General features: G+C 28.1%; 1 protein-coding gene and 1 long non-coding RNA gene across 2 annotated transcripts in view; one reads left to right on the top strand and one right to left on the bottom strand.

Annotated features, from left to right (window-relative positions):
* Positions 1–19,159: 19,159 nt before the first annotated feature.
* On the bottom strand, positions 19,160–53,758 carry LOC101236615 (protein DBF4 homolog A). Its single transcript, XM_065809190.1, has 14 exons — positions 53,621–53,758; positions 52,102–52,232; positions 51,825–51,949; positions 51,512–51,577; positions 50,917–50,947; positions 50,570–50,617; positions 50,264–50,336; positions 41,381–41,445; positions 40,199–40,241; positions 39,862–39,907; positions 24,966–25,118; positions 23,635–23,758; positions 22,162–22,286; positions 19,160–20,487 (listed from the first exon to the last, which is right to left on the bottom strand). The coding sequence occupies exons 1-14, from the start codon at positions 53,721–53,723 to the stop codon at positions 19,473–19,475; spliced, it is 2,148 nt and encodes a 715-aa protein (XP_065665262.1). The 5' UTR covers positions 53,724–53,758; the 3' UTR covers positions 19,160–19,472.
* Positions 53,759–57,374: 3,616 nt separating this feature from the next.
* Positions 57,375–72,089, top strand: part of LOC136086754 (uncharacterized) — a 31,437-nt gene continuing 16,722 nt past the window's right edge. The window contains exon 1 of the long non-coding RNA XR_010641554.1: positions 57,375–57,512. This is a non-coding gene — a long non-coding RNA (uncharacterized LOC136086754). The remainder of the gene's footprint in view (positions 57,513–72,089) is intronic.

Genomic DNA, 72,089 nt, shown 5'->3' with positions numbered 1-72,089 from the left:
ATTTGCGATATTTTATTATTTTATAAGTCGGAACTGTTACTAGCTCTATTTCAGATTCGGACTGAATGTTGGTTCTACCATTGTGCAGATACTGAAGGATCCCACTTGCATCGGTACGCCGTTGTTGCATTCGAAGAACGAGAGATGAATGCAACTTTTGACTTATAACGTTGTTAGCATCTTTAAGTTTTTTTAACATAAAATTTATGGCAACATCGGCTGTAAACAAATTAGCATCCCGACGGCATAGGGCCTCAACTGTTGCTTTTACTGGAAGTAGCGCATTAATGATAGCAGATACAGTTTTAAGCTCAATATTAGATAAAGCCAAAGATTCACCTTTCGGTAGACTTATGTCTATTAATGCCTTTTGAATACAATTTTTTAATAAATAGACGCGTTGAAGCATTGACAAAAGACTATTCCATCTTGTCTTGTAGTCTTTAATTAGAGCTATTTGTTTCCCAAATTCAGCCGCAACATACTTCTGCAAGATATCGTTTTTTTTTGGTGATCGTCTGAACATTACTAATATTTTCCGTACCTTTTTGATCACTGGACCACAATTTACCTCAGTAACATCAAATTCGTTTCCTCGATGCCAATTATGACTAGCATCAAGATCAACCAGTTTATCGTTGTCAGAAAAATCATCATCCTCGCAAGAGTTACTCTCTGAAAAATCGTCTTCTATATCTGATTGTTCGTTTTCGTCGAATTGCTGATCTATTTCTCTTTCTATATCCTGCTTTTGATATAGTACTTCAATAACGGCCAGTTGCACATCATGGGCAAAACATAACTGTTGATTTACAGGTAATATTCTCCCAACTTTTTTCATCACACTTGCTCCGTCAGTCATAATACCAACAATATCTTTTCTCAAATCAAGTCCATGTTGTGCAAGCTTTTGTTTTAATAGCTCAATACACTTATCTGCAGACATTGATCCCGTTATACGAATTAAGCCTAAGCTCCAGAACTGACAATTTCGTGCATGTAAATTAATATTCATGTAGCAACGGTTACGCAATGATGTCCATTCATCAAAAGATAAAGAAAATCTTTCTCCTACACTGAATTCAGCTTTTTTTTTGCTAGCTATTTCAGTAATAAAAAAACTCCTTTTTTTTTTGCTGTAATCTACAACCATTTTACGCACAGTGTTGACTGTTGTGGGTAAACTTTTGAATCCTGTAGCTATAAGACCTGCACGTATATCACTAGAACGGCATATCACGTTAAACGAAATCCCATCAATGGCTGTTAATCGTGCAAGTGTAGCAGGAAGTGATTTTTCTTCTCGCTCCAATATCGGAAAATAATTGGTTAACCTTTTGTTTTTTTTTATTGGTGGTTCATCTCGTGTGTTTACTGAAATAGTAGTTGGTGTGAGGTTAATTTTATGGACGGAAAGTAATTGCGTATGGAGACATTTCGTTGAACCACCTCCAATTTTTAAAATTTTTTTGCAGTCAGTAGACTTACACATTGTTGTTTGCCCTTTTTCTTCTCTTAAAAAATGTTTCCAAACAGCAGAATTACTTTTTTTGTCATATTCCATGTACAAAGCCATTATAATTTTAGAAAATTTACTGTTCAAAAAACCAGCAATTTTATTTTTTATTAAAACTTGTACTTTAAAATAGTCACAAACAGATAACGTCAATTCGAGATAAAAATTGTCAGAAACTTGAATAAATGCGACTAAGCACAAAAAAATTTTAAGAATGTAATTGCAATCCAATTTCAATTGTTATAACAACTTTAATCCAATTATTCAAAAACATAACTGCAAGAATTTCGAAATTGTTAAGTTCGAATTTTAATGCAATCGAACGAAAAAAATAATTTAATTTAAAAATTTTCAACTGAAAACGATTTCAAAAAAATCTCGGGATTAAATGTTTAATCCCGGGATTTCGGGATTGTTAAAAACCGGGGAATCCCGGGATTTCGGGATCCCAGGATCCCGGTGTTCCCAACCCTAAGTATGACTAACTGTTTGTTTAATAAATGCCCGAGCAGGAGCGTCACAAAGAAATGCTTTAACTTCTATACCGTAATGTTAATACCATTTACTAAAAGATCTTTAATTTCACATATAAAATCATCTAAAAACTCATGTACACAATCAGGCTTTTTATTGCCACAGTAAATACCTACTATAAATATATATGAATTGTATACTAAAAAACCTATATACATTATATAAAACCAAAAATATACTATAGCCAATATATATTATCATGAGTTTTTATTTATTTTCACAGTATTTATTTAAAAATAATAAGTAAAACTAACACTTGATTCAATATCAATGAAAAAAGATCACTTTGACTGTCATTTAATCCTCCATTATAAGTTAAGGGATTTTAGTCTTAAAAAAAGGAGTATAAACAACATTAAAAAAAAACCAATACACTTTTATTATTATTATTATTACTATTATATATATATATATATATATATATATATATATATATATATATATATATATATATATATATATATATATATATATATGTATATATATATATGCTTATATCTGCAAAGATAGCTAACTCATTTGCTACCCATAAATCGGTAGCTAAATGTTTAACCTGTAGGTTCTAAATGATGAAACTGAAGAGGAAGACGAATAAATTAGATTGCCCGAACTTAACTTTCACTCAATGTACGTGCTACTCTCTGCATGTTCTCCCAAACAGTCAGTCAATGTATGTACAGAGGTATCCATGATCCCCTCAAAAACGTGTGACGTCATATTGCCAACCTAACTACGCTCAGGTATTTATATATATATATATATATAAATATATATATATATATATATATATATATATATATATATATATATATATATATATATATATATATATATATATATATATATATATATATATTCATATTCGAAGCATTAATTAAAAGAATGAGATGGAAAGCTTTCTTCTTTCTTAATAAAGATCAAAAAAGTAAGCTACTTAATAGTGGTTATAACCCTCTCTCCACTCTATAACTCCAAAACATGAACATTTGCATATATGCAGATGTGTACGGTAACAATATTTGCAGATATAAACATATATATATATATATATATATATATATATATATATATATATATATATATATATATATATATATATATATATATATATATATATATATATATGTATATATATATATGTATATATATATATATTTATATATATATATATATATATATATATATATATATATATATATATATATATATATATATATATATATATATGTATATATATATATTAATACCAGAGCGTAGTTAGGTCAGCACTATTAAGTCACGCGTTTTTGAGGGGATCATGGATACCTCTGTACATACATGTACAGATGTTGGGCAAGCAGTCTAATTTGTTCGTCTTCCTCTTCGGTTTCATCATTTAGAACATTACCGGTTAAATATTTAGCTACCCATTTACGGGTAGCAAATGGGTAGCTATCTATGCAGATATAAGTATATATTTATATATATATATATATATATATATATATATATATATATATATTTATATATACACACATATAAATATATACATACATTTACATATGTATGTATATATATTCTGTTATCAATGCCCTGGGCATTACATTAAACTGTTATTGGTGTTACATGTATATATATATGTGTATATGTATATCAGGCCTTGTTAAGAAGCGCTACGCAGCTCGCATTTTGCTTGCGAAAAGGCGATTTGCCTACGCGTTCAGCAGTTTTGCGCTACGCAAAAACTTATATCTTTTAGAATATTTAAATTATCTTTTGATTGCCGTTAACGTGACGTTTATTCAGTTTGTTAAATAATTTTTTTGTTGTTGTTAAAAATTAGTTAAAAAAATTAGGTGTTTTAAGTTTTATCTTAAGGAATTAAATATAAAAATTTCTTTTAAATATAAAATTTATTTTTAGTCATAATAGTTTAAAAAATGCACATTTATTTTGATGTAAATATTTTATTAATAAGATATTTTGTTTATTGTTAATTCAATAACGTAAAGTTTTAATGACGTTCGTTTAATTTATAAAAATAAATTATGATCACGAATATGTTATCGGTAACTGATAAAAAAAAAAAACAACTCTTTCTTGTTTAAAAACATTAAAATGAGTTCATATATTAAATAAGAAAAAATTTATTAACAGTTAATAAAATAACCAAAAACCAAAATCATAAGAAAATAAACATAAAAATCATAAGAAAATAAACAAACATTATTTTACGTTTCATGAAAAAAATATTTTTTTCAAAGTAAAATTTAGTTCATATTTGAAAAAAATAATTTTTTATATAAGAACTTAGATTTTATTTGTAATTTTTGTTATAGTGAGAAAAAAAAACAAACTGTTTGTATGATTTTTAACGCATTAATAAAATAACTTTAATTACAATGCGTACTTGAAAAGACGCGAGTGACGCGTCTTTTCAAGTATATAACTTCTAACGATGCAAAATATATTTGATGAGTAACTTAGAAATGCGTTACGCGTTTTCGCTACGCAGCGAAATCTCCTAACAAGGCCTGTAATATAGAAAATGCTACAGCATTCCTGTTATGTTGACCAGGAATAAATTTAAACAAACTATTCTTGTCTCCAATTCTCATTCATTTCCTGTCTTGAATCACATTCCAAAATCAAAAGGAATATGTAAAAAAACATGTGAAAAAAAGTGCATGAAAATAAAGAATAAAAAGAAAAATCTACCTTCTGATTGCGATACAAAATCCATATCTTGTTCTGCTATATCAATAACTCTTTGGTTTAAAAACCTCCGTCTTTTTAAATAAGCATTAGCCATCTATTACAAAATATATAAATTATATTAGTGTATCCTACAAAAAGTGTGTTCAATGTTCTAAAGAACAGAGTAGTAATAAATTAGTAAAAAACATATATATGTAAACATATATACACTAATACACACACACAAATATATATATATATATATATATATATATATATATATATATATATATATATATATATATATATATAACTTATATTATTTATATAACGGTATAAATACAACTATACAAAAAGTATTATTATACATTATATTAATAATATGGTTTTATAATATCATTACTTATATAATGGTATAAAAATAACTATATAAAAATACACACAAACATATAAACATATATAAAACACACACACACACAAATATATATATATATATATATATATATATATATATATATATATATATATATATATATATATAACTTATATTATTTATATAACAGTATAAGTACAACTATATAAAAAGTATTATTATACATTATATTAATAATAGATGATTTTATAATATCATTATTTATATAATGGTATAAATATAACAATATAAAAAATATACAGAAACTATATAATGTAATAACTATAAATGGTACAACCTGGCATTAAATGTATAAAATATATTTTGCATAGAATTATGCAATATATGTTGCATAATTCATATGTTAGAGAATTTCATACTAATCTTTTAACCTTTTTGTTAAATCAACTATTTATAAATTTGCTGATTTTTCTTTTATGTCCACGATATTCACAAGTATTTGATAATTAAAAATAATAAGTACATTTTAATTGTATTATTTTAAGTTTTAAAGAATTAAAAAACCATATGAATAATATTACTTCCTTGCGGTATTTATTTTGAGCTTCATATGCAGTAAAAATAAATATATATTTTTAACTACATATAATTATTACATATGTATACATATGTATACTATAGTACTACATATATAATTTTTACTACATATATATGTAAAAAAAAAATAACGAAATAGTTAACACTAAATATTTGAAATTAACAAAAAAATATAATAATAATTGTCCTGAAATTTTGAAAACATTTTAAACAATTTCATATATTAACAATATCTAATAAGTTGTACTACAGTACTAGAAATTTTGTTTGGATTTAGGCAGTAGTTATAACAACTGCCTAAATCCAAACAAAATTTCTTGACTTTATAAAGTCACGATTTAATAATATGATAATGGAGCCGAAATAAATTGTTTTTGAAAACGAATAAAGCTAGCAATTATACTTAAATAAAAAGCTTCCCTATTGAAATTTATTTTAGTCAGGGTCTAAACGGGAGAATAAACAAACTCAGTACGTTCAAAAGACGTCTTTATAGGACGTTTTAAAAACGACTTTTTTTGTGTCCTGTTAGTACAAATTTATATCAAAATAAATTGGTTCAAACAGGACGCAAAAAACACGTCTTTTGAACGTTTTCTCGGGACGAAAACTTATATTTTACCTAGGGCTATAAATCCGGGCTCGTGTTCGTGAACGGCTCGGTGATTGGCTCGACAAGAGCTCGTTCATGTTCGGCTCGAATGGTAAACGAGCCGGTGTTACGTTAAATAAGTAGCCCGTTAAAAAAGTAGACAAAATGAGCAATGAAGACAATATTTTTAACTCCAAACGTAATTCTAAATTTTAAGTTAAGTTAATATTTAAATTAAAGTTTTATAAAATCCTTATTAAAAAGTATGACTTTAAAAATAATCTTATAAGAACTTAATATTTGCAAACATATTTAACGTAACAATACGATTAGGAGCGCCGCACTGCTCTTGATTAGCGATCTTATTTTGTATTAAGTCTTATGTTTATAGATAGTGATATAAATGTTATATGTTTAAATTTTGGTATCTGGCGCCCACCCCACACGGTGCCTCCTGGATAAGTAATATTATCTCTTAATGTATTTCTAAAATGTAAAATATTTCTAAAAGTATGTATAGTATTTCTAAAGGATTTTAATTTAAAGTTTTTTTAAAAAAGAAGCCTTATCTATAAATTTTCAGCTGATGAAAATTTTCATTTAAGTGTAAAAAGTGTAAAATCTATTACACTTAATAAACATAGGAATCCATTTCTGATCTGGAAAACGAGTTAATGGTTTGAAATTTAACAAGTTCCAGGTTTTAATCTAAATATGATCTTAAACCTTCCATAACGTTACAATTATGAACCTGCAGTATCCAAACTAAACCGTCCAAACACGCTTACGTGGGATAATGTGTAAGCGATTAAAACATGTAAATTACAATTACTTGGAAACAAAATGAGAAATGTAAAAAAAAAACGCATAACATATTAAATTGTTAAAAATTTATTTTCCAAAATAAATTTACATTTAACTTTGTATTGTTATTAAGCTTGTGTCCATTTAAATATACCTCTCCTAGATAGTCGGTTGTTTGCCTCCTCAAATAAAACACCTGGGATCGAGGTTTACCTATCAAATATACTTTTAACATAAGTGATGGAATCTTTTTCTTTAATTACTCCTTGCCATAAGAGCTTAAGTTGTCGTACCTAAAACTCAAGAAAAATAAGAAAAAGAAGAAAGTTGTAATTCTTATTATAAATAGAATTATTTACGAGATAATTATAATAAATTGACTGATGAAACAAACAAAAAAGACAAAAATGTTTGAATTTAAAAAAGTACTTGAAAACTGAAATGTAATCAGGCAATCTAAAGTGAAATATAAGAAAAATAATATTAGAAAATTATTTTTAACTTTTTTATATTTATAATTTATATTTATTAATTATAACTTTTACTTAAGAGTGATGATACAACTAGAATTTAAACTAAAGTAACAATTAGAAAAAAAAAATTATCATAACAAATCTAATGTAAAAAACTCTAGATTAAACTCTCATATAAAACTGAGTAAACTCTAGTCTAGTTCCATCTTTACTACTTGTAACTCTAGTTCTAACTCTAACTTATAACTACTACTTGTAACTCTACTTGTTGTATCTCCACTACTTATAACTCTAATCTAAAACTGAATCAATTAAAGATAATGTTGAATAAAAATTATTATCTACAGAAATTGCGGGACAAACTAATTTTTTGGATTTTGATATACTTGTGTCAGTTAGAGAAGTTGGATGCTTTCTCTTGCTAGATTTTTTTTAAATTATTTTTAAATCATCTTTTTCAATTAATTGTTTAGTCATTTTAAGACAATAATCACGCTCTTTTAAAATCAATTGGGTGGACAATGCTTGTTTTTCTGATAAATAAGGCTTGATGTTGGTTAAAGCAACAGATTTTTTCTAAACTTTACCATTAACAGTTAAAATAGCACCAGTTTGTTTTATTTCTGAAATGATTCCAGGTCCCAGCCAATCATGCTCCATTCGACTTCCTTTGCGACCTATTTTTCTGTAATTTCTTACTAAAACTTGGTCCCCTATTTTAAATGAAAATGATTTGCATCCTTTCAATTGTTTTGAAGCATAATATTTTTTCATTTTAGTCTGGGTCTGCATAATATTGTTATTTACTTCTGTAACAACTTTATTATAAGAATCCATTTTTTCTTGAACTTGCTCATTGGATGCCTTATATTCAAAATTTTTATTTTCATTAGTATCTAAATCAGTATTATTTAGAGACAAAGTTGAAAATAAGTTTGCTTCTCTGCCAAACATTAAAAAAAAGGGTGTGAATTTTGTTGAATTTTGGTGAATTTTGCACACATGTACCTAGACCAAATAAAAGTACACAAAAGACGTCTTTTGAACGTGTTACGTCGGACAATGCTGGGAACACTTCTATTTTATTCTTGTCAACTTACGCAACTTATAAAAATGAAGCTTCGCAGAGTAGAAAAAATAAAAAATCTCCTATTCTATGAAGAAAAAAGTTTTGTCATAAAAGACTAATAGCTGAGTTTTATTGCACTGAGAGACCATCAATAAACGCCTATGTTATGGGCAGAGCTGACGTTAGAGTGTTTATCACCCAAGACGAAATTGTAGCCCTACGTCTCCTTAACCAAACAACAAGTTAAAAGTTTACAACTAATTATTAAGAAATAAAGTGGAAAAATAAATAAGAGAATGCTTTCTTGTTAAATGCTCTTTCGCGTTACTCTGTGATGAAACCGTAAGGATTTCTGGGAGCACTAAAATAACTGCAAAAACAAAACAAAAAAAAACAAAAAAATTATTTTCATTGTTGGTCTTAAAGTTATCAAAAAAGACGCTAGGTCTGAAGATAAAGTGTTTTTTATTTGTACTTTTTTGGAAGCTATAGATCATCGACCATACTACCTTGTTTTTAAAATAAAGTGGTAAGGTGTGGTGATTGATACTGCCCTTGAGTAAACCGTAAACTAAACCCAGAAGCTATCTTGAGTAATCTTCAATTAAAAACCATCAAATAAAAATTTTAGCAATAACTTTTAGTTTTTTATGAGGCTGAATAAAATATAAAATTAATGTAAAAGCGAACGCTTTTACAATTGTGTTATCAGTATTTTTCCTAAAGCACATGCGCGCTTATTAGATGCTTTTCCGCGTAATTTTTTATGTACCCGTTTTATAAGATTTTAGAGGTCAAAATGTGTCGTTTTTTTAATAAGATTTCTTCCAGTTTTTTTGAAGTAATTTTATAGCTTGAATTGAAATAAATTAGTTTTTTTTTATTTTGTCGTAATCATAAAATGTAAAATATAAAACTACGTTTACAAAAACTAAATCAAACTTTTTTTTACGGTTGGTTAAGGTTTAAAGAACCTTTAAACAAACGTTAAACTGAATCTATTGATGTTTTTTCAAACTCTGAAACCTGACAAGGCTCTTGCAATATCCTGGTTTCTGTCCGTGATGTGTTACCAGATACTTTTGCTAAACTCGCGTTGCATGCAATCTCTGCCAGAGCACTGTAGATTTAGAAGTATTTTAAAGGTAACGTTTTCCAAAGTAAAAAATTCTGGTGTCTTTATTTTTTCTGTTCATTCCATAAAAGCTTTTGCTATGACTTTTACATCAAGTTACGCGGTGTTCAATATATTAAATTAGAAAAGTATAAAATGATTCAATCGCTTTGAGTCGAGATCAAGCGATAATATGTCTTCGTCATTCTTAGATTGGAGAAATATTGCTTAGCTGTCCAAGTTTTTATCATGTCATTTTGACTATAACTGTTATATCATTAAGAAGTTTTTTTTTTAAATTAGATTTAATTTTTAGTTTTGATATTTCAGAAAACATTATAGAGACTTCTTTAGTGTCGTTCAACTTATCATAGTTGTAATTGATGTTTTTAAATGTTTTTACATGTAATAAGTTTCTCTAATGGAATTAAACAGAAAGAGTTTTTCTAATGGAATTAAACAGAAAGAGTTTCTCTAATGGAATTAAACAGAAAGAGTTTCTCTAATGGAATTAAACAGATAGAGTTTCTCAATGGAATTAAACAGAAAGAGTTTCTCTAATGGAATTAAACAGAAAGAGTTTTTAATTTATCTTAAACTATATCAACCTTTTTCAAAAAACTTTTATGTCCGTATCAATATTTAATTTATGATTATTTAATGATTCCATTAAATTTTCCGTTGGCTTGAATGACTTTCTATAACGTCAAGTACCTCATAACACTGACTCGGTAATATTCTATTGTACCACACCAGTCTCTTTCAAGCTAAATAGATAAATTTGGGCAATTCGACGAAAAAAGTAAAGTAATTAAACTTTATTTCATAAATAAGTTTGTCCTCTTTTCACCAGACTAAAAAATTTTTTAGCTTAATTGTTCTTCAGACTAAATATTCAAAACACTAATTTAATAACTTCGTTTCTAATTTTAATAATTTAAAGTTTTAAGTCAGGCAAAAAGAGGGCAATCTTACTACTGAAATAAAATTCAACTTATTCTACGTTTTTTGCGGATTTGTTAATTTATACCATTGCTGGCACAACCCCTGTCCCTCGTTCATACATTTAATTTGTTTTGTTATATCCTTGGGTGATAAATTATTGTTAATCCCCTAACTTAAAATCATCACTTATAATCCTCGTTCATACATTTACATCTTAAAAAACAAGATTGAGTTTATGTGTGTAAAAATGTATACAAATCGCTTCATCGACATTTTTTTTAACAGTTTGGCAACACAGTGTCTTTGCAACACAATGCCCGGACTTTAAATCGACATCATTTTAACTTTTGTTTTTTTTGTGCCCGCTAACTGTTATCTTGTTTAGCCCACATCTTATTGAAACATCACATTTCGTAATAAAGCAACTTACTGTCGGTGATATCAATTGCATATAAACCAAGAAAATTTTGTGCATTGTAAACTTTTCAGAAATAAATCAAATCCAAACAAGCATTTGGTCAATACCGGAAACGTCTCGGGTTTCATTATATTTTATAGCAAAAACATTTCTTGATTTAATTTTACTAAGTACATTTCTTAGTACTAAATTGCCATTAGTTCTATTATCTCGTTAACAATATTATGAGGCATGTACATACAGTTTGACAGCCAGATCTATAAAGGTGGATAATCTTCGCTTCTGATTAAAAGTAAATGGTTAAGATTGTCTTCAACTTCATCGTTTCGCCAAATAGCTAAGCCTTGTCAAGTAACACATTTTAATGTAGAGATTACATTAATTAATGTAGAGATTAATCATCGTGTAGAGATTACACGAATTAGGCACTCATAATGCTCAACATATTGCTTATCATGCATTTAACTTATCATTTGATGTGTGGTTTTTTAACCTGATAAACGTAGTTTCATTAATTTTTCATATACCTTCTTATGAATGATGATCATGTTTTCGCCATCTTTCTACAGCTTTTTTCCAGCTGTCTTAACCGATTATCAAAAAGCTTTTTTCACCAGATTTTGAAAGGGATACCAGTTTTATCTGCAACCATATACTTTTTTGGTTGATTATTATTATCGGCAGGATTTATTTCCTTTTGTACTGTAATTCACTCACAGCAGGAAAAAGCAGAAAAAGATTTTTTAATATTTCTTTTTTGATTAATTTTTTCCATTGATACAGTTGTATTTGAAGAAAGCTTGCCATGTTTTTTGCAGTTGTAGGGAAATACTAGTCGTAAGGTTAGGAATTGTAAATTATGTGAAAATGCATATACACAAATATAAATATGTGTTTTAAAATTTTTTGATAATTAAATCAATTTTTTTTTTCAAATATTTGAATATTTCAGAAAAAAAGGAAAAAAGCGATAGTTTAAAAAAGAGCTGTAACCCTGATCGATTACAACCCAAGAAAACCTATCTAGTTCTTTAAAGTTCCACAAAGTTCTATACATAGCAGGCAATTACCAATTAACGGTAAAAGATTCATGCTAATCAAGAATAATTTTTCTTGTACATAATTTCCAGCTTGAAGAAATTTGAAATAGCCACCTTGTAGAAAAATGAAGTGCTGAGGGAATGATGAACCTCGCAATACTGTGAGAGAGGAACATTGTTTGCTCCGGAGTATTGTAAATATTTGGGCTTCTTGGCGATTTCAAAATGTTGTTTCTGAAGTAAGTATACTAAACAAATTCCTGGAAATATTCAAGCAACATAATATTTGTAATGAGAAAACATTTAACACATCTCAAAACCAACAGAAAACCTCCTGGCTCCTGGTTATAATTTAGTCTTTAGCAATGAACCAACTTAGGCTGATAAACCTAAATCAAGTTTTATTATTTTAGTTTTTAGAATATGATTATGCACCTGTTTTAGATTTTTGGTTGATGAAAATTTTAAATTGGTGTTTTAAATGTTTATTGTTGTTTGGTGAAATTTTTAAATTGGTGTTTAAAATATTTATTTTAGATTGCTGGTTGATGAAATTTTTAATTAATTGTTTTACATATGACTGTTTTAAAACTTTTATTGAGTGTTTTAAAACGAGGTGGAGTAAATATTTTGTGTTAATGACTTATTTTGAATTCTTTAAGGTAAAGCACCATGGAAACTTAACTTTTTGAAAATTTTACGCGATAACACTTTTTAGGTGGTCTACCTGGACATTAAGTAAATCTTGGACCAAACATTGTTCATTTGTAATATCGTTTAGTTGTTATTTGACATAAATATGTTTTAAGTCAAATAAAGTTGTATATTATAAAATACTTTCATTTTGACTATAATTGTTATATCGTTCAGGAGTTTTTTTTTTTTAAATTAGATTTAATTTTTAAATTTTTTTAAATACTACACATTTAAATAAAAATTAAGTTTTTACTTTATTTTAGTTTCAATTATCTTTTTAATTAAAATTGATAAAAACATCGAAAAATTTTGATTTTAACAAAAGTCTGTTGTGAGCAAAAGATTTTGTTAAAATTAAAATCTTTCAATGTTTTTATCAATTTTAATTAGCTACAGAATCTAAAACTACAGAATCAAAGCTTTGGCAAAATTGAGATTACTTTAAAAAACTAGTGAGATGCTTTGGAGGTCGAAATGTTACCAAAAAATCTCAATGTTGCTACGTAAGCTATGCTGATTTGCAAAGAGCATGATATTATGATTTTATTTTTTAAAAATTTGTTGGCAACAGCGATTAGTAATATAGTAAATAGTTTTTAGGTAATTTTCTCCTTTTTTTATCAACCGAACTAATATTTTCTAATTTCTAGAGAGTGGGTACTATTTCAGGATACACTAGTTGAGCTAGTGTTAAACCAGTCTTTTTTTTTTAGTATATATCCGTTATATTTTTTATATTTTTACATTAACTAATTATTGGATAAATAATTTAATATGGTTTTAAAATAAAAATTTATAAAAACATTCTAAACATTTTGTTAATCATGGCAAAAAAAACAACCATAATTCATTAAAATAAGGTAACCTCTCTACAACAGCAATTGGTTTCGTATAATGAAACTTGACAAAATTCTCAGAGGGGTACTTTTTAATTTTCAGGTTTGATAAATTTTTTATAATTTTTTAAATAATAATTGCTATTCTTTTTTTTTTGTTTGTATTAAATAACAATTATTAAAATTATTTTAAATAATTAAAAGAACATTAATCTCATCATTAAAAGTTATTTTTTTACTATAGGTTTACAAAAATGTATAAATTATTAGTAAAATAGTTCACAACTGTTTTTAGCGCCAGTGTTGTGTCATTCACTTAGCAGTATGAGTTTTATGCATTTATTTCATTTGTTGCTAACCTACAATACTGCTAAAAATTTATCACACATTAGATTTAAGTTTCATTTTTCTTCTTTTAATTTAATTTTTTTTTTTTTTAAATATCTTCGCTTTCAACAAGGCTGCAAGCAGACACTAATTAAAGTTGGAAGTTACTGAAAGAGAAAAGATGAAGATTGTAGAGCAAGAAAACGATTGACGGACGATTTAAAAGATTGCAAATTATATGAATCAGGAAAGCAAGATGAAGGAAGCGAATTCCAAAGAGCTGATGTTCTTCGAAAAGGCTGGACTAATAAGAGTTTTTGAAGCACTTAGGAATAGTCAAAGAATAAGGATGACACTTAATTGAATGACGAGTAACTCGAGAATGAATTTTAGTAGATGGCACAAGAGACGCTAGCTCTTTAGAGCAGTGCCCATTATAGTATTTGTAGAAAAGAGTAAGAGAAGCAACATTACGACGATGTGATAATGGTTGAAGGTTGGCTGCAAGAGCAGGTCCAACTATGTTTACAATGCGTTTTTGCACCTTGTCTAAAAGAGAAAGGGCATCATTAGAAGATCCGCCCCAGATATGGCAACAGTATTCCATACAAGGCCGGATTTGAGATTTATAGAGATAGAGAATAGAATCCGAAGTAAGAAAGTGACGAGCTCGATAAAGAGATGCAACCTTAGCAGATGCTAATTTTGCAACTGATTTGATATATGGTTTCCAAGAAAGATTGGAAGTAAGAGTTAATCCTAGAAGATGAAGAGTAGGTGACACATCGAGTACATCGCCGTTCATAAATATAGGAAGATCTAAATTACTGCAATAACGATTGACTGAAAAAAATTGAGTTTTATCTGAATTAAAGTTCACCAGCCACTGTGAGCCCCATGCTGTAGCAGAAGTGAGATCCTTTTCAAGCTTAAATGCCCCCTCCAAACAATCAGAGGGTGTTGGTTTCTTATCACGACAAGAATAAATGGTAGTATCATCAGCAAGCAATGCCACCTTAGATGTGAGAATATCTGGAAGATCGTTAATGTAAATTAAAAAGAGTATAGGGCCAAGGATAGAACCTTGAGGAACCCCTGAAGTTACAGAATAAGAAGAAGAGTGCTGTCTATCGAGGACATCTTTTATACTACGATTGGAAAGGAAGGGTTCAATAATCTTAAAGATGTTGCCAGATATAAGATAAGAAGAAAGCTTATGAAGAAGACCAGCATGCCAAACTTTATCAAAAGCTTTGAAATGTCAAGAGCGATGGCCTTAACCTCTCTACCTTCATCTAATGCACGATAAAACTTGTCAGTTATTACTGTTAGCAAATCAGCTGTAGAATGAGGAGATCGAAATCCATATTGATGGTCAGAAAGTAAGTTATTAGATTCAAGATGAGAAATTAAGTGTTTGTTAATTAAAGATTCAAAAACCTTGCTTAAGATAGGAAGAAGACTTATGGGACGGTAGTTAGACGAATCAGATCGCTCTCCAGAATTTTTGAAGATAGGGATAACAGATGCCGCTTTCCAGCAGGCTGGAAAACAAGACTCTGATAAGCACTTGTTGAATAGTTTTGAGAGTGTAGACGACAGCTCCGGAGAACACTTCTGCAAGACAATAACAGGTATGTTGTCCAGGCCACAAGCTGTAGAAGAGTCTAGGCAGGAAATCACTTTAGATACAGATGCTGGAGTGATATGAATGTCAAGCAATGGATCAACCTGTTTGTTGGCAATATCAGGTAGAACGCAACTAGTGGAATCAAGAGATGATATTAATGAAAAGTTTTTAGCAAACAATTCAGCTTTGTCTTTAGGTGAGGTGACAAAGTCTGAACCATACAAGAGAGGTGGAATTATAGATTTGCCATTATTATTGATATTATTAAAGATTCTCCAGAAGTCACGAGAGCCTAATTTTTGAGAGGAGATACGAGATTTCATGACCTGAGAATAGCGGGTTTCGGCGTTAGACAAAACCTTTTTACAATTGTTTCTAGCAGTAATAAACAGACGTCTGTTTTCTGGAGAATTGTTTTGCTGATAAATATGGAAGTAACGGTTTCGATTGGCAATCGCAGCAGCACAGTGTGAGGAAAACCATGGAGGAGAGTGAGGCTTGACCTGGAATCGTCGAGAGGGAATAAAAGATTCTATTACAGCCTGAATCCACGAAGTTATGTAAGAAGCACATTTGTCGACAGAAAGAAAAAAAATTTCTACCCAAGAGCTATCACGAAGAAAGTCACGGAAAGAATCCCAGTCAGCTTTACTGTAGTTGTAAGAGGTTCGATAATAGAGGGATTCAGGTGATGAAGAAGAATGAGATATTAGTTTTAGAGAGATCAAACTATGATCAGAAGAACCTAAGGGTGAATGTGGAGCACTGACTAGGATCAGAAACAAGACATAAGTCGAGTAGAGAAGGTAAATGATTAGGGTTGTCAGGAAAGCGAGTTGGAAAGTTGACTACTTGAGTTAGGGATTGAGAAAGGCAAAAGTTGTGGGCTTTAATGCCTGCAGAGTCACTGACACTAGAGCCAAGCCATTCAGAGTGGTGAGCATTAAAGTCACAGACAACAACTATATTAGCTGATGGATAAAGAGAGAGGGCTTGGTAAATATGATCAGAAATAACATCAAAAAGAGTGCAGTCTTGAGATGAAGGAGAGCGATATAGAACAAAGAGAAAGGCAGTAGAGTGAAGTAGTGCTAAACAAAAGCACATGAAAGAATAGCCTGTGGATTCAAACCTAGTTTCACGACAAACAGGTGAATTCTTACTAATGTAAATGCCCAGGCCAAGCATGTGACTATCGGAGTCTTTACGAATCAGAGGAAGATAACCATCAACACTAAGATCACAAGATGAGACAGCCAAACTCAAATTAGTCTCACAAAGAGAATAAACTTCTTTTGAAGGCAATAAACTTCGTATGTCTTTTCTATTTGAATTTGAAGGCAATAAACTTCGTATGCCTTTTCTATTTTTTTATATACTAATAATAAAAACAAACCTTATAAAAAAAAAAAAAATAGAAAAAAAAGTTACGTTATTTTAACCATCTATTTTTAACTTAAACTGAGACCGCTAATTAAAGCGGTATAATAAAGCCGCTCATTAGTTTAGCACACTTGCACTCTTATTGTCTTTTAACTGCCGCTTTTTACTTTTTGACGTCAAATTTTTACTAAAAAGTAAATTTAACTATCCTTTCAAACATAATAACTGAACAAAAGTTTCTAAGAAATACAAAGTATGTATAACCTCATTTGAAATAAACTTGGTATTTTTCGCCTAAATTTTGTCCATATTTTGATCAATAAGATGGGAAAAAAATCAATTAGCTCTGAAATAAAATAACATATGGTAGGTCTACATCCTGGTGGTTTCAACAGTTCTGAAATAGCTCGAACTCTTAAGACTATATTTCGTTCATGTTTACTCAGAACAATTCAGAAGTTTGAAAAAACTGGTACTACTGCAGACAAAAACCGATCTGGACGACCAAGAATAAAAAGTATCACCGATGATAATAGTATCTATAGAATTGCAAGAAAAACCCTAAATATTCAGCCAAATAGATTGCATAAGAAGTGAGGTTGGCTCTAAAAAAGCATATCTCAAGACAAACTGTATATAGAAGATTGATTGATCGAAAACTTTGTTGCTACGTTACTGCCAAAAAACCACTGCTTAAACCAACTGATCAGTTAAAACGTATCAAATTTTGTAGAGCTATTTTGAAAATGACTAATTATGAACTAAGAAGTATATTATTTAGTGACGAATCCAACTTTTCAGTTATTAACCGAAAGAACAGAGTGATTATCCGAAGACACTATAGCAAGATGTTTCATAGTCGCTTTATTGTGCCACGACTACAAGGTGGTGGAAGTTCGGTAGGCGTATGGGGTTACATCACTTATGACGGCCCAGGTCTCTGCTACTTATAAGATGGTTGTATGGATCAACATAAATATATCGAAGTGCTTGAAAATCATATAATCTCGACTAGAGACATCTTTTTTGGCAATGAGTCGGAGTGGCAGTTTCAACAAGACAACGCTCCTTGTCACAAGGCAAAAACGGTGCCTATTTGGTTTCAAGAAAACAACATAAAGGTACTTCAGTGGCCAGCTAGATCACCTGACCTTAATCCAATCGAAAATTTATGGACTGTACTGGACAGCAAGCTCACTAAAGCTCCCACAACATCACCTGAACATCTTAGGGAAAGTTTGAAAGAGTTGTTCGACAGCTTATTAAGTGATTATTGCCGAAAACCTTTTGATTCGATTAAAAGATGCGAACTATGTATAAAGAACAAAGGTGGAAATATCCCTTATTGATCTTGCAATTAAAGCAAACTTAAATCCGGGTATGCTAAACTTATGAGCAGCTGTTTTTTACCTTTCTTTTTATATATTAACTTTGATTAAAGATATTTAGTGATAGGCACTTGTTTTTTTTTCTCTTAATGTAACTAAAAAAGTCAAATAAATGTTTCGTTTTTTAAAAATCCTTGAATTTCTTGTTTTCTACTTTTATTTCATTTTTAAAGAAAAAAACGCAACTTAAATCTAATGTGTGCTAAATTTTTGAGCAGTATTAAAATCATGTTTATCATAAGTTTTACAGAGATGGTTTTTTTTGCTCTGAAAACCTGTTTTAATCGTCATTACTTCTATTATTTAAAGATTGGGGAAAAAATAATACATTTAAAGTTGAATCAATTTCATTTTTTTATACAAATGTATAACCAAATGGTATATGGGCAGACAAAAATAAAATTCACTTTATCTGTAATTATTCAACAATAGTAAATGTTATCCTTCATTTTTATATTATTACCAAAATAATATAAAAAGGAACAAATCAAAAACTCTAGAAAGTGAAGTTACTATAAGCAATACTTTGTTATTACAACTTTTAAACAATGATTTTGATGTTAGGCTTTAAAAATCTAATAATGTTGATGTTAGGCTTTTAAGGCGCATATGAGTATTTTCAACAATTTTTTGACGCTGGCATTAATAAATGCATGAAGACGCAAAATGATAATCGAAAAAAACTTTAAAAGACAAATTCTAAAGAGAATAAAAGTAGAACAAAACAAACAAACAAAAAAAAACTATGCAGCAATCTCAGAGATTTGTTTGAATAAATAAATTTATAATTAAGAAAATAAATTCCTTATATTAGAAATATTGACATTTAATAATTATTGACAGAGAACTTATGTTGATAATAGATAAAAAACGCTATGTCGTAAATAGATTAAAAAAAAAAAAAAAACTCTTTTAACGAGTTTTTTGATATCAGGCCACTGACGAATTCATATTCTATGAAAAAGATGATTTTCGTCTTTTTGTTTATATAAAACAAAAAAACAAATGTCGTCATTTTAAGAATAATGTAAAGATTATAAATTTTACTATCAGTTTTAAATTTAATCATAATTGTTACTAGTTCGGCTACGCTTTCGCCGCCTTATATAGTCCTCAGGCGACGCAATTCGTTTTTGAAAAGGCTTTGACGTATGCTTTTCGATATTTATAGAATAGCTTGCTTCTTCCAAAATCTCATTAAAATCTTGCACTAAAATAACTTTGGCAAAAGATTTAACAGCTTTAACCAACATTTTAGGTTGATCTTCTTTGTCATATTGAATATACTGCGAATTTTTTAAACAAGACTCGGGCGAGTTTAAATAATGTCCAGCTTTACCAGATTCAGCAAAAATCCTGCGAGGAAAATAACTTTCTGATAAAACTTCGTATTCACTACTTACTATAGAATTATTAGCTAAATTTGCTGCATTTTCAGATAACTCGCTAAAACAACTGTCTGTTCTTCTGAAAATTTTAGATGGTGTTACTTTTTCGTCACAAATTTCGTTTAGATTTTGCTGTGCACTTAATATTGGAGGCTCTTCATAAAGTTCTTCATTGCATATATTTTGAAAAGATTTAGGAAAGTTCATATTTTTTATTTCCGAAACAAAAAGAGACTCAAGAGAAGTCTGATTTATATTATCAGCTTGATTCTCCAGGCCTATCTCACTATCAAACAGATTCATAAAATTTTCTTTTTCATCTGCTTTAGATAAATTTTCTTTCAACCTGATCGATTTAACTTCTTTAAAACTATCTCCTACATTTAAGAGTGAAAATCCTTCGCAAGTGCGTCCAGATGCGTTATTCAAAGCCTTCGGATAGATGCATTTTTTTTCATCATTCTTTAGAGCATCGCAAAAAAAACACTGGTTGTTGAGTTGGTGTTGACATTGACGATCTTCGCCGACTTCTTTATTTTCTCCATTCGAAGAGAAGCTCAACTGAAGATTGTTGGTGTCAAAAGTAAGACGTTTTTTAGGATGAGAGTCGTCACAAATACTTTTAACAATAGTTTTTTGATTTAAATCGCCTTCTTCAATTGAGCCATTTTTTTCTTTCAAAACTGACCTACAAAAACATTAAAATTATTTAATAGTGTGTGTGTTTATAAATATATATATATACATATATATATATATATATATATATATATATATATATATATATATATATATATATATATATATATATATATATATACATACATATATATATGTAAATTATGTTAGTGTATTTTACAAATAGAGTGCTCAATGTTCTTAAAGAACAGAGCAATAACAAATTAGTAAAAAACACTTATCTAACTTTACTCTTCCTAATGATCCAGCAATGGTGAAACTTCAAGTAGAAGAAAAAAGTGTTTTTTACTAATTTATATATATATATATATATATATATATATATATATATATATATATATATATATATATATATATATATATATATATATATATATATACATATATACATATATATATATATATAAAGGTGGTCCTTAAAACAACTTTTTTTTAAAATGTCTGATCAACTACTCAAAATGTGTTCTATATAATAAAATAATACTAGAATTTTCAAAAAGAATATATTTTAAGGGGTAGCTCAAGACCTTTAAACATCAGACGGGTCCATATAATTATTAAAAAAATAGTTCGAAATTATATAAAAACTTCAAAAATAATAATCATTTTATAAAAAAATTATTATTTTAGATTTTACTGGCTAAAAAATGACATTTTTAAACTAAAAACTAAAAATATACATTTTTACTAAAAAGTTTTACTATAATTTTTTTTCTAAATGTTTTTTATTAAATGATGATTATTTTTGAAATTCTTATATAATTTTTCTTCTTTTGAGACCCAACATGATATACTTTTAAAGAACAATTTTTTTGATAATTATAGGGACCCATCTGATGTTTAAAGGTCTTGAGCTACCTCTAACCACATTTTTTTTTTAATTTTTCAATTCTAGAACTATTTTATTATATAGAACACATTTTAAGTGGTTGAGCAGACATTTAAAAAAAAAGTTGTTTTAAGGACCACCCTAATATATATATATATATATATATATATATATATATATATATATATATATATATATATATATATATATATATATATATATATATATATATATATATATATATATATATTTTACTGACCTTAAACACTTTTAGGTCAGCAGTTAGGTCGGCATTGCCGAATGCCAAAGAAAAGGTTAGGTAAGTGTTTCTACTAATTTATTATTGCTCTGTTCTTTATAAACATTGAGCCCTCTATTTGTAGAATACACTAATATAATTTATATATATATATATATATATATATATATATATATATATATATATATATATATATATATATATAAATATATATATACATATACACACACACACACACACACACACACACACACACACACACACACACACACACACACACACACACACACACACACACATATATATAAATAAAAAAAAAAGAAAAGAAAATAAAAACATAAAAGTTTTTTTGAGTAAATACTGTTTAGTTAATATGAGCATTATTTTACTTTTTGCACCAGAACAAAATAATTTGATTTGAATATTTGTCTAAAAACATTGAACTTTCAGTACAATGTGGTTATGCTGGGCCAGCCTTATGTAGTTTTCAGTTTCTAGTAGTGTAACCAACATAATAGTCAGTGACATGGTTTAATTCAAATAAAAAACTGAGAAATATGAAAATTATAACTAACCTTTTCTTTTTTTTAGCATGCATAAGAAAATCTTTGAATGAAGTACCTTCTGCTATGAGTTTATCAAGAGATGTAAAGTTAACGGCATTTTCAACGAACCTTCTGTGATTCTCACCTTGCAAATGCTAAAAGAAGACAGATATTTACTCAATTTTCACATTATATTTAAAATCTCTGATACTCTCATTATTTTAAGATACATCTAACTTCTTGGTATTATAGCTAAAAAATAACATATTTTTTACATTTATTAAATTGGAACCATTCATTTTTGTGTGAAAGACAACAAAGAATAGTTCATGATCAATCACTTCAATGTGGAGAAATGTTTTAAGTAAAATAGTCCATGGGTTGGCATTGGGTTCTTTATTGTTTTTGATTTGTATAAGCAATTTACCTTAACAAACAATAAACACTATAAAATTGTATGCAGATGATAACAAGCTGTGATTAGGCTTGTTAATTCTTTAATAAACTGTGATGTTATACAAAACAATATTGATATGTCAGTAGAATGGACGTATAAATGGAACATGGATTTCAATATTGATCAATGTAAAATAATGCACTTTGATAAATACAATCAAAACTTTGATTATTACAAGACTAATAATGAGAGTAATAAAGATCAAATTATTAACAACAATTATTGACATTAAAAAAGGATTTAAGGATTTTGATATCAGACAATTTAAAAGGGACCATGCAGATCAGAGCTGCAACTTCAAGAGTAAATAATAAATTAGCTATTATTGTTAAAAGTTTCAATTATAAAACATGTGACTCTTTCAAGAAGAAACTGAAATTTTTATTGCGCATACGTAAGACCACAATGTTGATATAATCAAAATGTGCAGCGACGTGCAACTAAGTTGATACCTAAAATTAGCCACCTATTATATGAAAGGTTAATAAATTAAATCGAATAGTAAAAGTATGAAATAGTCTACCATAGTATAGAAATAGTCTACCATAGTATAGAAATAGTCTACCAGAACCAACCATCAGAACAACAACAGTAAATAATTTCAAGAGCAAAGTTAAAAATTCATCATCAAACATTTTTTCTGAGTTGTCTTATAACTGAACTTAAGCAAACATTATATAACATTTATTTATTATCTAAATTAGCGATTGCTAAATTATTTGTATTAAATTATTAATAATATGGTGTTTAATCTCAACAGCATTACTTATTATTATTATCATCATATGTTGCTAAAAGGGAGTTATGTATTTATCACGATATTATTTTTAATATATATATATATATAAATATAAATGTATATATATATATATATATATATATATATATATATATATATATATATATATATATATATATATATATATATATATATATATATATATTATATTAAAACATAATTAAAACTTATTTAATTTTTTTTTTTGAACTTTAAAATAATCATGTTGTCGTGTTTTTTATTTTAAAAAAATCTAAAAATGAAATACCTTTGATAAATCATTGTATCGCATATTGCAACAGTCACAATATCCACATTTTTTAGATCGGTACTTATAAGATTCCTTACTCTTGCTTTGTTCAGTAAAATGCACTTTTACAGCTTTTATATCACTAAACAAAATACAAATCATCATAAACAAATAATCACAAAATACAAATCATCATAAACAATTAATCACAAAAACAATGTTTTAGAAATAAAGAGTTTTCTAACTTCTTAGCTTTTGGTTTTCTTAGAACTCCTGAAATTATTTATGTTCTAAATTCAGTATGAAAAAAATTAGTCTTAGTAGTAAAAAATAATAGATTCTCTAGCTGCTGCTACAGTTAACTTCTAAAATAACCAAGGATCATTAGCCACCAACACACTTTTCATGTGGTAACTTTTAATGGAGAAGGTTTCCCCAGTCAAAAGTTTTGTTTTCAAAATTTGCCTCTGTCCCCAAAAAACAGAGGAACTTTTTATAATTTATGGTTTAACTTTCTTGATCTGGTCTGGGCTTCAACTTTTAGTTATTAATTAGGCTTCACATAAAATCCAACCTCTGAGGGTTACTAGAAAGGAAGGATTATAAAAACAATGTTTGAATTTCTTTATTAAAGTTTTTTTTTTCAGTGCTTATCTTTTGATTTATTTTTATTATAAAGAATTCAAGTGTACTATGTAAAGCCAAGTAGTTTTATACAAAAGATCACTTTTGTACCTTTAAAAATAATGAGGATGCACTTACTTTTCTTAAATGAATAAACAACATCCTAACCAAAAATTTACCTAAGTAGAAATAACTGATCAGTAATTGAACATTATTATTATAATTAATTTTATAATAATAAATTAAACATTTAAATGTTTTGTAAACAAGCATAAATCTTTATCTAATCAGCATTTACTGATATCAATAATAAATTAAAATTATTATTAAAATTAATAATATATTAATAAATTATTATAGGGTTTTAAAAAAGAGTTGTTTCAAAAATAATGGCAGTTTCTTAAAAACAACAAAAAAATAATAATCCAGAAAAATAAAATAAAAATAGAATTGACTAGTTGCAAGAAAAAAACTATATCAAATATATATATATATAAAAATATTACAATTAAAAAAATATTACAATAAAAAAGTATATATATACATATAATAACAATACACTCATATAAATTATAAAATTAAATATAAAGGTATAAGGTAAATATAAAGGTAAAAGTTTAAACTTTAGCAACAAAATTTGCCCATTCTTTTAATCATTCATTCATTCCTTAAACTTTTTAATATCTTTATAATAATTTATTAAGACTAGTAATAACATAAAGTACCTTTCAAGTTCCCCAGTTAACAGTCCTGGATCAGGTTTTTCAGACACTTCTAGTTGCTTTGTATTTGGCAATTCAAAAGGACATTGATAAAGACATGTTTTGTAATGTATTTTAGGCCATTGCTTCATTTGATAAACTAACGGGCGAAAACATCTATGTGAGATGCATATTTGTAAAGAAATTTATCTCATTTAAAACTTATTAAATTTAAATACACACATACACACACACACACACACACACACACACACACACACACACACACACACACACATATATATATAATATATATACACACACACACACACACACACATATATATATATATATATATATATATATATATATATATATATATATATATATATATATATATATATATTAAGTTAGTCAACCTCTAATTATGGAATATCTAACTAGCAAATTCATAAGATATTGACAAAAACAAGGTTCAAGTTTCAATTAATGTCAAGGAGAAGGAGGCAGCTTTGAAAAAACGCATTTATGAAGCGTGCATATATTTAAATTTAGTAAAAAGAATTACATAGCAAAGACAACACTTATCTTTGTTGAACTACAGGACAAAAAAAAAGTATAAATTAAAGGTAAAAAAAAAAAAGTAAATTCTAAACATTTTGATAAAAAGTTATAAAACTTTGCCAAACACATTTTTATGAAATGGTAAACATGCTATTTAGCATATAGAACATACTTTTTGCAATTAAGCAAATGCTTTCTTAAAAATACATTTTTTTCTCTGAAAAAAAAAGCATTTAATTTTAAAAACCCCATTGGTCCATTGGGGCAGTTTAAAAAAAATAAATGATTCTTACTTTAAAGAGACAAGGTTTAAAAAATTCTTAAATAAAACTTTTTATTCTAAAACAATAAACTTCAAAGCCAAAGAAAATTAAGTTAAATTTCTTGTTAAACAAACCTGATGCATTTAGCAAATAAATATGTTGATTTGAGAGTAATTTAAAATCTTTTTTGATCTCATCTTTGGTGATTAATTTTGTTTGAAACTACCAAATTGACATTTTACCTTAATCCTTACCCCAAAAACTTCAAGTAACCACTTGATTAATTAATCTATGCAAATGAGTCTATTATGATGTAATGGCTACAAATGAGTCTTAAATCTGAATTATTTTTATATACTGGTAATGTTTCATATTTAAAGTATTTTTTATATTTTTAGAACATGTTAATTTTTTTTTACGACATACAAATTTCTATTGCCACATATTATACCTTTAACACAGTAACGCAGTGGCTTAGCATGCTGCTTTATACAAGGTATATGGCAAGGTATTCACTATTTTTTTAGTTGTTTTTTTTCTGATGACATAAACTCTTTGATCTTTTTGGTTATGTGAGAAGCCATAGCATCATAATAGCGTGCACCATAATAGACTTATTTGTAGCCATTACACATAACTTGCCCATGTAAATTCAAAGCTACCCCTGGTTGGTTTTAGGTTTGGTACCAGGTTAAGGCAGATTTTATTAGTTTAGTGCTGTGAAATAAGACTTTAGTTTCATAAATATTTCACCAAGTATACCGAATGAGAAACAAGACAACTTATAGAGCTTTGTTAACACTTTGTTAACTGTTGTTATTTCTTTTAGAACAAACAGATCCATGAATTAAAGAATTCCAGTTCTAAAGGTGTTTTTTTTTCGATTTGTGATTGTCCAAGCCGAATCTTTTCTACAATATCATGAAGACAACGCTTTCAAAATTGCAATCTTCTTCTTGACTTAAAATCCGATATAGAATATCAGTCCTATTGATGATAGCCATGCTAGATTTTTGAACATTCAAGAAGCAGGACAATTATCTTAAAATATTCCAAATTTTTTTGAACAAGCAAAACCCTGCAATACAATATACAATCTATAATCTAAATTCCCATTCAATAGTCACCTGGAACTTATTTAATTGAATGTTAATGCACAAAAAGATATGTAGGCAAAACAAAACAACAAATTAGAACTTGAACTCAGCTACATCTAAAATATTTAAATGAGGGAAAACACCAGTCTGGAGCAACTACCCATAATAAGTTTATATAAAAAATGAAACGAGAGAGTGTTAAACTCTTAAAATGGAAGTACAAAAATTCAACTGAAAAGTACATGAAGCTCTTGAAATACAGAGGGGTCAATGTTGCCCTTTAAATTGCAGAATTAGTCTTAATAATGTGCAGTTTGTTAAAACTAAATATTGGACTCCGTTTTTCACATTTTTGTGTAAAAAAGAAAGAAGCCATTCAACTGCTGATGTTAATTAATTTTAAACTGTGTTTTTAATGTTCATAAAAGTTTTGTTTATAGCTATAAGTTGATCAAGCTAGTGAAATAATAAGCATATACCAAGAAAAAATACATTAACTACATTTTTTAAAAATATTTTTACAGGAATATGATGTTTTTAGAATAGAACAGTTTAATTTAAAATTATTTTTTTTTCTTTTAATTGCCAAATATACTTTGACAGCCTAGTCTCTTGAGTATTTTTTATGTTTAAATGATTGTTTGTTATTGCCATAATGTTTTTCCTTTTGCTCTTGGTTAAGCAAGTAAATTGTTTACCAGGGTTATTTTGTAAGGGAACAATACATTTGTAAATAAACTTTTTAATAAGCATTTTCGATTTATTTGGCAATTAACTTTTTGTTTGTAATTACAACATTCAGTATTTTTTCTAAGAAATTCATTATAATTAACCAATGCAACATTATGGCCTTTTACAATTCATTCTATATTTTTTGTACAACTTACTTTAATAGTATTTCTATTAAAAATTTTGTGCAATTTATTAAAGGGAAATGTTTGTCGACTAATTAAAAAAATGCTTTTCTTTTATTTTTGGAAACATTTTTGCTTATGATTGAACCATATTAAATTTCTATTTTGCTACCAAATTTTAGCTATTCCACGCGCAAACACCTTGAGATTGGGAAGTTATGACGGAGCAGATATTTGCGAATTTATAAAAATATATTTTAAATTTCTTAGCGAAAATAACTTAACCTAATCATTAAGCCTGTATCACAGTAATGGTTTAATAAAATTGCAAAAAAAAAAAAAAAAAATGTTTTCAGCTTGACAAAATTAGAAGAAAAATTAAAAAATCTTTTAAAAATATTCATTTCCAAATTGAAAAAACACTAATTAAAAAACTGTGAAACTTCTTGATTTAAGTTTGACATTGACATTTAACCTCTCAAAAAATCCTTATAAGCCTTGTATAAAACCTAATGATGAATTTTTGTTTATTAATATAAATTCAAATCATCCCCTCAAATCATAAAATAAATTCTTATTTCAATTATCAATAGACTAAATCAAAATTCTCCCAACTATTCCAACAATATTTTTAACTCTTCAAAACATGTGTATGAAGATGCTCTTATACATTTAAAAATTTTGACCAAAAAACAAAAAAAACTGCAAAAAAGCATAATAGAAATAATTTTGTTCAACCCACTATACAGCAAAAATCTTTCAACAAATATTGTGAAAAAAAGAGCACTTTTAATCTAATAATTGTACAAAAACTCTAATAAATTGTGCACAATTTTTTACAGAAATGCTATTAAAATAAATTATAGCTGTACAAAAAATGAATAATGAAAAGTCACAATGTTAATTTGATTGAAAAATAAATGAATTTCTTAAAAAAAATATAATGAAAATTGTAATTGCAAACAAAAAATCTATTGCCCAATAAATAGAAAATGCTAGCCAAAAAATGTTATTTACAAATGCATTGTTTCCTAACAGATAAACAATATAGATTTAACTGAATGCAAATTGAAAAAACGTTATACAAACCACAAACAATCTTTGAAATAGAAAAAATATTCAAAATATATTTGGCAATAAGAAAAAAAATATATTAATTTTAAAATAAACTGGTCTATTCTAAAAACTGCACCTGTTTATAAAAATATTTCCATAAAATTTATGCTATGTTAGCAAGAAAAATTTGAAATTATTAACTATTTGAAACAAGAAAATCTACCGAACAAAAAATCTAAATAATCACTAAATGCAGACATGAACTTTTAATAATACATAACTTAATAATACATAACTTTTAAAAAATTATAAAAAAAAATGGCCAAACTAAATTTATCTTAATTCTAAAGAATTCTTTACACAATTAACTTTTTGATAATATAATGTAACTTCTTATATATATATTATAATGTAACTTCTTGGTTGCAAAACAGTTATTATAAAAATTATAACAATTCCAACTTCTTGTTATTTTTTCTATAATTTGAATTATTTGATATATAGACTTTCTTTCTGATTATTAAGTGAACTGATTTTAGAAGAAAACTTTTTATAATATTTATTAAATGTATGTTTTTACGAATTTATTATTGCTCTGCTATTTAAGAAAATTAAACATATTTGTAGAACATATATATATATATATATATATATATATATATATATATATATATATATATATATATATATATATATATATATATATATATATTTTTAAACATCTTCGCTTCCAACATTGCTGCAAGCAGCCACTAATTAAAGTTGGAAGTTACTGTAAGAGAAAAGATGAAGATTGTAGAGCAAGATAACGATTGACGGACGATTTAAAAGATTGCAAATTATATGAATCAGGAAAGCAAGATGAAGGAAGCGAATTCCAAAGAACTGATGTTCGAGGAAAAAAACTAGACGAATAAGCATTTTTGGAGCACTTAGGGGCAGTCACAGAAAAAGGATGACACTTAAGTGAATGACGAGTAACACGAGAATGAATTTTAGTAGATGGTACCAGAGACGCTAGCTCTTTAGAACAGTGCCCATAATAGTATTTGTAGAAAAGAGAAAGAGAAGCAACATTATGACGATGTGATAATGGTTGAAGGTTGGCTGCAAGAGCAGGTCCAACTATGTTTACAATGCATTTTTGCACCTTGTTTAAAAGAGAAAGGGCATCATTAGAAGATCCGCCCCAGATATGGCAACAGTATTCCATACAATGCCGGATTTGAGATTTATAGAGATAGAGAATAGAATCCAAAGTAAGAAAGTGACGAGCTCGATAAAGAGATGCAACCTTAGCAGATGCTAATTTTGCAACTGATTTGATATATGGTTTCCAAGAAAGATTGGAAGTAAGAGTTAATCCTAGAAGATGAAGAGTAGGTGACACATCGAGTACATCGCCGTTCATAAATATAGGAAGATCTAAATTACTGCGATAACGATTCGCTGAAAAAAATTGAGTTTTATCTGAATTAAAGTTCACCAGCCACTGTGAGCCCCATGCTGTAGCAGAAGTGAGATCCTTTTCAAGCTTAAATGCCCCCTCCAAACAATCAGAGGGTGTTGGTTTCTTATCACGACAAGAATAAATGGTAGTATCATCAGCAAACAATGCCACCTTAGATGTGAGAATATCTGGAAGATCGTTAATGTAAATTAAAAAGAGTATAGGGCCAAGGATAGAACCTTGAGGAACCCCTGAAGTTACAGAATAAGAAGAAGAGTGCTGTCTATCGAGGACATCTTTTATACTACGATTGGAAAGGAAGGGTTCAATAATCTTAAAGATGTTGCCAGATATAAGATAAGAAGAAAGCTTATGAAGAAGACCAGCATGCCAAACTTTATCAAAAGCTTTGAAATGTCAAGAGCGATGGCCTTAACCTCTCTACCTTCATCTAATGCACGATAAAACCTGTCAGTTATTACTGTTAGAAATCAGCTGTAGAACGAGAAGATCGAAATCCATATTGATGGTCAGAAAGTAAGTTATTAGATTCAAGATGAGAAATTAAGTGTTTGTTAATTAAAGATTCAAAAACCTTGCTTAAGATAGGAAGAAGACTTATGGAACGGTAGTTAGACGAATCAGATCGCTCTCCAGAATTTTTGAAGATAGGGATAACAGATGGGGCTTTCCAGCAGGTTGGAAAACAAGACTTTGATAAGCACCTGTTGAATAGTTTTGAGAGTATAGACGACAGCTCCGGAGAACACTTCTGCAAGACAATAACAGGTATGTTGTCCAGGCCACAAGCTGTAGAAGAGTCTAGGCAGGAAATCACTTTAGATACAGATGCTGGAGTGATATGAATGTCAAGCAATGGATCAACCTGTTTGTTGGCAATATCAGGTAGAACGCAATTAGTGGAATCAAGAGATGATATTGATGAAAAGTTTTTAGCAAACAGTTCGGCTTTGTCTTTAGGTAAGGTGACAAAGACTAAACCATACAAGAGAGGTGGAATTATAGATTTGCCCTTATTAATGATATTATTAAAGATTCTCCAGAAGTCACGAGAGCCTAATTTTGAGAGGAGATACGAGATTTCATGACCTGAGAATAGCGGGTTTCGGCGTTAGACAAAACCTTTTTACAATTGTTTCTAGCAGTAATAAACAGACGTCTATTTTCTGGAGAATTGTTTTGCTGATAAATATGGAAGTAACGGTTTCGATTGGCAATCGCAGCAGCACAGTGTGAGGAAAACCATGGAGGAGAGTGAGGCTTGACCTGGAATCGTCGAGAGGGAATAAAAGATTCAAAGCCAGCCTGAATCCACGAAGTTATGTAAGAAGCACATTTGTCGACAGGAAGAAAAAAATTTCTACCCAAGAGCTATCACGAAGAAAGTCACGGAAAGAATCCCAGTCAGCTTTACTGTAGTTGTAAGAGGTTCGATAATAGAGGGATTCAGGTGATGAAGAAGAATGAGATATTAGTTTTAGAGAGATCAAACTATGATCAGAAGAACCTAAGGGTGAATGTGGAGCACTGACTAGGATCAGAAACAAGACATAAGTCGAGTAGAGAAGGTAAATGATTAGGGTTGTCAGGAAAGCGAGTTGGAAAGTTGACTACTTGAGTTAGGGATTGAGAAAGGCAAAAGTTGTGGGCTTTAATGCCTGCAGAGTCACTGACACTAGAACCAAGCCATTCAGAGTGGTGAGCATTAAAGTCACCGACAACAACTATATTAGCTGATGGATAAAGAGAGAGGGCTTGGTCAATATGATCAGAAATAACATCAAAAAGAGTGCAGTCTTGAGATGAAGGAGAGCGATATAGAACAAAGAGAAAGGCAATAGAGTGAAGTGGTGCTAAACAAAAGCACATGAAAGAATAGCCTGTGGATTCAAACCTAGTTTCACGACAAACAGGTGAAATCTTACGAATGTAAATGCTCAGGCCAAGCATGTGACTATTGGAGTCTTTACGAATCAGAGGAAGATAACCATCAACACTAAGATCACAAGATGAGACAGCCGAACTCAAATTAGTCTCACAAAGAGCAAGTAGGTCTGGTGAACTTTGCAAGAGATAAGACTTAACAGAAGAAAAGTTACTTCGAAGACCACGAATATTAGTGAATGATAGGATTAGAGAACTTGGTGATGATGATAGTTTTTTGTGTTTTATAGTTTTTGGTACTTTATTCATTTTAAAATTAGATTGAAGAACTTGACTCAAAGCATAGATAGTACTCAGAACACCGTTTAATAGCCCAAGCAATTGCCTCATTACTACCAATAAACCCTAAGCCGTAACAAAGGGCTCCAAATGTGGCCTCCGCAATGCACACCAAAAGTACAAACAGGGACACGATCCATGCGCAACATGGCACTGTTAATACTTTGATATTTTTCAGCTGTTGATGGAATCAGCCTCTCTGAGAGCTACCACAGAGTTGGGGAAACCTGACTACCAGCCGGCCTCAGAACCATAAAACTGAGTTTTAGAGCTGTACCCTCATAAGGAGATAATAGAATGAGTTGCCTAGTCATAAACACAGTGACACAAGCAAACCCATGCATTGAGTCAAGAAGATCCAGCATTCAAACATCCTAAACTGGAAACAATGTATTAAAAATACATCTGCGCCAGCCTAACAGATGAAGAAGGGGTGCAAGGCTGGTCAACAGATAGAATCTGTTTACCCCTTAAGTCTTTGCCTAGGAGGCCTTCTACAAGACAGTAGCTGGGTGCATTTATCATCTGCCCAAGATGAGTATTTTTATCGAGACACTATCTCTAGCCTTTACTCAACCAAGAGCCCCAAGGCAGGGGGTGTTTTAAATCGGAGTTGGCATCTCTTAGCCTTTGCCTAAAAAGGCGTATCCTACAAGGAAGCAGGACATGAAGCAGATTGTACTGGGTTACATGTTGCCAGTAGCAGGATAACCTGATCTGACAATTATATATATATATATATATATATATATATATATATATATATATATATATATATATATATATATATATATATATATATATATATATATACATATATATATATATATATATACATACATATATATATATATTTATATATATATATATATATATATCATACACATATATATATATATATATATATACATATATATATATACTTACATACATACATATATATATATATATATATATATATATATATATATATATATATATATATATATATATATATATATATATATATATATATATATATTAGTGATGTACCGATGCATCGGCTTAATCGGCCACTTTTTGTATAATCGGAATCGGTATCGGCCTTTTTTTATTAATTTACCGATATGCATTACCGATGGCATTTTAATACTTTTATCCTGCATTTTGATAATAATTAAATAATAAATAATCTAAACTTTATGCATCGCTTAGAATTTTTAGAAAAATTTTATTTTGACTTTGTTTACAGGCAAGTTTATTTAATCTTAAAATGATGTTTATAAGCTTTAATTTAACAGCTGGATGTAATTATACTTTTATTACTATAATGTTGTTTTTAGTATAACTTTATTTTGTATTGTTTTGTTATACTTAAAAGTAACTTATTTAAGCATTGTTATCTATATGTATTTAAGTATTGCTATATATATTTTTAAATGATTGTTATTTAGATATCTAAATTACTAATAAGGTAATAAAGTAGCAGAATCAAATATATATTTAGAATGGCAGCAGCTTTGTTTGGAAAAGATATTCCAATAAAATCACGCAGCTGGGTGTGGAAATATTTTACTATTTCTCCTGAAGATGCTTCAATTGCAATATGTAGCCTATGCAAAATGAAGATTACAAGAGGTAACAAAGAAAAAATATCTAAGTCTTTTAACACAACAAATATGTTGTTCATATTAATACAAAACATAAAGAAATAGCAAGCAAAGAGGTGAAACTTAATGAAGAAGAAAACAAAAGAAGAGCAGAAAGTGAACAAAACATATTCAAGAAAATCAAGTCAACTCATGCAAGTTGCTCAAAACAGTCTCAACAAACTTTGTTTCAAACAATTGAGAGAAAAAAGCCCTGGGACATTAATGATCACAGGTCTAAATTAATTAGTCAATATATTGCAGAAATGATTGCAGTTGATATTCAACCTTTTTCTATAGTAGAAGACATCGGATTTCAAAGATTGTTAAACCATTTATGTCCTAACTATTGCATTCCAAGTAGAAAATACATTAAAAACTCTGCTTTTCAAAATATATACAACAAGGTCAGACAAAAGGTCCAAAAAGAAATAAATGATGCTTCATATATTTCATTTACAACTGATGGATGGACATCTACCAACAGAAAATGCTCATTTCTTAGCCTGACAGCTCATTGGTTAACTAATGAATTTCATCAACAATCAGCAATTCTTCGAGTTTGTCAACTCAATGTATCGCATACTGCCAAAAATATAAGTGAAGCAATTCAAAGTTCTATGAATGACTTTCTTATTCCAAATTCAAAGGTACATTTAGTTGCTAGAGACAATGCAGCTAATATGGTAGCTGGCATAAGAGAGGCAGGTTACAACAGTTTGCCGTGTTTTTTACACACTTTGCAACTTGTGTTGAATGATGCTGTATTTGCCCAGATATACATTAAAAATATATCAACAACTTGTAAAAACATAGTAACCCATTTTAATCATTCGCCATCTTCTTTTGAAGCTTATCAAAAATATCAAACTAATTATCAAGTGCCAGAGGTTTAAACAAGACATAACAACAAGATGGAATAGTCAATATTTTATGTTAGAAAGAATTTTTGAACAGAAGCGTGCTTTGATCCCATTTTGTTGTGATAATGACAACTCTAAACTAAAGTCACTGGAAAACAATGAATGGATTATTTTAGAAAAATTAATACGACTATTAAAAATGTTTAATGATATAACAAATTTGTTAAGTGAGCGTGAAGCAATTGCATCTGCTATAGTTCCAACTATACAAGTTATAAAAACCATGCTGGTTCAAGCTGAAAAGTCTCCCTTGTTTTTAGGATTAGGGACAACTTTAAAAGAATGTAAAAAATCAGCAAATGAAAGATTTGAAAAATATCTCAATGACAAAAATCTCATTTTAGCCACATTTTTAGATCTGAGGTATAAAAATAACTTTTTTCCAAATGAAGAAGCTGATAGTTATTTTGAAAGTATTATTAAATGGCTTGTAGATTGCTCAAAAAGTCTTCAACAAAAAGATCATATGGAATTTCAACCTGAGGTCAGTTGTCATCAAGTACAATAAATCTAGATTTCGATTTTTCAAAATGCTTTGAAAATTTTGTTAAAAATAAAAACAATTTAATCGAAAACAAATCAATATCTGAAGTTCTGCCAGAAACAGAAAACAAGCATTATTTAAAATTGAAAAATGAAGTTTTAATATATTTGAGCCAAGACATTATCATGCAACATGATAGTCCTATAGTATGGTGGAGAGCAAATAAAAATAACGTCAAGCAATTAGCTCCAGTAGCTCAGAAGTATTTATCATGCCCTCCATCTTCTGTTGAAAGTGAACGGTTGTTCAGTTGTGGAGGACAAGTTTACTCTTCAAGACGAAATAGGTTAACTCCAGAAACAGGAGAAATGCTTATGTTTTTACATTACAATATTCGTATACACAATTTTAAATACTAAACATTGTGACAACTGCTATTGATGCTTTCTTCAGAATCTTAAAGTTATTATTTTTTTTGGTATTTCATTTTGAAGTCGCTTATTTTATTTTATTTTGAGAATATATATATATATTTATAGAGGTTTTTCTTTATTTGCTTTTGATGAGATTAAAATTCTAAGTAAACTGCTTATCATAAAACTATTTTCTTTTTAAAATTGAAATAAAATACCTCTAAAATTGAATCAAAATCTAAAAGTTCCTCTAAAACTGTATTTATTTCCTTGAAAGCTTTCTTTTCATAGTAAAAAAAATAAGAAATATATATTTTTTTAACTGAGTTTTTCTAACATCTTTTAAAGTAATTGTTTGGCTCTGATTTGGGTCCAAGTATTTGTTTACCAGTACGGATTCCATGAAAAAATTTACCCAATTTAAAGTTCTATGGCTTTATATCTTCAAAATTTTAATAATTAGTTAATTCATCGGTATCTGCATCGGTATCGGCCTTTTCCTATCCATCGGCATCGGCCAGAAAAAGTGTTATCGGTACATCACTAATATATATATGTATATGTATATATATATATATATATATATATATATATATATATATATATATATATATATATATATATATATATATATAAATATATATATATGTATATGTATATGTATATATATATATATATATGTATATATATATATATATATATATATATATATATATATATATATATATATATATATATATATATATATATATATATATACATATATATATATATATATATATATACACATTTTAACTTTTGAGAAAATCAGCTTTTTTGGCCTTTGCAAACAAATGCAGAGGCCAAAAAAAATAAAAAAACCTTGGCATTACCACGACAACATTTTTAAAGTTGAATTTAAGTTTTGCATTTAAAAAAAATAATTTTATAATAACTTCATGAATAAAATTGAATGAAAAATGGTTTTTATAACACAATATTATATTTGGTTTTAAAAATAATTTCTTTTATAGTTTTTTTATTACAATATGGCCCTCCTTTTTAAGAGTAATTTGATAACTTTTTTACCATTTTTATATTAGTTAATGAATTTGAAAATTAAAGCACGATAAGTTGCGATTTGCAGGGGGTTATTTTGATAAATTGCCTCTGCACTTTTTTGCCAAGACAATTTATCAAAATACTACAAAGCCATCGGAAAAACCTTGCGTTTTGTGAACTAATTTTATCAAAAATCAATATATATATATATATATATATATATATATATATATGTGCGTGTGTATATATTTAATTATTCACCTCCCCAAGGCCGAGAAGGCCACTACAGTCAAGGAGACTACTTTTTGGGGTAACATTTATATATTTATATATATATATATATATATATATATATATATATATATATATATATATATATATATATATATACATACACTTAACTCTTGATACTTCGACTACTTGATATTTCGAACTTTTGTGTATCTCAAACTTTATTTCCAGTCCATTTGGCACACATATTTGAGCCAAAATCATCTCGATAATTCTAACTTTTTTCCCGGTTCCCTGATATATATATATATATATATATATATATATATATACATATATATATATATATATATATATGTATATATATATATATATATATATATCATATATATTAATCAAATTTAACAAATATATATATATATATATATATATATATATATATATATATATATATATATATATATATATATATGTATATGTATACTATGTATACTGATTTTTGGAGATCACCATTTGACTTCTTGCAACTTGGGATGAGTAAATAAAAAAGTATATAAACTGCATAATTTCCTTTTACACTTTTTAATCTTAGATTGTGCAATTTTTTCATTGATTTGTACAATAACAACATTGATTTGTACAATAACTCTTAGTCTGATAAAAATAGACAGCAGTAATAAAAAATAAGCAATAGTTCCAAAATATTTGGCGGTAAAAACTTTATTGAACCCATTGATAAATTATAGTAGATTGATAAGAAATAGTTGAAAAAATTGACAACTTTATTTCTTTGAATTTTTCTCTTATTGGTTGAAAAGAAAATATAGGTTTATTTCCATATAAATACTTTAAACAAGATTCAAACCATAAATAAAAACTATTTAAAAATAGTTTTTATTTATGGTTTGCTTTACTTTATTTATCTTTTTGGTCTTGCTTTACTTTATTTATCTTTTTGAGTATAAGTATACTTATTTTATATCTTATTTACCAAAACCATTGACATTCATAAATAAGATCTAAAATGATTTATAGTTTATAAATCCAGTAGTTAAACATTCTGTAAGAATTAAAATTTTCCAGTTCTTACAATTAATGTAGCTCATTTTTGATCTATACCTATATAAGTTAGGAGTTGAAGAGCAGTATAATTTAGGAGTTGAAGAGCTTTTTAGCATCACTTTTTTTAACTTCAGACAATTGTTTCTTGTCAGTTATGGAGAAAAAAAGATTTGAATCAAGCTGAGGACTAAGAAGGCAAAGTAAAAAATATTTCATGAGCTAAAGTCTTTTTGACTCATATATATCTTTTACAAGATATATATCAGAGTAAAAAATTACCATTAATACTCAACTCAGATCAAGATACTCATACATCAAGGTATTGTTTTTTTTGTTTTTTTTTCCAATAAATTCATCTTCCAAGGCTCCAGAAACCATTACAGTCAAAAAGGCTACTCAAAAAAGCTTAAACATTATATTTCGTTTGCAACTGTTAACTCTAAACTCTGAAACGCAAACCTTGTTAAACAAGATTGCTGTGCTGAGAAACAGATTAAGAGCATTACTTTTAGAGATGTTGGGTGGATTTTAAATTCAACCTTTTGATTGTGAAATGATTGTTCTATTACAAACAATAATAACAAAAAAAAAAAAAACTTATCTATTACCACATTTATAGTTTATGGTATTATTAACTAAAACAAACTATCAATAGTTTTTATAATATTAAATTATCGCATTTGTAACTTTTTTTTTTTAATAATCTCCACTTCCTTTTTAGGAAGTGGAGATTATTAAAAAAAAATAAAAAAAAATAAAAAATTGAATTACAAGTCTTCATCTCATTTAAGCTAAACAATGGATTTTTCAGACTGTTTGGCAAATATTTACTCCATTCTACATATAAACATTTTTGATTTAAACTAATTTGCTCTCATAATATTTCATTATATTCACTTTTAACAACTTTTGACCACTTTTGCAACCCTTTTTGGTCATCCAAAAAACAATCATTCTTTGTTCAATCCCATTCCTGGGATTCAATAAAAGTTTTTGCCACAACATTCAACTTGTTTTTGCCACTACATTGCTTATGTCTAAAAAAAATTTACAGGGGACTTGCAACCATGCATTGGATTCTAACAGATTTAGAAATTGAAATGATAAGGTATTTTATATAAAAAAGACCTTTGCAACTTTATTGCCTCCTCAATCCTCCAGCTTTTGATAGTTTTTTGATTAAAAAACATTTTTTGATCTTGTTTGATACATAAATCCTAACCATTTTTTCAAAAAGTCTAGGTAATGTGTATAAATAGTATTGTAATGTGAAGGAAAATTTTATTTATTTTTTTAAAGACTTAGATTAAAATCATGTTTGAACCATATATATCATCATATAAATAGTAAAACATGTAGACCATATAGATAGTTAAAGACAAAATTTTTATCGCATGGCAGTCCCCAAGTGACTCCTACAATAACAGTTGTCAACAATAACAATTAAGTAAAATACCAATGTAAACAAAATGTTTAACTAAAATAAAGGTTGTTAATAATTGTTAAAAATTCTTATGTTTTTAACAATGTACTCATCACAAAGAAAACCAGACACCAGAAAGTAAACAACAACCTTCAAAAATAAAAAATATATGTATACTTAATGTTACCTAGACTTGTCTTCCAACTTGAAAAAAGTTTCTTTTAATCTTGTCACTAAAGAAAATTTAATTATTAGAAAACACTTTTAATTTATACATTAATCAGCTGATTATTATAACGAATAAACATTAGTAATGATATGATCGATGAATATTGAATCCAGCACTATTTATCATTATTTGTGTCTTAAATTGAAAGAAGTACTAAAACATAAATATTTACTAAATAACAAAGACAAAAACAAAAAAAGCAATTTAAATTGTAGTGTGAACATACTTTAGATTTAATGTGAACAACCACCGAACCAAATTTCCAAAAAAAAAAAAAAAAAAAACAGTAACAAACCTTGCATATCTGTTGCACCCTTTTTAAATCGACTAGAGGAGAGCTAAGAGCAAGAAATATTTCTTAATTTTTTAATAACATAAAAAATCATTTGGTATTTTTTTTTTTAATTTTTTTGTTGTTGTTATAATGTTCTGTTCATAGTTTACTTTTCAATTTGATTACTTCTCAGTAATGTTTCAATAATGTTTTAATTCAGTTCAATGTGTTTAATTTTAATTCAATGTGTTTAATTTTATTCTCATCTTAATGTCTTCTGTAAAACTAAATAATATTTAATTTATTAATACAACTTTATATAAAACACTAAAGACTTAAAAGGTCCTACTAGACACAGGATTTAAAATGTCATTTATCAAGACATTCTAATGTCCTACTTAAGTTGTATACTTAAGTTATACAAGTATACTTAAGTTTACATTAACTGCAAAAAATTACATATTAAAAAAATATACAAAACAAAACTCATATTTAAAACTTTGACTAATCTAAAACTAAAAATTTGGAAAACAATTATTAGAAAGCCTTATCTATAGAAAAATTTTCATTCAATTTTTTGAAACCTCCGTAGTTTTAAATAAAATACATTAAATGAATTATTAATTGCAGCCCTCACTAGATCACTGGTAGTACCACACTCAACTTGTTTCTTTGCTCAGCGGCCTTGTTCTTTAAGGTGTATGTTTCGGAATTAAATAGTTGAGAGAGGGTTGTAACCACAACAAAGTAGCCTCCTCAACTGTAGTGACCTTCTCGGTCTTAAGGAGTTAAATAACATTAAAAAAAATTTACATGGACTTATTAACAATATAATTTTATTAGCAATATTATAAAAAATCTATTTGACCTATGAAAAAACATAAAAAATTGTTCAATAAAATCCATGAAAAATTGTGTTAAATAAAAAGTATATGGTATAAAGTTGTTTTAGGACTTTAACCATTTCAGTGAAATAGTAAAAGTTTCAAATGGTAAATGAAATTTTTTTATCTTGACCGCAACAGATCTATTCACCTCCTCCCTCCTTAAAACAAAAAATAACTAAAAAAAAAACTTATTGTTTATCATTAATAATCAAATAGAAAAAACTGAACTGTTCATTATAAATATTTTTTCTGCAACATTATTTTTTGGTTAATTATTTAGGAAAATTAATTATTAAAAAAGCACTGTGAAAATTACCATTTTATGTGATTTTTTGCAATCTTTTTCTTTTCTTGATTTTCTTAAATAGCATTGTGTAAAATCTAAAAAAAGAACTTGTGTAAAAAAAACCAAAGGTGGGCACTTCCGATAAAAGTTCCGATAATCGATAATTATCGGATTAAGAAAAAATTATCGATTATCGGACTAACCTAACTATCGGACTATCAATTATCGGACCGGCAAAGTTGAACTTCCGATAAAGCGATAATTATCGGATCAAAGAAAAATTATCGTAATAAAATTTTTTTTTAAACTATCAGACTAAATTATCGGACCGACTCAAAACTATCGGACTAAATTATCGGACAGACTCAAAACTATCTGACTTCTATTTTTTAAAATGTTCATATATTTAATATTTTGAATTTCAAAATTGGAGTATTTTTCACGAAAAAGACGACATTTAGACAGCCTTCCGTGGCATTCTTGGACAGGTGGCGCGTAATTTGAACAATTTATAATAGTAACTCCGCTCTCGCTGGGTCCTTGCTGCATTCATTTCATCGTTCTGAGTATCACCAGAAGAGTCTGAGTGTCTCTGTGCTTTTAACAGCAGTTAAGTCTGTTAAGTTTAGTTTTTTTTTTTTTTTCAGTGAAGTTTTTTTTCACCGCAATTTTCACCGCGAACGGACGTGTTTTTAAGAGCGTTTTAAAAAACTTATAATAATGGCGAAAAACTTTACACCAGCACAACTTAAAGAAATCCTTGAAAATCATGAGAATACTATGATGAAAATTTTTAATGATCGGATAGAAAAAATGGAAATTAAATTTAATAACTTAAAAGATGAAAACTTTACGTTAAAAAAAGAATTATCTGAGGTACAGAAAGCTGTTGAATTTATAAGCAAAAGCTATGATAAAATAATAATTGAACTTACAGAATTAAAAAAAACAGAGTCGAAAAAATCACCAGATATAAGTAATATTGAAAATGGAAACAATAACATTGAAGAGAAAATAGCAGAACTAGAAGACAGAAGCCGTAGAAACAGCTTGAGATTTGTTGGGATTGAAGATAAAGCTAATGAAACTTGGGAAGAAAGTGAACAAAAAATCAAAGAATTCCTCAATACGAAGCTTCATATACAAGAAAATATTTTAATAGATAGAGCCCATCGAGTTGGAAAAGAAACAGAAAAAAAACAGATCAATAGTTGTTCGATTTCAAAACTACAAAGACAAAGCCCTAGTGTTAAACAAATATACGACGATGAAGCGGTTGTACGTTAACGAAGACTTTAGCAATTTTACAATAAATTTACGAAGAAAGCTTTTCAAAGAAGCGAAGGAATTGCGAGCGAAAGGTAAGTTTGCTAAAGTAACTTACAATAAATTAATTACTCGTGACCTATAATTATAAAGGAATTCTTTTAATATTCTATAATCAAATTTAAAAACAAAAATGGATGACTACGAATCCTTTACTTTTAATTTTCATGATAAATATTTAAAATCAGATCTTAATTCAGATCCAGATGTCAACTTTTTTAATGATGTGAACACACGTTGTTCTTATCTTTATCCCAATAAGTTAAAAGAATTTCTTAATAAAAACGGCACTGAAAATCAAAAAATCAGAATCCTTCACATTAATATTAGAAGTCTGAATAAAAATTTTGAAAAGTTTTGTGATTTTTTAGATGAAACTGAAAATATTTTTAATATAATTTGCTTAACAGAAACATGGATTTCTTCGAATGAGTTTAAAAATAATTCCATTTTCCATCTTCCAGGTTTTGAAACAATTTTGTTAGAAAGACAAACAAATAAACGGGGTGGAGGAGTTCTGATTTACGTTAAGGAACACATTGTATATCATATTAGGAATGATATGTGCGTTTCTGACGGTGATAAAGAAATCGTAACTATTGAAATTTTAAACAATAAAAAAAAAAGTATTCTATTAAGCTGCTGTTATAGACCACCAGATGGTGCGTCTGAAATCTTTAGTTTCTTTTTACAGCGTAATATCATTCACAAAGGTAGCAAAGAAAACAAAATTACTTTTATAATTGGAGATTTCAACATGAACTGTCTAATTTATAGTAAAGATAAAAAAGTAAAAAGTTTTTATGATGAAATATTTATGGCAGGAGCTCTTCCTTTAATTAATCGCCCTACTAGAATAACCAAAACTTCAACGACGTTGATTGACAATATTTTTACAACAGATATTTATAATAAGAAATTACAAAAAGGAATTATAAAAACCGACATATCCGATCATTTCCCCATTTTTCTTACAATTCATACTGTATCCTCTAATAACCCCGAAAGACAAAATATAATAAAAAAACGTGTCTTCAATGAAAACAATATAAAATCCTTTCAATATCAATTATCACTTCTGCATTGGAAACATATTAACTTTAGTGATGACGCAAATACAATATATAATAAGTTCTTTGATACTTTCTTCTCAATATACAATGCAAACTTTCCACTTTGTGAACAAATAACAAAAAAAAAATCTTGAATAGTCCATGGATTACCAAAGGACTTAGAAAATCCTCTAAAATCAAACAGAAACTATATATAAAATATTTAAAAACAAAATCAGATGAAAACCAACAAAAATATAAAAATTACCAACAATTATTTGAAAAAATTCGTAAAAAACTTAAAAAAAATTATTATTCAAATTTAATTAGTAAATTTAAAAACGACTCAAAAAATACTTGGAGAACGTTGAAAGAAATAACAGGAAAACAAAAAACAAATTCAAACTACCTTCCTAAAGTAATTAGAATAAATAAAACAAATATATATGAACCAAACGAAATTGCAAACGAGTTTAATAAATATTTTATTGATATAGGAATTAAATTGGCAAATAAGATTCCTATTACGGAAAAAACTTTTAGTGATTTCCTAGAGCCTATAAATAATTCGCTTTTTATAGATAATTTATATTCTGACTTATCTTTTGATGAGTTTGAGAGAGCTTACAAATCTCTTAAAAGAAACAAAGCTACAGGTGCGGACGAAATAAATGGCAACATAGTCATAGATTGCTTTGAAAATTTAAAATGTATTCTTTATAAAGTGTTCAGGGCATCTATACAGCAAGGTGTATTCCCTGACCAATTAAAAATAGCTAAAGTTACTCCAATTTACAAAGACGGAAAAAAATCAAATATTAGTAATTATCGCCCTATCTCAGTTCTTTCAACCTTCTCGAAAATTTTAGAAAGAATTATATACAATAGAACATACAAATACCTTAATCTAAATAAACTTCTATATAAAAATCAATTCGGTTTTAAAAAAAATTGTTCAACTGAACAAGCCATTACACAGTTCATTCGTGAAATTTCCAATTCATTTGGTAGATTACAATATACACTAGGTATTTTCATTGACCTATCAAAAGCATTCGACACGGTCGATCACAAAATTCTACTTAAGAAACTCAAATTTTATGGAATTAATGGCAAATTAATAAAATGGTATAAAAGTTATTTGACAAATAGAAAACAATTTGTTTTATATGGAGATTATTTTCAAAATGAAAAATTAATTGACATAAAATGTGGTGTTCCACAAGGTTCTATTCTAGGCCCACTTTTGTTTTTAGTCTATATAAATGATTTAAATAAAGCTTCTAACCTTATGAGTATCATGTTTGCGGACGATCTCATTTACTTCTTTGTCAAACAGTGACATTTATGAGCTTTTTTCAAATATGAATAAAGAACTCAATCACATCTCCAACTGGTTTAAGTGCAACAAGTTAACGTTAAACATTGACAAAACAAAATGGATCCTTTTCCACTCCCTCGCAAAAAAGCGTTTTTTACCAAATAATTTACCTAAACTTTTCATTGATAAAATTGAAATAAAAAAGGAGTCGGTCACAAGATTTTTAGGCATTTACATTGATGAAAATATTACATGGAAGTATCATATCGACTTTATTTCTACTAAATTGGCCAAAAGTATTGGAATTCTATATAAGGTCAGATACTATCTAAATAAACAAAATTTAATTCAACTCTACTACTCATTTATACATAGCTATATAAATTATGCCAATATTGCTTGGGGAAGTACCTCTACAAGTAAGTTACGAAATCTCTACCATCGTCAGAAACACGCGATGCGTTTAATATGTTTTGAAAATCGTTTTTCTCATTCTAATATTTTGTTTAAAAACGTTAAAGCACTTAACGTTTACGAACTCAATGTCTATAATATTTTATGTTTTATGTTTCGTTGTAAAAGTGAACAACCATTGTTCATTTTTAAAGATCTTTTTACCCATAAAGCTATAAACAAATATACTTTACGAAATAATAATTTAATAATTGAACCCTTTTGTCAAACAAAGTTTAATCAATTTTGCATAAACTATCAAGCACCGTATTTATGGAACAAAATTGTTGTTCCAAATTTTGATTTGTCAATTTCGTTTTCTGTTTTTAAAACTAAATTAAAAAACTTTATTCTTTCTACTGACAATATATATAAATATTTTTGAAATGTAAAATTATTTTCTGTTTTTGTTTATTCTACATTGTTAATAATTATTAAATCAATTGTATTTTTATTATATTATATATACATGTTTGATATATTTTATATGGTTCTGACGACAAGATCTTTTGGATCTTCTTTCAGATACCAAGTTTATGTATTGTTATATTGTTATATTACGATTAATAATTGTAAACTAAAAAAAAAAAAAAGTCTGCTATTATTAAAATGGACAGATTTTTGATCCCTTCTACAAGGCGGCCTTCTAGCGCCATGAGCCTAAGTGATGAAGAGCAAGTCTGTGAAGGCACTACCAGCCGGGAAGTCAGCCAGTTAACACAGGAAAATGTCGCTTCTTTAGCCAGGACTGACATATCCAGTCAGGGGGACAACCAGATTGCTCATAACAGCGGAACCAGCAGGACCAGCTTGTCCGAGCCCCTGCCCTTTGTCTTACAGTACATCAAATCCTACTTTGGACCAGGCAAAGGCAGTTTGAAGATGAAGTGCAAGGCCACAATGTGCAACAAGGAGATCAGCTACGCAGCGTCCTCTTACAACAACCTCAAGGTCCACTACAAAACACAGCACCCTCTGGATTATCCGGCCTTCGTTGCTGCCCTGAGCGCCGGCTCCAAGCGTGGCAGACACTCTTCTGGAGCAAGGTATATTTAAATTAATAGTTACAGGTTTCTTTAGTATAATATCTCCAGTATTAATGTATCTGATGTATAATATCTTCCGTATACAGGTATCTGTTGTATAATATCTTCAGTATACAGGTATCTGTTGTAAAAAAGACTTCAGTATACAGGTATCTGTTGTATAATATCTTCAGTATACAGGTATCTGTTGTAAAATATCTTCAGGATACAGGTATCTGTTGTAAAATATCTTCAGTATACAGTTATCTGTTGTGTTGTATAATAACTTCAGTACACAGGTATCTGTTCAACAGATACCTGTGTACTGAAGTTATTATTCAACAAATACCTGTATACTGAAGATATTTTACAACAGATACCTGTATACTGAAGATATTTTACAACAGATGCCTGTGTACTGAAGTTATTATACAACAGATACAGAACATATTTTACAACAGATTCTGTTGTAAAATATGTTAAATGTTATATGATAAAAAATATTTATCAGCAACTTCACATGTTTTATGTTACAGAATTTCCCATTTAATATGAAAAGGGAACAATTTTTTTCTGTACATGTTTGTAAAAAGGTTCGATTAAGAGCTGGATCCTTAACTTCGGATATGGATCTATATCAAAAAGTTTCAGATCTGGAACACTGATAGTAAGAAAGTCTCTTTAAATAGGTTTGTTGTAAATTTTTTCTTTTTTTTCAGTGACACTTCAGAAGGCGGGGTCCTTCCTCCTGCGAAGAAACAAAACAGCATCGAGTACGCTTTGAAAGAGAAACTTGACCAGAAAAAGGCCCTTAATCTCTACTATAACTTCTTCATCAAAGACATTGTGCCCGCTCACCTGACAGACTCTCCTGCCTTGAGGGATTTTTTGAAACTGCTGAATCCAAACTTCATTGTCCCTTCCAGGAGGAAGCTCAGCAGGGACATAGCCGTGAGAGGAGAGGAGGCCAAATGCATCCTGACCAATCTCCTGGCAAAAGTCAGCTATGTGGCAACCACAGCAGACAGCTGGAGCGCCCACAACAGGGCCTTTATTGGAATGACAGTGCATTATATCGACCCTGTCAACCTCGACAGAAAAAATGCTATCCTGGGCATAAAGGAGATAAAAGTCCAGCAAACTGGTGCCTACCTCGCCAGGGTCATGCTCGACCTGCACCAGGAGTTCGGCATCTCCACTAAGGTCATCAGCACAACAACTGACAATGGTGCTAACTATGTTGCCGCCTGCAAGATCCTGCTGGGTGGAGATGCAGAGGAGGGTGAAGAGGAGTTTGAAGAGGTAGGCTAATCGTTATTGTAAAAAAAAAAAATTAAATGATTTAATTTCAAAGTTTCACTTTTGCTTATTGAACAGCCCAGATTGAGTAAGAAATGTTGCTAAAATGAAAAGATTTAATCAATTAAAATTTGATTAGTATTGAAATTATTTTAAGACAGGAATCTATATATTTGATAAAAAACCATACCCCCCTTCCCCTTTGTGAACTTTTTTCCCCTTTTATATTTAAAAAAATATATATTTGTATATGGTTCTGGGACCATATTCCCCCTGCACCCGGGGTATTTCCCAATATATAGACCCCTGATTTAAGAAGAGCTCATCCAATAAGAAATTTATTTGAATGTGGATTTCATTCATTTCTTTTTGAAAGAAATAGATTAGTATAAACTATTTTAAATGTTGTTATTACCATACATATTAGTTATTATTACCTTATTATTTATTTATTTTCTAATTCACTAATGAATTCAGGAGGATTGTGACCCTGACCTTGACTCTGATGAGGCTGTTGTCATGACCATCTTGGTGGAGGACCTCCTGGAGGAGTGGATGGATGATGAGGTCTGCAAAGAGCTGCCCAAGCACCGCCGCTGTGCAGCCCACACAGTCAACTTGATGGCAACATCAGACATTAGCATGGTGATTTTTTACACTTAAGTTTTAATAGAATATTTTAAGTTAAGTTAAGTATTATTTAATTATTTGTTACTAACTCTAACTTATCAATTTTTAAACGTAATTTTAAATGTTAATATAATTTCTAAGGTGCCAGGCTGAAACTATGGTGGGAGGGCTCCCTTCACTAAGACAGATGGCAAGGCACAGGGATTGTGGAATTGTCAGAACAGGAGGACAGTGGCGGCCAATCAGATCAAGGAGGCCATCGGTAAAAAGCTTCAGACACCAGGGGTGACACGCTGGAACTCATACTACGATTCCTGTGCTGCTCTGCTTGAGGTGCTGGAGGACCGAGATATGATGGAAAAGCTGAATGCTGTAATGCTTAAGCAAAGCTTGCCTTATTTGTACAGTACTGATAAGGACCTGCTCGCTCAGTACTGCAAGATAATGAAACCGGTTGTAACATGCCTGGACACCCTGCAGTCTGAAGTGAATGCCTATATGGGCATTCTCCTTCCTACTATTAAGCTGATGAAGGACCAAGTAGCAGGCTTGAGGAGGGATAACAGCATTGTTGAGGGGCAGGCGTTGATAACATACCTGCTGGAGAACCCTCAAAATCCACGTGTGGCCTTGAAGGGGAAGTTTGAGAAGATGTTTGAGGATAAGGACCTTCTAGTGGCCACTGCCCTCCACCCCCATTTCAAGCTAAGTGTGGTTGGGTATCTTAACCCAGCCTTGAAAGGTGACATCAAGAGGCAAATTGTCAGACAGATGGTGATCAGGGCCAGCCCTGGAGAAGAGACTGGTGGAGAGACTGGCCAGATGCAGAAAGAAGTAGGAGGACCCCTTCAAGTACATGAGGGACGACGACGATCTGTTGGCAAGAAAGGGTGTCCTTGAGGAGGACATTGAAAAAGCTTACGATGAGTGGAACAGAATCAGAGTGAACAGTAAACTACATGTCTCTTATGACCAGTTCCCCCTGCTCCACAGAGTTGCCTGGTTGGATATGTTCCTTAAGTACAACACCCCCCTCCCCTCCTCCGCAGCTGTGGAGAGGCTGTTCAGTAGTGGTTCAGATATCTTGAGGCCTAAGCGGTCGAACCTGACAGCCGACAACTTTAAAAAACTTGTTTTTATCAAGGGTAACCTTCCCTTGCTTTCTTAAAATAAATTTTTTGTACGTTTTCTTTTTACAACTTTCTAAAATTTGTTGGAAAAATTACCATTCTCTTTTTTGTCGAAATTTTCTAATGCAAAAATTTTTGTTGTTATTTTTTTTATATGCTGGACAGCAATTTTTCTATATACCACCATGGCATACTGCTTTGGGTGACAAGATAAACTATAAGATGCATTTAGTTATTTATGTTTTTGATATATTGAGATAATTATGATCGGAACATGCATTTTGGAGGTCAACATGTTAAAAAAAAACCTCAGAGGAAATTTTTTTATTCTGGAATTTTTTAACATTAATACACAAGATCTTTCAAGAGAAGAGATAATTTCATCAATTAATTTTTTTAACTAAGATTATCGGACTTAAATTATCGGACCGGTAAATCTGGGAAATTATCGGACTTAAAATTATCGGATTGGTCTTTTTTTTGAACTATCGGACTATCGGACTATCGATTATCGGACCGGTGAATCTGGAAAATTATCGGACTATCGATTATCGGATTAAGAAAATAAACTATTGGACTATCGATTATCGGATTAAGAAAAAATTATTGGGTGCCCACCTTTGAAAAAAACTAAAAATAAATATCACTAGAATGTCTATAAAGTTTATAAAAAATACCTTCAATGGATATCACTTGCACTCCAAGCTGAATTGCTTTTCCAATGATATCATTTGACCCATAATTATGTTTCTATAAAAACAAAATCTTTTTCATCAAAAAATCAAATCAAAAAATTTTCTTAACTTTACATGAACATTTTTTAACTCCCTTATTTGTTAACAAACGTTATTGTTTTAATATTTGCATTAATAAAAAAATTATGTATTATTTTTCATTTAGATTAACAATTTTCCTGACAATTTTACAACTAAAAAAAAATGTTTCCTGATTTTCCCTATTAAAAAAATTAAAAAAACTTTTACCGTAGGTAACACTTTGTTAAGAGCCATTTTTCCTCGAGTGATAGATATCTTTAAAAGAAATAATTACTATAGACTAGTATTATATGACTTATTTCACATTACTCTTATTTATTGCATGTTTTACATGTGATACAAGTTAATGAACAATACAATATAAAATAATAAATGAAAAAATTAAAAAACGTTATAAAATAAAAAAAATGCTTAGTAAAAAATTAAACCTTTTATAAACTAGCAGATTTAATTTTTAAATTTAAAAAAAAAAAAAATTCTAAGACAATTTGATAAAAAAACAATAAAATAAAAAACATAATTAAAACTTAAATAAAAGTATAAGTAAAACTTACATTGTTATTCTTCAATTTTACAGCGTCATTGCTAAAATGTTTACAAACATGTTTGAGATTGTAAAAGATTTTTAGAACTTTAAAAATAACGGGGTCAATTTTTTAAAAAATTTTAAAAATTACTTTTTTTAAAGACTTTTTATTTTGGTAACTTTTCTAGAAAATCCTCAAAGCATGACAAACATAATAAAGAAAACCTTTCACTTGAGTAAACCTCATTGGTTTTTTTGGGAAAAAAAAAAAAAAAAAAACACATTCAAAAAAATTTATTAGCTAATATACTTTTTGTAATCAACTATGGTGTCAAGGATTACACAATGTTTTACAAAAAAATACTATTATTTTTTGATGAAATTAAAAAAATTTAATACATTTATTACTATTATTTTACAATCATTTTTACACTTTTAACAAAATATATATCAATTTTTAATCATAACAAAATTACATTAATTTATTTTGATTGTAAAAGAGTTTCTTGAAAAAAAATCATTCAAACTTTAAAATTAAATTCTTTTAAATATATATTATTACTGTATAAAACAATACAAAATAAAAAAAATATACCCTACTCAAAAAAACATTTTAAAAATACCTGAGTTGAGGAGAGTCTGAACTAAATGGTGAAGGTTGCTGTAAGATTGCACGTTTGCTTGAAATACTACAGAAAATTTTAATTACAAAAAGTTTCAACAAAAATACTAGAAAATAGGAAGAAATAGAAAATTACAGAAACTAATTCTTCTTTTAGTTTTCCATATTAAGAATTTTTTCTAATGCAATATGAGTGAGTGCAAATGAGTTAGTTTGTTTTGAGAGTAGCATGAGGAGATTCCTTGATTTTATTTACAAGTAAATTAAGTATTATCTGATAAAAAAAATTTTTTTTCAAATAATTATTCACTTACACTTGCATCAAGCTTGGCCGATTAGACATTGGGGTATTTCCAACAAACTTAGGGCTACCAATGTTTCCTGTTGTTTGACTGGTTATAACAATTTTAATATCTTTGCTTAAAAACTCTTCAACTTCCTTAAAAACGAAAAAAAATAAAAATAAACAACTGTTTGTAAAAGTATATTTTTGTATATATTAGGAGAGGGAAAAGTATGTCAAGTATAAAGTAAAGGAGTAAACATTTTTTCGCTAATAACATAGAACGCAATATCAGGCAAAATACATACTCCTCCAAGGCTTAAAATCTGATGACGAATTTCAGTTGACTTTGCCTGAGCAACATCTAGATAAAACTTGCAACCAGAAAGCAAATTCTTCCATTTTTCTTCCTTTATAACACGCTGTGTATTATCTTGTACTAGCAAATAAAAAATTTATATTTTTTATACGATTTAAACAAGATATTAATATAATTACTAAAAATAAAAACATACTAACATGTATAACATAAAAAATGTATATTTAATTATTTATGAAACAAATTTATAAGAAGCAGAGAAAAAGTAACGAAGCATTAAAAAAATATTTGAACTTTCATTTGTGAAAGAAGTCTTTTGTTTACAGCAACCAACTGTAAATTTGGAATTGAGAGATTTAATAAAAAATAAGCTTCTAAAATGCTTAAATACTACATTGGTATTTTTATATTTAAAAATACCACTTATAAATAAAAGGTTTCTAAACATGCTGCCAAATTTCGATACAGGGCATAACAAACTTTATCTAATAAACATATCTCCTTATTTAAACAGCATATTGGTATAACTTTGTTTATATTATAACTTTGTATATGGTTTATAAACTATTATCACTAGATTTTTACAATTTGGTTAAACTATTACATACTACTATTAGAAGTATGAGCAAAAAATTCTTAGTACACATAATGCCTTCTATTTTTGTAAATATAAACATATTTTTACAATATGTCTACTAGGTCTTATTAAAAGTAAGTATAATTAGAGCATATGATATATAAAATCATGATCTTTATTTTATACTTCTGTCTTTATAATTTATATGAGTTTTAAATATAACCAAATAAAACATATTTTGTGTTTCATTATCTAATAATATTTTTATATACTAAAAAATTCAACTCAAAAAGAAGCATTAAACAAACATTGTTCAATAAGCATGGAGCAGGTGTATATAAACAATATAGTAAGATTGTAGTAGTATATAGTTTGCTTTCCAAGCTACTAAGTTGTATTAAGTTCAATTTCCACCAAATACTTGAATAGTATCACCCTTAACTTTTTCTCTTGTTTTATTTATCAAGTTTTGTGTTTTGGAGTTATATATTTAGAGTTTATCAATTAAAAAAAGGATTTGCATAACTGTGACTCTTATTTTAAATTGAACATTTTTTGCATTTATCTTAACTTCATTTTTTTTTTAATTTGTTGAAAAAAAAGTTGAAAAAATAAAGTAAAAAAAAAAAAACAGTTTGGCAATTTTCGCTTTTTAAGACATATAGATTATATAAATTTTTATTTTGAAAGAACACTCCTTACATATTTACATAACAAAACATAAATAAATCAGTCATATTTTAAACATAAGAATAAAATTTATATAATCTATATGTTTTTTATTACATTTTATAGGACTTCTTCTTAACTTTTAGTTTTTTAATTAGAACACTACTTACAAAATTACATTTCAAAATTACATTTCAAATTAAATTTGACAAATAAATTTGTCAAATTTAATATACATATAAAATTTATATGTTTTTATTACATTTTCGAGGACTTCTTCTTAACTTTTCACTTCTTCCAACTTTAAAAGCAATCGAAGGAACATCTAATCGTCTTGATGTTAAGTTACGCATTTTCTTATGCATGTGTTTTTCAATACATATTGAAGTAAACTTGAGAAAAAAAAACAAAATATATATATATATATATATATATATATATATATATATATATATATATATATATATATATATATATATATATATATATATATATATATATATACACATATATGAACATGAAGAGATTAGTTTTAGAAGATTTATTTTAAAAGTTTCTTCATTTTTGATAATTTGTGAAAAAAATCTATTTTATAAGAATATTGATAATATTTTTATAAAAATGATTTTTATCACTAACTATCAAAATAAAGAGACTTAACTATTAAAACTAATCTCTTTGTTTTCATTTTTAACATAAACTAAGATATAAATGGATAACAAGTTGTTTTTATTTGATACTGTTTTTATTAAAAAAAATTTTACACACAAAAATTTTGGCGTATCGTTAACTTTTTAAAAATTCCCACTATTTTTTTTTTTTTAATCACAAAAAGGTTTATTTTGTTTATAATTTTCGGCGATTAGTTTTAACGGTTAAATTTGCTGACTAATAACTGTAGGGAAGATTGCTCTTATAAGACCCCTCAGGTGAGCCCCTATTATATCTCTAGCTTATACTATATTTATTAAACCTTCAAAAAAAAAAAAAAAAAAAGAGCTACAGAAAAAAAATTTACAACTAATGACAACCGCCAGGACTGTTTTTAAATTTGCTGGGGTTGGTAGTTTTGTGATGACTCATACAAAATTTGTTTATTAAGTGTTACGATTTTGTGACGAGGAGGAGGGGGGGGGGGAAAGAGGTCGAAAACTAAACGGTCGAAAATTGCGTGAGGTTATTTATGGACGACCCCTAAGTAACACGAGAGATTTAGACACATTTTGTCTGAATTGAACTGAATTTACAGACACATTTTATCTCAATAGAATTTACTCAGTGTCAGTTTTTAATATGATTAATGAACAGATGATTGCTCATTATCGACATATTTGTAATTGTCAATTCTCTTAATGGCTTAATTAATTCCAACTGCACTCCTATTTTCTCAGTCGATTTCGCAACATTCCTAAAAACAAGCAGAATTTACGAGTTTTTATTAAAGCTCGCTATTTGGGTTCATCAATCAAAACAACCGATTCACCTCTAGAATTATCCTGGATTTTATTATTTGCAAATCTTTGAAAGTCATTTTCTTATTATATGATAAAATGTATACATTAATCGCAATATAGTAATATAGTATTAATAGTAACAGTTATATATTTAAATAAGTCTTTTTAGATTACATGACAAATAATTAAAAAAAAACGAAACCAATAAATTATACAAAAATTTTTGGCTTGTAAAATATAAACTTGAAAAAAAAAGCATTTCATAGCAAGTAAGTTAATATCAAAACTGAGAAAAAGAGAAAAAAGATTTTTGATGCAGATTGATGCATTCATTTAAAGTTAACGTTTATAATAAATAGTATCTAAAAAGTCACTACTTGTAGCTGCTAAAGTATGAATTAAATAATAAAGGTGAAGCTTCAGTAATAGATGTACTGTTTGTAGCTGTTGAAAAAAAATCATTGTCAATTCTAATCTTAAATGTATTAACTGACTTTTAAATGCAAACGTCATTTTTTAAATAAGGACGTCATACCGGAACAGCGAATTCCAGATACAGCCTAACATACGTAATGTATAGTTTACTCCAAAGCTTCATATCTCTTGATCTAAATGGTTTTTTAATAGTCCGAGTATCATATATGCTTTCCGTGTTGCAACCTGTATGTGTTAATTTCATTTTAGATCATGAGTTATATTACCCAGGTCTCTCTCAATATTCGTTGCCTCAAGAGTAAGTGATGTATTTCCATCATTCATTACATACTCATAATTACTATTCCCATAACCAAGGTGCATAACTTTACATTTTGCAGCATTCAATTCCATCAGCCATTCCTTTGACCATTCTGTGACAATGTTTAAATCGTTTTGAAGAATTAGACAATCAGCATCGTGAAACTCAGGTCTTATTTCTTGTAAAAGTTTAGCGTCGTCAGCATAGATTTTATAAACTGATTTATAATATAAAAAAAAATATTAAAAAAATTAATTATTTCGGTGAAAAATACGAAATATTTTTAATGGACAAGACAACTTACTCAGGGTAAACATTAAAAATATTACTTTTCGATGCATTTATTTGTCATAAAATAACTTTTTTAGATTTATATTTACAAAACTTATATATTATAACAGTGATGAGAGATTTTGTAGGTATTCTTTGTGTACAAAACATCTTTTTTACATGTTCAGTATTTCTCATCAACAGACCATTAACCGAAGACCAATCATTTGTTATAACTTTTTTTATTGCAAAAAGTTGCAAAATATTTATGTTGCATGGCTATTTACATAAGTTTAGCATGAGATTTACATATCAAATGTTTGGAGGATAGTTTATCTGATACCTAATAATATTAAAACATTCTTAATTAAAATAATATAGTTTAAAATGAAAGTCAATAAAGTTAATTTAAAACAATAGTAGCGTAAGAAAGTTGATAAATAAAAAATACAAAATAGCGTTTTGGAACACATGTTAAATTAACGTGTAAAAATAACCGTATAAAATTACGCTTAAATGAATATGTAATGTTTTTTTAACTAGATATTTCCTCTAATGAACATATCTTCACCATTATGACAAATTTTCACCGTGCAATGCTGATATGTGTGCATACGGTTAAAAAATAATGCAAGTTTGCTTGATTGGGTTTTATCTGGTTTTTATCAGGGCCGAAGGATCTTGGGATTTGACGGGTTTCCCAAAAGGTTTAAACTGATAATTGAAAAAAATCATAACAAAACTCACTCGATGGTCGCCTTTTATAATTCGTATTTGTGCGTAAAATAAATTTAAAAGTTTAACTTTTATGTGCAATTCCATTAAAAAGACTTTGTTTTAAAATTTTATTTACTACCATTATAAAAGAATTTTTTTACCATTATAAAAAAATTTACGAAGTTTAAAATATGTTTAACATATGTTCCAGTAACTATTAAACATAAAGTAACAATTTCATTGAGACACTGTTTGCATTTTTAAAATGATCAAAATATAAAGTTTTGTTTCTGCTTGTGATGGTAATAACTCCTTTGAGTTTAATCAAAACTTTGGTTTAGTCAGAAAAATTTAAAAAGGGCAAACAGGCAAGTGTTGTGATGGATAGGTTATGTTTGAAAAAATAACCTGATGTTAACGACAAAATGACTGATGTTAACGAAGTTTACCCTCTGTGAGATATAAATATTAAGTGATTACATATAAATGCAAAAAATAGCTTTATTGTTATGCATCTACCTCATTTTTTAATCATTGATATTTTTTGACTTAAATTTACAATTGTACGCTTGTAATATAAACAATAATATCATAATATGCATAATATTATGTATAAGTTATATATTATTTGTATATAAGTTATTTATATATAATTGTATATTATTATAAATAATATCATTAATATATTATATATAAAATAATTATTATATATAAAATAATATATGTAATTATATATTAACTTATATATAAGTTATTATCATTAATAATAACTTATACTTACAATATTTATACTTGTAAATACTTATAATACTTAACTTATGTTTACAATACTGATTAGATTTTTATTGATATAAACTTTTGCAGCATGTTTAAGAATACTTCTGCTTGGTGCACTGTTAACAATATTTTTATACTGATATGAGTAAAAGTGACTTCAACAACCAGAATGTATTTTTGATAAATATTAGTAATGACAGGTTAGTAAATATAATTATAGTAATAATGGTAATAACTTTTATGTATTAAAATAAGTGAAAGACTTATGTATGATAGAATTGCATGAACTTTGGGGGACAAATGTAATGGAGTAAATATTACCTTTGTTTATTACCATGATTAGAGTAATGTAAGAAAATATTATTTTTATCTAAAGAAATAAAAAATTATTTTTATCGCAAAAATCAATATTTTCTTAAGTATAAAATATTATAAAAAAACACATATTAAAAAAAAACATGTATTATAAAATAAAAAAATAAGTATTCAAGTATAAAAAAAACACATGTATTATAATAGAGTATATACATCACATTAACTATGTTGTCTGTAAGTTAGGGGTTGCAGCTGATATTTCAGCTTCAGCTTTAAACTTAATAGCATCAATAGATCATGACCATATGCTTATTTATTATAACTGAGTTATAGTAAGTTGAACACTGTTTTTGTTTTCCATAACTTAATTTCTAAATATTGGAATAAAAGTATTAATTTCCAAGTCATAGGTCTTATATGATTTGTATATTTTATGTATATTTTGTATTTTGCAGCATGTTTAAGAATACTTCTGCTTGGTGCACTGTTAACAATATTTGTATACTGATATGAGTAAAAGTGACTTCAACAAATTAAAGCTGAAGCTGATCAAGTCAGTTCAATCAGCTTGATAGTAGATAGTAAAAGAGAATAATACTCCACAAATATTTTATATTAAAAAAACATGTAGGAAATTATTCAATGAGAATCTAAAATAGTGGCAAAATTTAAACATACATGTAAAAAATTTTAAATAAAATTTGCAAAAAGTTTTTGCTGTTTATAAATGTTGCTGTCAGAGCTTAGGCCTAGGACTCGCAATTTTGGGTGACCCAAATTGGATTTTTTAAGATTTGTTTACAAAATTTTTCCAAATAATGGTTTTATCTGTTAAAATATTGAGTATGAAATCAATCTTGCTGTTATCATATGTGATGCACCAGCTAGAGCATTTGTTAAGTGTGTTAAGGGCACAATGGTTATAACTGATGTAAGCATTGTGTTCATAAAGGAGATAATACTCCTACATGTTTTGTCAATTTTAAGCACTGGTTCAGATTTTTGTCATCAAAAGCATTCTGAACATCTTAGTGGTGTGTTAAATGAAATTAACTTTTGGCATTGTGACAAAGTTTCCTTTAGACTTTATGCATCTAGTATGCTTAGGGGTATGCAAAACTCATCAACATATGGTTAAATGGCGCAAATGTTGTAAATTGTCTAAGATTACAGTTAATACTTTATTTGGCAGATTGTTCCATATATATCGTTACATTCCTAGAATATTTTCTAGAAAATCAAGGTCTTAATTTGATTTTGCTTTTGATTTTGCTTGTCAGTTACTAACTTATTTTGTGCAGTTATTTGGTAAGGATTACGGTAAGGATTAACTAGTTTACAATGTCAATTCTCTAATACATAAAGAAAATAATACAGTTAAATTCTAAGTACTTGATAGATATCCCTCATTAAAATACAGAACAATTAAAAAAGCTTGTTCAAAGAACAAAGGGTTGCTCAAATAAACACGTACAAGGATATAAACAGAAGTTTAGTATTCCTAATTTTGATGGGTCAAGAGCCATTGCATTGAGACACTGTTTACAATTAAAAGTTATCAAGATTTAGAATGTTTTGTTTCAGCTAATGAAGGTGATAGTTGTTTTGAAATTACAAAAAAAAAAAAGTTTAGTTAATAAGGTTATAAAAAGCAGACGAATCCTGTGACAAATAGGTTATGTTTGAGGAATTTGCAACTTTTTAGTCGTTTATATATATATATATATATATATATATATATATATATATATATATATATATATATATGTATATATATATATATATATATATATATATATATATATATATATATATATAAACCTAAACCTAAACCTTTTTTTTTTGTAATTTCAAAACAATTTTTAACTTTTTTCTAGATTTTAACATTGGACATGTTGAGAAAGTTGCAAACTAACGTGATGATAAGTAAAAACAAAAAAAAAAGGTTTTTTTGATAGCCAATTTTTGAGGAAACAAAATTTAGTTTTACTATAAAAGCCGATATGAGGGGGTTAATAAAAAAATATTTAAAAACAGCAGGTGATTATAGAAGCTAATGCAACAAAAACAAGTTTCAATTTTAACTTTGTTGTTTTGCTTTTTTAAATATTTCTTATTAAAAACAACAACAAAAAAAACAAGCTTCAAGAAAAAAGTTTTATTTGTTGTTAAAATACAGTTTATTTAGATCACAACGTCATCATACTTTTGACAATATGAACCCTTTGAAGAAAAATTAGGTCTCTTTTGACGACTTAATTTTTTTACAATGATATGTTTATGCCTTGCTTCTATTCCATACACTGTATGGCAAGCTTCAGATGTCATTTTCACAGCTCTCTCAACACTCTGAGTATGAGAAGGCAATACCGGTAACTCAAACTTCGTTCCATTAAGCAATGATTCTTGTAAATGCTGAGATAAAATGTGTTCAGTGAGAGCTGGTTCACAAATACCTGTTTGAGAAAGGTCTACTAAATCCGACCAATGATATGCATCAATATTTATTGCAGTGATTTTATTTAATCTTGTTGTATGCACCGTCATATTTCTAAATGAATTAAATTTAAATTCTAAAAATAAAAATCTTTTTTTGATCTTGTTTAAGTTTTTTTTTAAAACAAAATTTAATAAATTAATTTTTTGTTATATTTTTAGACCAAGGTGTCAAATTAAAGTTCCGGCGCATTATCAGTTTTGAAATTTTACCCATCCGAAATTGCGCATTTAGTAATTTATAACTTGTTTTTTCTGCTTGCTGATAAAAATTTTCAAGGGTTTACAATTTAATTTTTCCAAAAATGCTCAACCGGTTATTAAGACTCTTTCCATTTGTCACCTTAGAGTAAAACATTAAATTCCTAATGAACTACTTTATTTTAATAATATTATGTTTACCTGATACTTAAAATTTTTCTGGTCGCAGCTTCTCTGACTTTATATTCATCTGATTTCATCATGGAGTACAATAGATTTTCAGGCAGCAAAGCAAAAGCATTGTGTTGCAAGTTTTTTAATGCGATAGTTTTGATTTCCTCAGACTGTTCTTTGATTCTTTTAATCATATTGAAAATGTATAACTGCTGATTGTGAAACTTATTATCCAATTTTATTTCAAACCAGCTAACTGCATACACTTGCACAATAAATTTTATAATTTGTTGAAGCTTATCTTGCATTTCTGGTAGATATGTGCCTCTTGTCCAAATACACAATAATCGAATTGCCAAAGTTAACCATCTTGAATGATTTAATGGTCCAATTTTCCACTTTGCATATTTATGATCAACATTTCCCTTTAAAACTCCAAGAACATATTCTAGAAGAAGTCTTTGATCACAACTCAAATCTTTTAATGTCTTTTCATGAAAATGTATGTTATCTAGATGGCCACTAATTTTTATGAAGTCAACTTGAGGGAGATCTTGATAGTTATTTTCACAAAGTTTTCCAATTGGACCACTAAAAAGATTAGGGCTTTTGGTGCCTCCATCAAGATGCTTAAAAATAGCTCAAAAGGGAAGTTCATTTTGGTGAAGTGAACAGCCAATAATGTGCAATTTGCTATTAATTTTTTTTTCTACAGCTGTTACAAGCCCACTTTTCCAACCAGTGTTAGTAGCAGTATTATCAAGGAGGATAGCTTTTAGAGAATGAGCAATCTTAAATTCATTTAAGACACTAGCAACTTCACCTCCTAACAAAAGTCCTGTAGCACCTTTAATTGGAATGACTCTGTGAGTAAGATATGATCCAATTTCAGACCCAGACTCTACTGTAAAAGTTAAATGGTGCTCTGACTGTTTATCTTTTCTTAAATTAATTTTTCCGTTTGGATACTTAACTTCTCTGTAAAATAAAGTGTCTTTGTCAACTTTTCCATCAACTCCAATACATATTATGCTATTAATATCTTCCATATGCTTATCTTGACTTATACTTTTCACTCTAGTTTTCTCTCTATCAATTTTTGATTTATCAATAAATACTGTATCTAAATTAAGATTTGGCCAAAGTAGGCCCACAGCCTGCAAATCTAAGAGGAAAGCATTAGCAAGGCTAGCCCCAATACTTGATGAAACATCAGCCCTAATTAATTCCAAAGCATATCTTGATGGTTTAAACAAATTGTAAGCCCCAAATATATTTCTAATTGGTTTGTAACAACGTTCATTGTCAAAGTTAACAGGAGTCTATAAAAAACATTCAAGCAAAAAAAAGATGAAAATATTAAAGGTACATAACAATAAAAAAAGTACATTATATGACAACATATACCTTTAATACTTCACTTATTTCATTACTGTAACTTTTCAAGTGTTCATCATCATTCATTACTGCTGCATCCAACCTTTCCATGTTGTTATCAAATGATGTATACGTATTGCTTTTTTGTTGAGAAACTTCATTTAAAACCTGCTTCTGACATTTCTTATTTCTAGCAGAAACTTTGTTTGTCTTATTAACACTTTTATGATCAATGGATCCAAGTTGAAACAACCCCTTAGGACCTATTTTTGCTCTCTGATCTTTCAAATGCATTCTATCTTCTAATGGAACCTAGAAAAACAACGATGAATCTTTTAAAATAAAAACACAATTTATATCATTTATTCATTGGTCAATTTATGATAAGTGCAAAATTTGGTCATTTTGAGATAAGTATGCAGTTTTGTTATATTTTGTCAAGCAACAAATCAAATTTTCAAACACATCTCTTGCAAAATGTCATATTATCACTTATCATATATATATATATATATATATATATATATATATATATATATATATATATATATATATATATATATATATATATATATATATATATATATATATATATATATATATATATATATATATATATATATATATATATATATATATATATATATATATATATGACTTTAATATTAAAATGATCTTAACCTTTCTGTCAAGAGGACATGTGCAAACTATATGTTGTGTTTGACAATTGTCTTCCAAGCACTTTACAAGTTTATCATTACAAGAACGAACAGGTAGATTACATTTGCAAGCTGAAATATCAAAAAGAGTGTCTAAACTCTTCTCAAGGTTATTACACTTCACTTTAAAAAGAGATTTTCGGTCAATTTGTTTTGCTTTCATGAAGCATAGTTTATTTATTAACTTTACCACATAATAATTATCATATAGTGGTAACTTTGGATTCACAGTGTGCCATATTTTTATCACATTAATTGCTATAATTTTTGCAATGTCATAATCTTTTAAGTCTTGGTTGATGTCTTTAAGGAAATAGCTGTATTGAATAATCTGGCGAATGGTTGGTGGCTCTGCTTCATTTAAAGGTGAAGGCTGACCACCAAATTTTTTAGCAAAACTGCCACGTGTTAAAACAACTTTATGGTTTTTAGGAATTTCATTAAAACATATTATTGTAAATAACATATGTTAAAGCAAATATAACGACTTTAAAAACAATTATCAATCTAAAAGTTTGTTTATTTATTTTTGAACGAGCGCAAAAATTTCCGCTAATTTTTAAAAGTAACTTAAGGAGAAAGTTTCATAGAAATATATTAAAATTTTAAATTTTTTTTATTAAATCATTATTTCCTATATTAATTATAAAAAAAATTAGTTATTTTTATAAAAAAATGTTTTGTTTTTAAAACATTATAACTATTTCATTATTAATCTCAAGCATTTGTATTTTGAAATGATTAAAGATATTTTCTCTCAACACATAAAAATTTACATTCTAACTTGAATCATATCAATAATATTCACTAAAAATATTCAAATGCTCCAAAAACTATTAAAACTTGTTGAAAAAGCTTTTATAAATGATAATAATATATTACTAGGCATCTTTCTCAACTAGTCCAAAACTTCAGTTCCAAAATCGACCTGCCCTAATATATATATATATATATATATATATATATATATATATATATATATATATATATATATATATATATATATATATATATATATATATTATTATTATTGTATATATATTAAATGTTTTAATTAATTGACATTGTTTTAATTAAAAAAATATTTAATATATATATATATTATTATATATATATTAAATGTTTTAATTAATTGATTCGTTTATATATATATATATATATATATATATATATATATATATATATATATATATATATATATATATATATATATATATATATATATATATATATATATATATATATATATATATATATATATATATATATATATATATATGTTTCATAGTCACTAGTTTGTTTGTGCGAAATTTTTGTTTTTTTCACAATTATCTTTGAAACCAACTCATTAATATGATTAAAAGCGTATTAAATGTTTTAATTAATTGATTCTCTATCGAATGGTATATAATTATAACTCCTTAGGTTAACCAGTCTTGAGTAATTAATAATTTAATTATAACATACGTGTATTTTTAATGTAGCAAAAATATAAAGTCAACTAAAATTTAACGACTTAAGTTGAAATATCTCAACAAATTGTTATCCGAGCGATCTAAAATTTATTGTTTGATTTCTTTCGAACTTTGTAAATGTTCTTGCGAAAATAAAATAAAATTATCTTTTTTATCTCTTGAGTTATTCGCATTGGTAATTATTTGGTTAAGTAAAAAGACCAAAATAGGCAGAAAAGCTGTTTCAGACAAGGTATGATACCAAGTTGTAGGTCTGCTAAAAGATAAAACAAAAAGCCAAAGAGAAATAGTTCAAATCTGCAATGTTTCGCTTAAATGTGTACAAACAATGTTGAAAAACTACGAGCTACATAATGATGTCAAAGATTTACCAAGGCTTGGCAGGCCTTTAAAGCTAACTTCAAGAGACTAAAGTTATCTCTATCAAAAGGTTAGATAAGACCCCGAACTTGCTGAAGAGTTTACAAATACGCCTGGTAACATTAGTGTTAGTAGATGGACTGTATGAAGATGCCTAAATAAGTAAGGATTAGATTGCTATGTCGTTGCTCGAAAACCACTTTTGCGTGTCTCAGATTGCCTAAAAAGATTAAAGTGGTGTAAAGAAAGACTTCACTGGTCTGTAGAAAACTAGGCCATTTTCAGCGACGAATCCAATTTTGAGGTGGTAAGTTACAAGTCATGAGTAATCATCAAGAGGCTGGCTGGTGAAAAGTTCAAAGAGTATTTTTTGTGTACCAAAGATACAAGGCCGAGTAAGACCAGTTGGAATATGGAGATGCTTCTCCCATAAAGGAACAGAGTCATGCAACATTTATAACGGCGAAATTACCCAGTACAACTACAAAAAGATCCTTGAAAGTAAACTTTTGCCAACAGCCAGAGCTTTTTACGGAACGACAACAATGGATTTTTCAGCACGATGGCGCTACAGCTCACAGAGATTTATCAAAGATAGCATAGACAGTGTTGTGCAATTACAGCAGGCGTTGTAAAAGCTTTGGAAAGAATTTTCAAGAGAATTATGCATCCGACTAGTTGAATCTATGTCTAGATGCGTTTGTACATGTGAAAGTTTTATGTGAAATTTTCAAAAATCATTAAAAAATCATATTAAAAATCAACTGACTCTCTCTCTCTCTCTCTCTCTCTCTCTCTCTCTATATATATATATATATATATATATCAGGCCTTGTTACGAAATTTCGCTGCGTAACGAAAACGCGTAACGCAATTTTAAGTAACTCAACTCAGCAAATATATTTTGCATCGTTAGAAGTTATATTGCGTCTTTTCAAGTGCCGCATTGTAATTAAAGTTATTTTATTAACGCGTTAAAAATCATACAAACAGTTTGTTTTTTTCTCATTTAAAGTTCTCATTTAAAAAATCATTTTTATTATTTTTTTCAAATATGAATTAAATTTTATTCTGAAAAAAAATATTTTTTTCATGAAACATAAAATAATGTTTGTTTATTTTCTTATGATTTTTACAGTTGGTTTTTGGTTATTTTATTAACTGTTAATAAATTTTTTCTTATTTAATTTGTGAACTCTTTTTAATAATGTTTTTAAACGATAAAGAGTTTTTTTTTGGTTATTTATTAGTTACCGATAACATATTCGTGATCATAATTTATTTTCATAAATTAAACAAACGTCTTTAAAACTTTATGTTATTGAATTAACAATAAACAAAATATCTTATTAATAAAATATATACATCAAAATAGATCGTGCATTTTTTAAACTATCATGACTAAAAATAATTTTTATATTTAAACGGAATTTATATATTTAATTCCTTAAGATAAAACTTAAAAAACTTTTTTTTTTTAAACTAATTTTTAACAGCAACAAAAAAAATTATGAAACAAACTGTTTCTTTAACAAAAAATCTATTAGTTTACAATTGCGGTTAAATGCTTTTACTTACGACTTTATTTCTTCTGAATAAACGTTACGATACATCACGTTAACGACAATCAAAAGATAATTTAAATATTCTAAAAGATTTTTTTTTTTGCGTAGTTTTTTGCGTAGTTTTTGCGTAGCGCAAAACTGCTGAACGCGTAGGCAAATCGCTTTTTCGCAAGCAAAATGCGAGCTGCGTAACGCTTATTAACAAAGCCTGATATATATATATATATATAGAGGATGTAAACCAGGAATAAATTTGATTCAGCGTTTTGACGAAATTGGGAATTTGTCAAAATATTTTCTAATCTTACTAGTCTCTCCTCCCCCACCTCCTCTCAAGCCCAGCCGAGATTAAAATGTGGTTGTAGAGTCTTTTATTTTCTTCTTTCCTTTTCTACTCCAAATAAAAATTACTGTACCATTTATCTAAGATGAATATGAAATCAATACAAAATTAAATTGGCTTCACAATAACACAGCAAATTAAACTTTGATTATAAAGAATTATATATTTTTATATTATTTTAATCGGTATATGTTAATTATTATTGAGAACTAGCAGAAAGCAACCCGTAATACGGGTTATGGGCCGTCTGTTACTTAATTTATAGTGGCTATTTTCCACAATTTAAAGTTCCAAAACCTTAACTAATATGCTTTCAGAAAAATGCCTTCAAATTAAAAAATTAAACTATCTGTAAAATTAAAATAAAAAGTACGTGGAGGTAAAATAACTTACCAATTATTAACCGTTATTTTAGTAATTTAAAACTGACATAGGTCATATTAGTGTAGGGCCGAACCATTTTTCTCGACATTACCAAGTTTAACACACTACTTTTTTTAAGTTACTGACACAAAATAATAACACTTCATCATGCTTTGAATTGGCGAAAAAGTAAAGCTAAATTCTTGTTATATTTTTTATAACATGAACTTTAATTAATAAGATTAATATAAAGTGAACGTAAATTATACATGAGTTAATAATTTTTTGGTATCCCCTCGATATATATTTCTTTAAAAAAGGAAATTGTCTTTAAAACGTTAAATGCACACAACTAAATAAGTTTATTATAGATAGTTAAGCAATTGAGTACAAACACATTTCAAATAAAAAAAAGTTAATCTACAATCAAACATGTGTATAACAAAGTTAAAAAAATATGTAAACTTTGATCTTTTATATTGCATTAATGCGTTATATGACAAACCTAAAATAAAAATTGTAACAGATAAGTATACATAAAAGAAAAAAAAAATAAAAAATAACTGGAAAACAATTTACTTGCTTTTCGGTATCCTGTTGTCATACTTAAACTGCTGTCATGATGCAGCTTGTCGGTGTTGTTTTATGACGTTATTTCATGTTAGCTTTTAGCAAACTTTAGTTTAATTTTAAAAACATTTCAATAGATTTAAAATATTTTAATTAAAAAGCAAAGTAACAAATGCTTCAAGGAGCCAAGCTAAAAACATTAAAGATAAAAAATCAAATTAAGATATAAATAAATTGCATTTATATAACTAAACATATTGTCTTGACTTATAGTAAATTTTAAAAGCAGTGAGTTATAAATTAAACTACCAATTAGTTATTTTTAACAATAGAATGTAGCATCATATTATGATGATTGGGTAATGAATCAATTTAACTATATTTAAGTTTAATTGGTGAAAAACAAATAAAATTTTAAATAAAAAAGACAAAAACAAACCAAATATACAACAATGTATTATTAAAAAAAATTACAAATTAAAAAAAAAAAATTACAAAATAAAAAAAAATGTAAAAAAAATCACTGAAGAAAAAGCAAAGATCATTACCACATTATTGCACAGTGTATTATTTAAGCAAAGATCATTACCACGTTATTGCATTCTAAAATTTATTGCTGCAAGTGGATCTCACTTCTGCTACAGCATGGAGCTCACAGTGGCTGGTGAACTTTAATTCAGATAAAACTCAATTTTTTTCAGCCAATCGTTATCGCAATAATTTAGATCTTCCTATATTTATGAACGGTGATGTACTCGATGAGTCACCTACTCTTCATCTTCTAGGATTAACTCTTACTTCCAATATTTCTTGGAAACCATATATCAAATCGGTTGCAAAATTAGCATCTGCTAAGGTTGCATCTCTTTATCGAGCTCGTCACTTTCTTACTCTGGATTCTATTCTCTATCTCTATAAATCTCAAATCCGGCCTTGTATGGAATACTGTTGCCATATCTGGGGCGGATCTTCTAATGATGCCCTTTCTCTTTTAGACAAGGTGCAAAAACGCATTGTAAACATAGTTGGACCTGCTCTTGCAGCCAACCTTCAACCATTATCACATCGTCGTAATGTTGCTTCTCTTTCTCTTTTCTACAAATACTATAATGGGCACTGCTCTAAAGAGCTAGCGTCTCTTGTGCCATCTACTAAAATTCATTCTCGTGTTACTCGTCATTCAATTAAGTGTCATCCTTTTTCTGTGACTGTTCTTAAGTGCTCCAAAAACGCTTATTCGTCTAGTTTTTTTCCTCGAACATCAGCTCTTTGGAATTCGCTTCCTTCATCATGCTTTCCTGATTCGTATAATTTGCAATCTTTTAAATTGTCCGTCAATCGTTATCTTGCTCTACAATCTTCATCTTTTCTCTTACAGTAACTTCCAACTTTAATCAGTGGCTGCTTGCAGCCTTGTTGGAAGCGAAGATGTTTTAAAAAAAAAAAAAAAAAAAAAAAAAAAGATATATAGTTGACAATATGTCAGCGGAACATCTTGATTTGGTCTTAGATTACCTATACGATGAAAAACTTGACCACATATTCTAAAACATGGCGGCCCATGATTCATGGGTTGAACTACATTAGCTTCAAATGAAGCAAAATAAAGACAGGCATTATAATTTCTAATATATTTAAAAAAATTCAGATTGGCATTTCTACCTGCATAGTTTCCTTTAAATAAATCTTCTAAATCTTGTGGAAATGATAAAGGTTGCAAGAAAACTACCTTTCCATTATGGCAACATAAAAAATGTGTTTCATCAGGAAATTTCTTAGCACCACAATGCTGACAAATATAATTCATTTCTCCAAAATAATTTTAATCTGGAATAGTATTACTTCTTGCAATACAATGCATTCTTTTGTATCTAGCAGCATTTCTAGCATTTTGTCGATTATTAATTTCATCTCGCCTAAGTCTATTTCTTTCATTTCTGCAATGATTATTTTCAACTCGCCTAACCAAGCTCTCCTCATTTGGATTTGAATTATTTGCTGCTTGCCGAGCAGCATTTCTAGCATTTTGTTGATAATTAATTTCATCTCGCCTAAGCCTATCTCTTCCATTTCTGCAACGATTAACTTGCCTATTAACATTTCCATTTTCTAAACTAATATCTGCTTCTAGCCTAATATCATCCATTTAAACTTCACTTTTAATAGTGTACCGTTTTAGGTCTAAAAATAGATTTTCTTCATTTAGTGCAAGTCATTATGGGATTGATATTCGAACAAACAATTTAATTAACATGGAGGTTAAAGGCACTACTAAGCACTGCTGTTGGGGAATTTACAGATCAGATTCAAGATATACTGAAAGATTACCTCCTGGAACATTTTTTATAAGATTTCCTAAACCTGGAAATATTAAAGAATCAATGAATGACTGGGAAAAACAGCAAAAGCAGATAAAAATATTAAAATCAACAACATGGCTAAATGCGTGTGGAAAAAAGAATCTTAACAATATTAATCAAATAAAAAAAGACACATATATTTGTTCTTTACATTTTATAGGAAATAATGGACCAACTGAAGCTCACCCTTAATCCATTATCAGCTATGCCTACTGTTAATCAACTTTAAAAGAAATTACAAAAAAGAAAAGCACCAAAAGAAAGAAATCTGGATACTTATCATTAAAGAAAAAAATTCTTCTATCTTACGAAATATCACAAATAGTATCTTCAGAAATGTCACTTGAAGTATCTCCTCAAATATTGGATGAATTTTCTCCAGAAATATCTGGTGAAAATGATTCAGATCTTCATTTAGAAACTCAAAATGACAAAGAAACTCAAGCCTATTACAATAAATATACTCTTGGAGCAAAAGTAGAAATGATGGTTCTTTGAAATCGAATATCTGCTGTCAATTAGCTTATTGATTGCAATTCTCATGAGAAGTGTAACCCTATGTGTTCTTGAAACATTCTTAATGATCCAAGAAAATGTAAATTTTTTATTGGTCTTTTTCCTATCACATTTTGAAATATAATTTGATTTTCTTGGTGCAGCAAAATATTAATTAAATTACTGGATTTCCATATACTCCAAAAATATTACACAAAAGAAACCAAGCCAATTTATTTTGATCATCAAAGAACAGTTATTTGTTACTCTTTTAAGACTTCGATGTGGTTATAACATTTTCACATTAGCTTATATGTATAGTGTCAGTGAGTATAACATACGTAGAATTTTTACAACTTGGATAATGTTTCTATTTCTTCACTTTAAAGATTATGAAGTTTTGATGTTTTCACCTCGACAACAATTTAAAAAGTTTCTTCCTCAAGTTTTTAAAAATTTCAATAACATAAGATGCTCAGTTGATTGATCTGAATTTTTCTGTGAAATGCCACGTGATTATGGTAAGCAAGGCAATCGCTATTCTTCATATAAGCATCATTGTACTATTAAATGTCTAATTGCTGTAAATCCTAATGGAGCTGGTTGTTTTGTTTCAAACCTTTTTGAAGGAAGTATTGATGATGTCACAATCTTTAAACAGTGTGATATTTTATCTTTTATTAATCCTGGTGACAGTTTATTAATGAATAAAGGTTTTACAATACAAGATCTCCTGCTGCCAAAACAAGCGACAGTATAGATTCCTGCATTTCTTGGAAAATGAAAATCTCTTATTAAGAAGAGTTAATTGCAATAAAACGTATTGCAAAAGCACGTATTCATATTGAACGATTTAATGAACGTTTAAAAAAACTATAGACTTATCAATGGAACCATTCCACAAAAACTTAGCCCTATTGCTTCACAGCTAGTTGACGTTGCAGCTTGCCTTGTTAACTTTCAAGATTGCTTATGCAAGTAAATTATGGTTTTCTAAATTAAAACAGCTATTTTCATAGCTACATATCTTAATAATTACATTATTAGTTGATAACTCTCTGCTTTTAATATTGTTTAAAAATATATATATATATATATATATATATATATATATATATATATATATATATATCTGTGTGTGTGTGTGTGTGTGTGTGTGTGTGTGTGTGTGTGTGTGTGTGTGTGTGTGTGTGTGTGTGTATTCTGGGGTTACTGAAGAGTGTTGAACAGAATAGAAGCGTTAACAAAAAAATATTTTAAAACCTGTTTTTGTACCACATAGATGTATCACAAGTCCATATTTAGTTGGTAAGAGGCTCTGTAATAGAACAACATTTTCAACTACAAAAATAAATTTTTTTTTTAGTAAGAAGTATGAGGCTGACAAGTAACGAAAATTGAGAATTTTTTTTGCCCAGATCTAATAAATAGGGTTGGGTGTTTCTTTAAATAAGTGGTTCAAGTTCTAAAAAACAGAGGGAGGGATGATTTTCCCAGACATACAAATAGGCTTAGGGTTTATAATTGAAATTTAAGAGATTTTTATAGGTCGACATATTTTCAAGTTGAATTGATTACACTTGAAGTTTAGTTTTACCAGCAAGTTTTTTTTTCAGATTTGAGATAGAGTTGCTTTGTTGACAAAAAGTAAAAATTGATAAACCGGTTTGTTAATAAATTTTAAATGAGCCAGTGGCAGATTTAGTATAAGGCGTGTGGGGCGAGCAAGGTTAGGATCACCCCCCATGCTCCCTGGAACTGTCAAACGGCGCCCCTTACGACATTCAAAAGTGTCTTACATGTATGTAATATGTTTGATATAAGTCACGTAAAACCACTTATAAATTGTTTTAGTCATAAGTGCAATCCTCAGGAAAATAATTTCTGGGGTTTAAAATACCACACCCAACCCCAGTTACCCCTATTTGTTAACTTGGCCCCTCCCCCCGCAACTGTAAACCTCA

Source organism: Hydra vulgaris, chromosome 11, assembly GCF_038396675.1.
Source record: "Hydra vulgaris chromosome 11, alternate assembly HydraT2T_AEP".
In the NCBI taxonomy this organism is placed as follows: Eukaryota; Metazoa; Cnidaria; class Hydrozoa; order Anthoathecata; family Hydridae; genus Hydra; species Hydra vulgaris.
This window is presented reverse-complemented; position numbering and strand designations above follow the sequence as displayed.

Bases quoted from the DNA above. Each gene is read 5' to 3' on its own strand.
- LOC101236615 (XM_065809190.1), bottom strand. From the start codon at position 53,723: ATGCATAAGAAAATGCGTAACTTAACATCAAGACGATTAGATGTTCCT. The intron at 51,950-52,101 runs GTATGTATTTTG...TTCGTTTTTAAG, and splicing joins AGATTTTAAGCCTTGGAGGA to GAAGTTGAAGAGTTTTTAAG. The intron at 50,618-50,916 runs GTAAGTTTTACT...TTTCTTTTAAAG, and splicing joins TAAAATTGAAGAATAACAAT to ATATCTATCACTCGAGGAAA.